The sequence below is a fragment of the Triticum aestivum genome, chromosome 5A, assembly GCF_018294505.1.
Source record: "Triticum aestivum cultivar Chinese Spring chromosome 5A, IWGSC CS RefSeq v2.1, whole genome shotgun sequence".
Lineage (NCBI taxonomy): Eukaryota > Viridiplantae > Streptophyta > Magnoliopsida > Poales > Poaceae > Triticum > Triticum aestivum.
Window position 1 is genome coordinate 659,140,140 of NC_057806.1, and position 71,917 is coordinate 659,212,056.

Here is a 71,917-nt window from a genome sequence, read left to right on the forward strand (position 1 = left end):
TATTCTCCTTATCCTGCTGGCTCCACCAGTATCGGGCAATCATGGCACTAATTTCATCACACAGTGTCTTGGTCAGATAGAACACAGACATGGCAAAGGTGGGGATCGCCTGCGCCACCCCTTTCACCAAAATCTCCTTGCCTTGCCTCGACAAGGTTCTCTCGTTACATCCCTGCATTCTGTTCCAGATGGCATCCTTCAGATATGTAAACGCTTTCCTCTTAGATCGTCCAATGTACACCGGAAGCCCGAGATACTTCTCATTATAAGCCTCACTTGATATATTCAAGGAGGCCTTCAGCGCATCTTTGGACTGTGGTAGGCAGTTCTTGTTGAACATGATCGCAGACTTTTCATGATTAATGCACTGTCCAGAGCACTCCTCATAAAGGTGCAGTAGCCGCTGCAACTCTTCGGCTTCACTTGCTTTGGCTCTCATAAGCATCACTGAATCATCGGCAAAGAACAAGTGTGATATAGAGGGCGCGCCGGGACAGATTTGTATGCCACTCAGAACTCCTCTCTGTTGGGCATCATTGAGCAGAGCGGATAACCCCTCCGCACAGATAACAAGAAGATACGGCAATATTGGGTCGCCCTGTCGAAGCCCTCTGGATGGCACAAACTGTTCGGATAGTCCATCAATGACCTTTATTTGGTATCTGACCGATGTCACACATGTCATCACTAGTCTCACCCAACGCCTGTCAAACTCGAGCTTTATCATCATCGCTTCGAGGAACGACCACTCAACCCGATCGTAAGCTTTGCTCATATCCACCTTCACCGCAGCAAACTCTTCCTCCCCCCCTCTTGTTCATCAAAAAGTGCGAGATCTCATAGGCCATCAGGATGTTGTCTGTGATCAATCTCCCGGGCACAAACGCACTTTGGTTACCTGAGATAATCTGCGGTAAGATAAGCTTGAGACAATTAGCGAGGACTTTGGATATGAGCTTATACAACACGTTGCAGAGACTGATAGGCCTAAGGTCCTTTATACGCGAGGGTTTTTTGACTTTAGGTATTAGCACCACTGTCGTGTGATTCCACCCTGGTGGCATCTCCCCTCCCTTCAACACCCGCATCACTTCCTCGGCTATGTTTTTTCCCATCAGATGCCAATATTTTTTGAACACCACCGCCGGCATACCATCAGGTCCTGGAGCCTTGAGGTCGCCAATATGGTCCAGAGCAGCCTTTATCTCCATCTCAGTAAACTCAGCCATCAGTGAGTCATTCATTGCTCGAGTTACCCTTGCTGGGACAGAATGGAGTAGCTCCTCATGCTGATTATTGCCGTTCGAGGTAAAAAGGCCCTGAAAATAAGACTGAACATAGTTAGTTAGATCTCTCCCTTCCTCCAACACCACCCCATCGTCCCTCGTAAGCCTCCTTATTCAGTTTGCTTTCCTCCTCGCCGAAGCATAGCGGAAAAAGAACTTGGTGTTCCTATCGCCCTCCTTCAACCACCATACATGTGCTCTCTGTTTCCACTTTATGTCTACTACCTCCTCAAGATGATCCACCAAGCACCGTAGTCGTACTTCATCGGCCACCTTCTCCGGGGTGATATCTCGCTTTCTACACTCCTCCAGCTCCCGCTTCGCCTTCTTAAGCTTCCTTTCCGAGTCCCCCAGCACCGTCCTACTCCATCGTGTCAAGTCAGCAGCAACACCCTTCAAAGCTGCACCTATATCCACTGCTCCTCCCTCTCTCACTCTCCTCCATGCCTCCTCGACCACCAGATCGCACCCTTCCTCCCGCAGCCAGCGCGCTTCAAACTTGAATCCGCCCCACCGCCACGACTTCCACCCCCTGTCTCCACCGTATCCACCATAATGGGCCTGTGGTCCGAGTGCCTCGACAACTCATTGCACACACGGAACTCCGGGAAGGTAGTGCACCATTCCATGTTAGCTGCTGCCCTGTCCAACCGGCCATAGATGTACCCCTCTGCATTAGTACAATTGTTCCACCATGTGATAATATCGCCTTCAAAGCCCAGACCGCTAAGGCTGCAGCCTTCCAACGCCTCCCGAAACATGGTCATACACCCCTCCGCTCTATCAACCCCTCCCGCTTCTCGTCGTTGCTTAAAATCTCGTTAAAATCTCCCATGCATAGCCAGGGCCTTCCATCTTGATGCTGTTGTTGAAGAAGGTGCATGGTTCGCCAGGTTTCCTTCTTCCTACTAGCTTGAGACTCCCCATATACGCCCGTCAATCTCCACACCACCCCATTCTCCTTAGTAATATCTGCGTCAATATGTCGCCTCCCTATTGATCTCAAGGATAGGTTCACTCCCCTCTTCCATAAGATAGCGAGCTCCCTGCTCCTCCCCTCCGGATTCTTCACACACATGTTCACCAGTCCCGTTTTCCACCGATATTGCTCCATCTCCTTCTCGAACAACTTAGTTTCACATAAGAAAACCACATCGGGATCCTCCGCCCTCTTGAGATCCAAGAGGCCACGAACTGTCGGGCCGTTCCCGAGTCCTCGGTAGTTCCAGCTTACAATCCTCATTGCTCCTGGCGGGGCTGCACTTACAGCCCGGCCGATAGAATCTTTGTTGCCTCAATCGTCATAAAGTATGTTGAACAATACTTATAGGGTTTGCGCCAACATGCTTCAGGTGGAAAGGATAAAGAGCATCTGTTTCGGCCGGCGGCGTCCCAAGCATGGGAAGGTTGCGTGTAAGAGCATCTCCAGCCGCGCCCCCAACAGGCCCCCTGATACGTCTCCAACGTATCTATAATTTTTGATTGCTCCATGCTATATTATCTACTGTTTTGGACTATATTGGGCTTTATTTTCCACTTTTATACTATTTCTGGGACTAACCTATTAACCGGAGGCCCAACCCAGAATTGCTATTTTTTTGCCTATTTCAGAGAAACAGAATATCAAACGGAGTCCAAACGGAATAAAACCTTCGGGAACGTGATTTTCTCACCGAACATGATCCAGGAGACTTGGACCCTACTCCAAGGAGTCAAAGAGGCGGTCACGAGGGTGGGGGGCGCGCCCACCCCCTAGGGCGCGCCCCCTGCCTCGTGGGCCCCTCGGTGCTCCACCGATGTACTCCTTCCTCCTTTATATACCTACGTACCCCAAACAATCAGAACAGGAGCCAAAAACCTAATTCCACCGCCACAACTTTCTGTATCCATGAGATCCCATCTTGGGGCCTGTTTCGGAGCTCCGCCGGAGAGGGCCGTTATCACGGAGGGCTTCTACATCATCATAGCCTCTCCGATGAAGTGTGAGTAGTTTACTTCAGACCTTTGGGTCCATAGTTAGTAGCTAGATGGCTTCTTCTCTCTTTTTGGATCTCAATACAAAGTCCTCCCCCTCTCTTGTGGAGATCTATTCGATGTAATCTTTTTCTTTTTGCGGTGTGTTTGTTGAGAGCGATGAATTGTGGGTTTATGATCAAGTCTATCTATGAATACTATTTAAATCTTCTCTGAATTCTTTTATGTATGATTGGTTATCTTTGCAAGTCTCTTCGAATTATTCATTTGGTTTGGCCAACTAGATTGGTAGTTCTTGCCATGGGAGAAGTGCTTAGCTTTGGGTTCGATCTTGTGGTGTTCTTTCCCAGTGACAGAAGGGGCAGCAAGGCACGTATTGCATCGTTGCCATCGAGGATAACAAGATGGGGTTTATTTCATATTGCATGAATTTATCTCTCTACATCATGTCATATTGCTTAAAGCGTTACTCTGTTTTTAACTTAATACTCTAGATGCATGCTGGATAGCGGTCGATGAGTGGAGTAATAGTAGTAGATGCAGAATCGTTTCGGTCTACTTGTCACAGAGGTGATGCCTATATACATGATCATGCCTAGATATTCTCATAACTATGCTCAATTCTGTCAATTGCTCAACAGTAATTTGTTCACCCACCATAGAATACTTATGCTATTGAAAGAAGCCACTAGTGAAACCTATGGCCCCCGGGTCTATTCTCATCATATCAATCTCCATCACTTTAATCTTACTTTGCTTTTTTACTTTGCCTTTTACTTTTCACTTTGCATCTCTATACCAAAAATACCAAAAATATTATATCTATCAGATCTCACTCTCGTAAGTGACTGTGAAGGGATTGACAACCCCTAATCGCGTTGGTTGCGAGTAGCTATCGTTTTGTGCAGGTACGAGGGACTTGAGCATGGCCTCCTACTGGATTGATACCTTGGTTCTCAAAAACTGAGGGAAATACTTACGCTACTCTACTGCATCATCCTTTCCTCTTCGGGGAAATCCAACGCAAGCTCAAGAGGTAGCAAGAAGAATTTCTGGCGCCGTTGCCGGGGAGTCTACACAAAAAGTCAACATACCAAGTACCCATCACAATCCCTATCTCTCACATTACATTATTTTCCATTTGCCTCTCGTTTTCCTCTCCCCCACTTCACCCTTGCCGTTTTATTCGCCCTCTCTCTCTCTCTATCCTCCCTCTCTATTTGCCTCTTTTTGCCCGCTTGCCTTTTTGTTTGCTCGTGTGTTGGATTGCTTGTTTGTCGCGATGGCTCAAGATACTACCAAATTATGTGACTTCACCAATACCAATAATAATGATTTCCTTAGCACTCCGATTGCTCCTCTTGCCAATACTGAATCTTGTGAAATCAATACTGCTTTGTTGAATCATGTTATGAAAGATCAATTTGCTGGCCTTCCTAGTGAAGATGCCGCTACTCATCTGAATAGCTTCGCTGATTTATGTGATATGCAAAAGAAAAGGATGTCGCTAATGATGTCGTTAAATTGAAGCTATTTCCATTTTCGCTTAGAGATCGTGCTAAAGCTTGGTTTCCGTCTTTGCCTAAAAATAGTATTGATTCTTGGAACAAGTGCAAAGATGCTTTTATCTCTAAGTATTTCCCTCCCGCTAAGATCATCTCTCTTAGAAACGATAGTATGAACTTTAAGCAACTTGATCATGAACATGTTGCACAAGCTTGGGAGAGAATGAAATTAATGATATGTAATTGCCCTACTCATGGTTTGAATTTGTGGATGATTATACAAAAATTTTATGCCGGATTGAATTTTGCTTCTAGAAATCTTTTAGATTCGGCCGCGGGAGGCATTTTTATGGAAATCACTTTAGGAGTTGCTACTAAAATCCTAGATAATATTATGTTTAATTATTCTCAATGGCATACTGAAAGATCTTCTAATAAAAAAGTGCATGCGATAGAAGAAATCAATGTTTTGAGTGGAAAGATGGATGAACTTATGAAATTATTTGCTACTAAGAGTGTTTCTTCTGATCCTAATGATATGCCTTTGTCTACTTTGATTGAGAATAACAATGAATCTATGGATGTGAATTTTGTTGGTAGGAATAATTTTGGTAACAACGCTTATAGAGGGAATCTTAATCCTAGGCCATATCCTAGCAATCCTTCTAATAATTATGGGAATTCCTACAACAACTCTATGGAAATTATAATAAGATGCCCTCTTAATTTGAGAATAGTGTTAAAGAGTTTATGAATTCACAAAAGAATTTTAATACTTTGCTTGAAGAGAAATTGCTTAAAGTTGATGATTTGGCTAGGAACGTTGATAGAATTTCTCTTGAGATTGATTCTTTAAAGCTTAGATCTATTCCTCCTAAGCATGATATCAATGAGTCTCTCAAAGCCATGAGAATTTCCATTGATGAGTGCAAGGAAAGAACCGCTAGGATGCGTGCTTCCAAAGATGCCTTTATTAAAGCCTGTTCTTCCAATTCCTATGAAAATCAAGATGAAGATCTAAAAGTTATTTATGTGTCTCCTAGTAAATCTTTGTTTTGCAATATGAATCTTGATGAAACTGAATATGATCTTCCTTTACCTAGAAGGCGTTCTAAAAATTCGGAGTATTTAGATCTTTATGATGAAATTGATGAAAGTGGGATTGAAAGAAATAAAAATCTAGATGTTGCTAAACCCACTATATTGGATTTCAAGGAATTTAATTATGAAAGTTGCTCTTTAATTGATTGTATTCCCTTGTTGCAATCCGTGCTAAATTCTCCACATGCTTATAGTCAAAAGGAAGCCTTCACCGAACATATTGTTGATGCCTTGATGCAATCTTATGAAGAAAAACTTGAGTTGAAAGTTTCTATCCCTAGAAAACTCTATGATGAGTGGGAACCAACTATTAAAATTAAAATTAAAGATCATGAGTTTTATGCTTTGTGTGATTTGGGTGCTAGTGTCTCCACTATTCCCAAGACTTTGTGTGATTTGCTAGATTTCCGTAATTTTGATGATTGCTCTCTAAACTTGCATCTTGCGGATTCTACTATTAAGAAACCTATGGGAAGGATTAATGATGTTCTTATTGTTGCAAATAGGAATTATGTTCCCGTAGATTTCATTGTTCTTGATATAGATTGCAATCCTTCTTGCCCTATTATTCTTGGTAGACCTTTCCTTAGAACGGTTGGTGCGATTATTGATATGAAGGAAGGGAATATTAGATTTCAATTTCTATTAAAAAAGGAGCATGGAACACTTTCCAAGAAAGAAAATAAAATTTCCATATGAAACTATCATGAGAGCCACTTATGGATTGCCTACCAAAGATGGCAATACCTAGATCTATCCTCGCTTTTATGCCTAGCTAGGGGCGTTAAGCGATAGCGCTTGTTGGGAGGCAACCCAATTTTATTTTTATTCCTTGCTTTTTGATCCTGTTAAGTTATAAATAATTTATTTAGACTCTGTTTTGGTTGTGTTTTTTGTGTTTAATTAGTGTTTGTGCCAAGTAGAACCGTTGGGAAGACTTGGGGAAAGTCTTGTTGAACTTGCTGTAAAAAACAGAAAACTTTAGCGCTCACGAGAACTGCTGTCATTTTTATTTGAAGAGTGCTATTTAGTTAATTCTTTTTTAAGATGATTAATAGATAAATTCCTCATGTCCAGAAAATTATTTGAGAATTTTTGGGGTTCGATAAGTTTGCGTTAGTTACAGATTACTACAGACTGTTCTGTTTTTGACAGATTCTGTTTTTCGTGTGTTGTTTGCTTATTTTGATGAATCTATGGCTAGTAAAATAGTTTATAATCCACAGAGAAGTTGAAATACAGTAGGTTTAACACCAATATAAATAAATAATGAGTTCATTACAGTACCTTGAAGTGGTCTTTTGTTTTCTTTCTCTAACGGAGCTCACGAGATTTCTATTGAGTTTTGTGTTGTGAAGTTTTTAAGTTTTGGGTGAATTCTTTTGATGGATTATGGAACAAGGAGTGGCAAGAGCCTAAGCTTGGGGATGCCCATGGAAACCCCAAGATAATCCAAGGACACCAAAAATTCAAAGCTTGGGGATGCCCCGGAAGACATCCCCTCTTTCGTCCACTTCCATCGGTAATTTACTTGGAGCTATATTTTTATTCACCAACATGATATGTGTTTTGCTTGGAGCGTCTTGTATTATTTGTGTCTTTGTGTTTTAGTATGCCACAATCATCCTTGATGTACACACCTTTTGAGAGAGCCATACATGAATTAAAATTTGATAGAATACTCTATGTGCTTCACTTATATCTTTTGAGCTATGTAGTTTTGCTCTATGTGCTTCACTTATATCTTTTGAGCTAAGTAGTTTTGCTCTATGTGCTTCACTTATATCTTTTGAGCTATGTAGTTTTTCTCTATGTGCTTCACTTATATCTTTTTGAGCTAAGTAGTTTTGCTCTATGTGCTTCACTTATATGTTTTGAAGCGTTATAATTTTTCTCTATGTGCTTCACTTAGATCTTTTAGAGCACGGTGGTGGATTTGTTTTAAAGAAACTATTGATCTCTCATGCTTCACTTAAATTATTTTGAGAGTCTCTTAATAGCATGGTAATTTGCTTAATAATAATATGCTTGGTATTCAAGATTTGTGAAACTTTTATTGAGTGTGTTGAATACTAAGAAAAGATTGAAGCATGATAATTGTTTTGAGATATGGAGGTGATAATATTAGAGTCATGCTAGTTGAGTAGTTGCGAATTTAAAGAATACTTGTGTTAAAGTTTGTGATTCCCGTAGCATGCACGTATGGTGAACCGTTATGTGATGAAGTCGGAGCATGATTTATTTATTGATTGTCTTCCTTATGAGTGGCGGTCGGGGACGAGCAATGGTCTTTTCCTACCAATCTATCCCCCTAGGAGCATGCGCGTAATACTTTGCTTTGATAACTTCTAGATTTTTGCAATAAGTATATGAGTTCTTTATGACTAATGTTGAGTCCATGGATTATATGCACTTTTTCTCACCCTTCCACCTTTGCTAGCCTCTCTAATATCGTGCACCTTTCGCTGGTATCATACACCCACCATACCTATCTATCATGGCATTTCCATAGCCATTCCGAGATATATTGCCACGCAAATTTCCACCATTCCGTTTATCATGACACATTCATCATTGTCATATTGCATATCCCGGTACACCGCCGGAGGCATTCATATAGAGTCATATTTTGTTCTAAGTATCGAGTTGTAATTGTTGAGTTATAAGAAAAATAAAAGTGTGATGATCATCATTTTTAGAGCATTGTCCCAAGTGAGGAAAGAATGATGGAGACTATGATTCCCCCGTAAGTCGGGATGAGACTCCGGACGAAAAATAAATAAAAGAGGCCAAAGAAGCCCAAATAAAAAGAGAAAGAAAAGAGGCCATAAAAAAGAGAAAAGGCCCAAATAAAAAAATGAGAGAAAAAGAGAGAAGGGACAATGTTACTATCCTTTTACCACACTTGTGCTTCGAAGTAGCACCATGATCTTCATAATAGAGAGTCTCTCGTTATGTCACTTTCATATACTACTGGGAATCTTTCATTATAGAACTTAGCTTGTATATTCCAATGATGGGCTTCCTCAAATTGCCCTAGGTCTTCATGAGCAAGCAAGTTGGATGCACACCCACTTAGTTTCTTTTTGAGCTTTCATATACTTATAGCTCTAGTGCATCCGTTGCATGGCAATCCCTACTCACTCACATTGATATCTATTAATGGGCATCTCCATAGCCCGTTGATACGCCTAGTTGATGTGAGACTATCTCTCCTTTTTGTCTTCTCCATAACCACCATTCTATTCCACATATATTGCTATATCCATGGCTCATGCTCATGTATTGCGTGAAGATTGAAATTTTTTTGAAAAAGTTAGAGTATGAAACAATTGCTTGGTTTGTCATCGGGGTTGTGCATGATTTAAATGTTGGGGAACGTAGTAATTTCAAAAAAATTCCTACGCACACGCAAGATCATGGTGATGCATAGCAACGAGAGGGGAGAGTGTGATCTACGTACCCTTGTAGATCGACAACGGAAGCGTTAACTTAGTTGATGTAGTCGTACGTCTCCACGGCCCGACCGATCAAGCACCGAAACTATGGCACCTCCGAGTTCTAGCACATGTTCAGCTCGATGACGATCCCCGGACTCCGATCCAGCAAAGTGTCGGGGAAGAGTTCCGTCAGCACGACGACGTGGTGACGATCTTGATGTACTACCACCGCAAGGCTTCGCCTAAGCACCGCTACAATATAACCGAGGTGGAATACGGTGGAGGGGGGCACCGCACACGGCTAAGGAACGATCACAAAGATCAACTTGTGTTCATGGGGTGCCCCTTGCCTCAGTATATAAAGGATGGAGGAGGAGGAGGCCGGCCAAGGCAATTGGTGCGGCCAGGATGTGGAGTCCTACTAGGACTCCAAATCCTAGTAGGAGTCCACCAAGAGGGGAGGAAGGGAGAAGGAAGTAGAGGAGAAGGAAAGGTGGCCGGCCCCCTTTTCCCTAGTCCAATTCGGACTAGAGGGGAGGGGGGGCGCAGCAGCCCCTTGGCCCTTTCTCCTCTTCCCACTAAAGCCCATCAAGGCCCATTGCTTCTCCCGTAACTACCCGGTACTCCGAAAAATACCCGAATCACTCGGAACCTTTCCGATGTCCGAATATAGTTGTCCAATATATCGATCTTTACGTCTCGACCATTTCGAGACTCCTCGTCATGTCCCCGATCTCATCCGGGACTCCGAAATCCTTCGGTACATCAAAACTCATAAACTCATAATATAACTGTCATCGAAACCTTAAGCGTGCGGACCCTACGGGTTCGAGAACAATGTAGACATGACCGAGACACGTCTCCGGTCAATAACCAATAGCGGGACCTGGATGCCCATATTGGCTCCTACATATTCTACGAAGATCTTTATCGGTCAGACCGCATAACAACATACGTTGTTCCCTTTGTCATCGGTATGTTACTTGCCCGAGATTCGATCGTCGGTATCTCAATACCTAGTTCAATCTCGTTACCGGCAAGTCTCTTTACTCGTTACGTAATACATCATCTCGCAACTAACTCATTAGTTGCAATGCTTGCAAGGCTTATGTGATGTGCATTACCGAGAGGGCCCAGAGATACCTCTCCGACAATCGGAGTGACAAATCCTAATCTCGAAATACGCCAACCCAACATGTACCTTTGGAGACACCTGTAGAGCACCTTTATAATCACCCATTTACGTTGTGACGTTTGGTAGCACACAAAGTGTTCCTCTGGCAAACGGGAGTTGCATAATCTCATAGTCATAGGAACATGTATAAGTCATGAAGAAAGCAATAGCAACATACTAAACGATCGGGTGCTAAGCTAATGGAATGGGTCATGTCAATCACATCATTCTCCTAATGATGTGATCCCGTTAATCAAATAACAACTCTTTTGTTTATGGTTAGGAAACATAACCATCTTCGATAACGAGCTAGTCAAGTAGAGGCATACTAGTGACACTTTGTTTGTCTATGTATTCACACAAGTATTATGTTTCCGGTTAATACAATTCTAGCATGAATAATAAACATTTATCATGATATAAGGAAATAAATAATAACTTTATTATTGCCTCTAGGGCATATTTCCTTCAGTCTCCCACTTGCACTAGAGTCAATAATCTAGTTCACATCCCCATGTGATTTAACAGCAATAGTTCACATCACCATGTGATTAACACCCATAGTTCACATCGATATGTGATCAACACCCAAAGGGTTTACTAGAGTCAGTAATCTAGTTCACATCGCTATGTGATTAACACCCAAAGAGTACTAAGGTGTGATCATGTTTTGCTTGTGAGATAATTTTAGTCAACGGGTCTGTCACATTCAGATCCGTAAGTATTTTGCGAATTTCTATGTCAACAATGCTCTGCACGGAGCTACTCTAGCTTATTGCTCCCACTTTCAATATGTATCTAGATCGAGACTTAGAGTCATCCAGATCCGTGTCAAAACTTGCATCGACGTAACTTTTTACGACGAACCTTTTTGTCACCTCCATAATTGAGAAATATTTCCTTATTCCACTAAGGATAATTTTGACCGCTGTCCAGTGATCTACTCTTAGATCACTATTGTACTCCCTTGCTTAACACAGTGTAGGGTATACAATAGATCTGGTACACAGCATGGCATACTTTATAGAACCTATGGCTGAGGCATAGGGAATGGCTTTCATTCTATTTCTATCTTCTGCCGTGGTCGGGCTTTGAGTCTTACTCAATTTCACACCTTGCAACACAGGCAAGAACTCTTTCTTTGACTGTTCCATTTTGAACTACTTCAAAATCTTGTCAAGGTATGTACTCATTGAAAAAACTTATCAAGCGTCTTGATCTATCTCTATAGATCTTGATGCTCAATATGTAAGCAGCTTTACCGAGGTCTTTCTTTGAAAAAAACTCCTTTCAAATATTCCTTTATGCTTTCCAGAAAATTATACATTATTTCCGATCAACAATATGTTGTTCACATATACTTATCAGAAATGTTGTAGTGCTCCCACTCACTTTCTTGTAAATACAGGCTTCACCGTAAGTCTGTATAAAACTATATGCTTTGATCAACTTATCAAAGCGTATATTCCAACTCCGAGATGCTTGCACCAGTCCATAGATGGATCGTTGGAGCTTGCATATTTTGTTAACACCTTTAGGATTAACAAAACCTTCTGGGTGCATCATATACAACTCTTCTTTAAGAAATCCATTAAGGAATGCAGTTTTGTTTATCCATTTGCCAGATTTCATAAAATGCGGCAATTGCTAACATGATTTGGACAGACTTAAGCATATATACGAGTGAGAAAATCTCATCGTAGTCAACACCTTGAACTTGTCGAAAACCTTTTTCGACAATTCTAGCTTTGTAGATAGTAACACTACTATCAGCGTCCGTCTTCCTCTTGAAGATCCATTTATTTTCTATGGCTTGCCGATCATCGGGAAAATCCATCAAAGTCCATACTTTGTTCTCATACATGGATCATATCTCAGATTTTATGGCCTCAAACCATTTCGCGGAATCTGGGCTAATCATTGCTTCCTCATAGTTCGCAAGTTCGTCATGGTCTAGTAACATGACTTTCAGAACAGGATTTCCGTACCACTCTGGTGCGGATCTCACTCTGGTTTACCTACGAGATTCGGTAGTAACTTGATCTCAAGTTACATGATCATCATCATTAGCTTCCTCACTAATTGGTGTAATAGTCACAGGAACAGATTTCTGTAATGAACTACTTTCCAATAAGGGAGCAGGTACAGTTACCTCATCAAGTTCTACTTTCCTCCCACTCATTTCTTTAGAGAGAAACTCCTTCTCTAGAAAAACTCCGAATTTAGCAACAAAAGTCTTGCCTTCGGATTTGTGATAGAAGGTGTACCCAATAGTCTCCTTTGGGTATCCTATGAAGAGATACTTCTCCGATTTGGGTTTGAGCTTATCAGGTTGAAACTTTTTCACATAAGCATTGCAACCTCAAACTTTAAGAAACGACAGCTTAGGTTTCTTGCCAAACCATAGTTCATACGGTGTCGTTTCAACGGATTTAGATGGTGCCCTATTTAACATGAATGCAGCTGTCTCTAATGCATAATCCCAAAACGATAGTGGTAGATTGGTAAGAGACATCATAGTTCGCACCATATCTAATAAAGTACGGTTATGACGTTCGGACACACCATTATGCTGTGGTGTTCCAGGTGGCATGAGTAGTGAAACTATTTCACATTGTTTTTAACTGAAGGCCAAACTCGTAACTCAAATATTTTACTTCTGCGATCATATCGTAGAAACTTTTTATTTTTTGTTATGATGATTCTCCACTTTACTCTGAAATTCTTTGAACTTTTCAAATGTTTCAGACTTGTGTTTCATCAAGTAGATATACCCATATCTGCTCAAATCATCTGTGAAGGTCAGAAAATAACGATACCCGCCGTGAGCCTCAACACTCATCGGATCACATACATCAGTATGTATTATTTCCAATAAGTCAGTTGCTCGCTCCATTGTTCCGGAGAACGGAGTCTTAGTCATCTTGCCCATAAGGCATGGTTCGCAAGCATCAAGTGATTCATAATCAAGTGATTCCAAAATCCCATCAGCATGGAGTTTCTTCATGCTCTTTACACCAATATGACCTAAACGGCAGTGCCACAAATAAGTTGCACTATCATTATTAACTTTGCATCTTTTGGTTTCAATATTATGATTATCTGTATCACTACGATCGAGATCCAACGAACTATTTTCATCGGGTGTGTAACCATATAAGGTTTTATTCATGTAAACAGAACAATAATTATTCTCTAACTTAAATGAATAACCGTATTGCAATAAACATGATCAAATCATATTCATGCTCAACGCAAACAGCAAATAACACTTATTTAGGTTCAACACTAATCCCAAAAGTATAGCGAGTGTGCGATGATGATTATATCAATCTTGGAACTACTTCCAACACACATCGTCACTTCACCCTTAACTAGTTTCTGTTCATTCTGCAACTCCCGTTTCGAGTTACTACTCTTAGCAACTGAACCAGTATCAAATACCGAGGGGTTGCTACGAACACTAGTAAAATACACATTAATAATCTGTATATCAAATATACCTTTGTTCACTTTGCCATCCTTCTTATCCACCAAATACTTGGGGCAGTTCCGCTTCCAGTGACCAGTCCCTTTGCAGTAGAAGCACTTAGTCTCAGGCTTAGGACCAGACTTGGGCTTCTTCACTTGAGCAGCAACTTGCTTGCTGTTCTTCTTGAAGTTCCCCTTCTTCCCTTTGCCCTTTTATTGAAACTAGTGATCTTGACTACCATCAACACTTGATGCTCTTTCTTGATTTCTACCTTCATCGATTTCATCATTATGAAAAACTCAGGAGTCATTTTCGTCATCCCTTGCATACTATAGTTCATCACGAAGTTCTACTAACTTGGTGATGGTGACTAGAGAATTCTGTCAATCACTATCTTATCTGGAAGATTAACTCCCACTTGATTCAAGCGATTGTAGTACCCAGACAATCTGAGCACATGCTCACTAGTTGAGCGATTCTCCTCCATCTTTTGGCTATAGAACTTGTTGGAGACTTCATATCTCTCAACTCGGGTATTTGCTTGAAATATTAACTTCAACTCCTGGAACATCTCATATGCTCCATGACGTTCAAAACGTCTTTGAAGTCCCGATTCTAAGCCATTAAGCATGGTGCACTAAACTATCAAGTAGTCATCATATTGAGCTAGCCAAACGTTCATAACGTCTGCATCTGCTCCTGCAATAGGTCCGTCACCTAGCGGTGCATCAAGGACATAATTCTTCTGTGCAGCAATGAGGATAAACCTTAGATCACGGATCCAATCCGCATCATTGCTACTAACATCTTTCAACACAATTTTCTCTAGGAACATATCAAAATAAACACAGGGAAGCAACAATGCGAGCTATTGATCTACAACATAATTTGCAAAATACTACCAGGACTAAGTTCATGATAAATTTAAGTTCAATTAATCATATTACTTAAGAACTCCCACTTAGATAGACATCCCTCTAATCCTCTAAGTGATTACGTGATCCAAATCAACTAAACCATGTCCGATCATCACGTGAGATGGAGTAGTTTCATTGGTGAACATCACTATGTTGATCATATCTACTATATGATTCACGCTCGACCTTTCGGTCTCCGCGTTCCGAGGCCATATCTGTATATGCTTGGCTCGTCAAGTATAACCTGAGTATTCCGCGTGTGCAACTATTTTGCACCCGTTGTATTTGAACGTAGAGCCTATCACACCCGATCATCACGTGGTGTCTCAGCACGAAGAACTTTCGCAACGGTGCATACTCAGGGAGAACACTTCTTGATAATTAGTGAGAGATCATCTTATAATGCTACCGTCAATCAAAGCAAGATAAGATGCATAAAAGATAAACATCACATGCAATCAATATATAAGTGATATGATATGGCCATCATCATCTTGTGCTTGTGATCTCCATCTTCGAAGCACCGTCGTGATCACCATCGTCACCGGCGCGACACCTTGATCTCCATCGTAGCATCGTTGATGTCTCGCCAATCTTATGCTTCCACGACTATCGCTACCGCTTAGTGATAAAGTAAAGCATTACAGCGTGATTGCATTGCATACAATAAAGCGACAACCATATGGCTCCTGCCAGTTGCCGATAACTTGGTTACAAAACATGATCATCTCATACAATAAAATTCAGCATCATGTCTTGACCATATCACATCACAACATGCCCTGCAAAAACAAGTTAGACGTCCTCTACTTTGTTGTTGCAAGTTTTACGTGGCTGCTACGGGCTTAAGCAAGAACCAATATTACCTACGCATCAAAACCACAACGATAGTTTGTCAAGTTGGTGCTGTTTTAACCTTCGCAAGGACCGGGCGTAGCCACACTCGGTTCAACTAAAGTTGGAGAACCTGTCACCCGCAAGCCACCTATGTGCAAAGCACGTCGGGAGAACCGGTCTCGCGTAAGCGTACGCGTAATGTCGGTCCGGGCCGCTTCGTCCAACAATACCGCCGAACTAAAGTATGACATGCTGGTAAGCAGTATGACTTATATCACCCACAACTCACTTGTGTTCTACTCGTGCATATAACATCAACATATAAAACCTAGGCTCGGATGCCACTGTTGAGTTTCGTAGTAATTTCAAAAAATTTCCTACGCACACGCAAGATCATGATGATGCATAGCAACGAGAGGGGAGAGTGTGATCTACGTACCCTTGTAGATCGACAACGGAAGCGTTAACTTAGTTGATGTAGTCGTACGTCTCCACGGCCCGACCAATCAAGCACTGAAACTACGGCACCTCCGAGTTATAGCACACGTTCAGCTCGATGACGATCCCCGGACTCCGATCCAGCAAAGTGTCGGGGAAGAGTTCCGTCAGCACGACGGCGTGGTGACGATCTTGATGTACTACCGTCGCAGGGCTTCGCCTAAGCACCGCTACAATATAACCGGGGTGGAATATGGTGGAGGGGGGCACCGCACACGGCTAAGGAATGATCACGAAGATCAACTTGTGTTCATGGGGTGCCCCTTGCCTCAGTATATAAAGGATGGAGGAGGAGGAGGCCGGCCAAGGCAATTGGTGCGGCCAGGATGTGGAGTCCTACTAGGACTCCAAATCCTAGTAGGAGTCCACCAAGAGGGGAGGAAGGGAGAAGGAAGTAGAGGAGAAGGAAAGGTGGCCGGCCCCCTTTTCCCTAGTCCGATTCGGACTAGAGGGGAGGGGCGGCGCAGCAGCCCCTTGGCCCTTTCTCCTCTTCCCACTAAAGCCCATCAAGGCCCATTGCTTCTCCCGTAACTACCCGGTACTCCGAAAAATACCCGAATCACTCGGAACCTTTCCGATGTCCGAATATAGTTGTCCAATATATCGATCTTTACGTCTCGACCATTTCGAGACTCCTCGTCATGTCCCCGATCTCATCCGGGACTCCGAACTCCTTCGGTACATCAAAACTCATAAACTCATAATATAACTGTCATCGAAACCTTAAGCGTGCGGACCCTACGGGTTCGAGAACAATGTAGACATGACCGAGATACGTCTCCGGTCAATAACCAATAGCGGGACCTGGATGCCCATATTGGCTCCTACATATTCTACGAAGATCTTTATCGGTCAGACCGCATAACAACATACGTTGTTCCCTTTGTCATCGGTATGTTACTTGCCCGAGATTCGATCGTCGGTATCTCAATACCTAGTTCAATCTCGTTACCGGCAAGTCTCTTTACTCGTTACGTAATACATCATCTCGCAACTAACTCATTAGTTGCAATGCTTGCAAGGCTTATGTGATGTGCATTACCGAGAGGGCCCAGAGATACCTCTCCGACAATCGGAGTGACAAATCCTAATCTCGAAATACGCCAACCCAACATGTACCTTTGGAGACACCTGTAGAGCACCTTTATAATCACCCATTTACATTGTGACGTTTGGTAGCACACAAAGTGTTCCTCCGGCAAACGGGATTTGCATAATCTCATAGTCATAGGAACATGTATAAGTCATGAAGAGAGCAATAGCAACATACTAAACGATCGGGTGCTAAGCTAATGGAATGGGTCATGTCAATCACATCATTCTCCTAATGATGTGATCCCGTTAATCAAATAACAACTCTTTTGTTTATGGTTAGGAAACATAACCATCTTCGATTAACGAGCTAGTCAAGTAGAGGCATACTAGTGACACTTTGTTTGTCTATGTATTCACACAAGTATTATGTTTCCGGTTAATACAATTCTATCATGAATAATAAACATTTATCATGATATAAGGAAATAAATAATAACTTTATTATTGCCTCTAGGGCATATTTCCTTCATTAAATACTTTGTGTGGTGAAGATAGAGCATAGCCAGACTATATGATTTTGTAGGGATAACTTTATTTGGCCATGATATTTTGAGAAGACATAATTGCTTTTTAGTATGCTTGAAGTATTATTATTTTTATGTCAATATAAACTTTTGTCTTGAATCTTTCGAATCTGAATATTCATATCATAATTAAGAAGATTTGCATTGAAATTATGCCAAGTAGCACTCCGCATCAAAAATTCTCTTTTTATCATTACCTACTCGAGGACGAGCAGGAATTAAGCTTGGGGATGCCTGATACGTCTCCAACGTATCTATAATTTTTGATTGCTCCATGCTATATTATCTACTGTTTTGGACTATATTGGACTTTATTTTCCACTTTTATATTATTTTTGGGACTAACCTATTAACCGGAGGCCTAGCCCAGAATTGCTGTTTTTTGCCTATTTCAGTATTTCGGAGAAACGGAATATCAAACGGAGTCCAAACGGAATAAAACCTTCGGGAACATGATTTTCTCACCGAACGTGATCCAGGAGACTTGGAACCTACTCCAAGGAGTCAAAGAGGTGGTCACGAGGGTGGGGGGCGCGCCCACCCCCCTACGGCGCTCCCCTGCCTCGTGGGCCCCTCAGTGCTCCATTGATGTACTCCTTCCTCCTATATATACATACGTACCCCAAACGATCAAAACAGGAGCCAAAAACCTAATTCCACCACCGCAACTTTTTGTATCCATGAGATCCCATCTTGGGGCCTGTTTCGGAGCTCCGCCGGAGAGGGTCGTCATCACGGAGGGCTTCTACATCATCATAGCCTCTCCGATGAAGTGTGAGTAGTTTACTTCAGACCTTCGGGTCCATAGTTAGTAGCTAGATGGCTTCTTCTCTCTTTTTGGATCTCAATACAAAGTTCTCCCCCTCTCTTGTGGAGATCTATTCGATGTAATCTTCTTCTTTTTGCGGTGTGTTTGTTGAGACCGATGAATTGTGGGTTTATGATCAAGTCTATCTATGAATAATATTTGAATCTTCTCTGAATTCTTTTATGTATGATTGGTTATCTTTGCAAGTCTCTTCGAATTATCTGTTTGGTTTGGCCAACTAGATTGGTAGTTCTTGCCATGGGAGAAGTGCTTAGCTTTGGGTTCGATCTTGCGGTGTCCTTTCCCAGTGACAGAAGGGGCAGCAAGGCACGTATTGCATCGTTGCTATCGAGGATAACAAGATGGGGTTTATTTCATATTGCATGAATTTATCTCTCTACATCATGTCATCTTTCTTAAAGCGTTACTCTGTTTTTAACTTAATACTCTAGATGCATGATGGATAGCGGCCGATGAGTGGAGTAATAGTAGTAGATGCAGAATCGTTTCAGTCTACTTGTCACGAACGTGATGCCTATATACATGATCATGCCTAGATATTCTCACAACTATGCCCAATTCTGTCAATTGCTCAACAGTAATTTGTTCACTCACCGTAGAATACTTATGCTCTTGAGAGAAGCCACTAGTTGTCAGGACCCCGATTCCAAGTCACATCGATCTAGCCGGTAACACCTCATATCACATTGCGGCCTCACGCACCGTATCCCCACGGGTGTCGCCTTACCTTGGCCTGGGACCGTTTGCGCCTTTTGGCTCACGTATATGATAGTGTCGCTAGCATCCATATGACAGAGAACCCGGGCCGACATGGCTAGTCGTGAACCCAAAGCGGCACAGACCTATGGAGACAGACATACATGAATCACATCGAGCATGTCCGTCATCAGCGTGTGAATCTGGGCTGTAGCACTGGGCTAACAGGACTCCGGGGAACCCGGGCTGTAGCAGGCTAGGCAGGACTCCGGAAGTCACCGTGTGACATTTCCCCGAAGGGACAGACATAGGAACAAAGTGAAACACATGCCGACCAGTCAAGTGTCCTGAGCAATAGTGCTGGGCTAGCAGGACTCTGGTGAACCGGGCTGTAGCGGACTACTATGGCTCAAGGAGCACTAGACTACATTTCCCCATAAGAGAGGCTGCCAAGGATAAACAACTAGATTGTCGGATCCCACACATACCAAGCATTTCAATCATACACACAATATGCTTGATATGTGCAAATACAACATGGCATCACAACAAAACTCTACAACTCAAGTACTTTATTTAAAGGCTCCAGAGAGCCATACATAACATGTTCATACTGGTAGGGGTCACATGACCCGACACTCAAGTCATACAAGCATACAAGCACATGCGGAAGCAAATAGTCTGAGTACAGACACTAGAAAGAAAGAAGGCTTCTCGAAGCCTGTCTATCTACATAGGGCCCTCCATGGCCAGGATCACCACCTGGGTGGCAAGTCACTCATCGACGTCGAGGTCTACATAAAACCCTTCGGAGGGGGCAGTGTTGTCGTCTAAAAACAGTAATTAAAGCAAACATGAGTACAAAGGTACTCAACAAGTCTTACAACAGAACCTACTATACATGCTCATTCTCAAGAAGGTGGTGGAGTTATTGCAGCAAGCCAGCTTTGACTCTTGGCTAACCTATCCTACACGACACCACTAGTAAAATAGTTTTCGCACACGAGTCCACTAATCACCAACACAATACTCCATCGGGGATCCTCCCTCGTCATCCTATGAGAGGGCCATCCTCGGTACTCACACTTATCTTGAGTCTTTTAGTAGTATCCATTAACTTGTCTATGAAATGTATAGGCAACCAAGTAGTCCTTTACCGCGGACGCGGCTATTCGAATAGATGATGTGAACCCTGCAGGGGTGTACTTCTTCATACACGCTCTCACCACTTACCGTCGTTTACAGGACATGTACTCGACAACCTTCAAGCGGAAGCCCAACGAGGGTGTCGGCCACGGCCTACCTAAACACTCAAGTCTCTAGTCCAGGTTTATCGCCTATCCAGGTCCCATCCGTAGGGAGTCCGGCCGAGGTTTCCACATACGGCCCCGAACGATGTGAACAGGGTTCCGAGACGCCAAACGGGCGCCCGGCATACCCGGCCATGGTGTATCTACCGCAACATAGCCCACCCCTAGGGTCAGCGCTACGCCCGGCCGCCAACACATAACCTACAAACACTAGAAACTAATTGCAACTCCTGGACAAAGTACTAGGGTGATTAAGAAGCCGAGAGGGTCCATTGGTTTCGGGCCCAATGTATGGTAGTAGCTGATTCTTAAATCACACATACAGATCTCAGTTCTTAGGGATGACCTCAATGAAACAACCCACCATGTACTCCTACATGGCCTCTCATCGATACCTTTACCAAATCATGTTCAACACATTCCTCACATTACCGACATAATCATTTCACTCTAGCCCATCACCCAGATGAACCAGACCTGACACAACTCTAAGCATAGCAGGCATAGCAAGGTAGGAAACACATACATGGCTCAATCAACTCCTACACATGCTAGTGGGTTTCATCTAGTTACTGTGGCAATGACAGGTCATGCAGAGGATAAGGGTTCAACTATCGCAGCACACAGCAGTTTGAAATGTTGTTGTCTTAATGCAATAAATGAGAGCAGAGGCAAGAACATGGGATTGTATCGATATGATCAATGGGGCTGCTTTCCTGATGGAGTAGTAGTAGGGTACTGCCCTTTAGTTGGATACTCGGAGATATCCTCGGAGGCAGAACCTACCATGAGAGACACCACAGAAGATAATCAACACATGGCAATATGCAACAATATGATGCATGCTATGACATGGAAAAATGATGTGTCCTGCCTAATGCAATGTGAAACAAGTTGAAATGGGTCCATTTGAATCAAAGATTCAAATGGAAGCTTAAGTTCTTATGCATAATAAGTGTATTAGCTTGTTTCACCTAAACAGCAAGGTTAAAGTGTTTTGTCATGCATGAAACCATTACATATGGATAGATTGAATTTTTCTGATCATTTTTCATATATAATTTGTTGGATTTGGAGCTATGGTTGATTTTCTATGATTTTTAGAAGTTTTGGCTATTTTCTAGAATTTCCTATATAAAAATAAATCCAGAAATTAAATAACTGCGTCAGCACTACGTCACTGTGACGTCAGCGAGTCAAAGGCGCCAGCCCAGGTCAAACCTGACTGGTGGGCCCCATCTGTCAGTGTCTCTGTGTACTAACTAAGCTAGTTAGTCCTAATTAATTGGGCAGGGCCCACTAGTCAGTGACTACTAACTAAACTAACCTAGTCAATTAGCACTAACCAGACTAATTAGTCGGGCGGGGCCCGCATGTCAGTGAGAGAGAGGGGGGGTCAACCCGTGTCAGCGGGGTCAACCTCACCGGTCAGCGGTCAAAGCCTGCCGGCGTTTAGCCGCCGGCGAGGCCAGACGCGGCGGCGCCCTGCGGGATTTGCCCACAGGGCACCATTTGGCGCGCAGAGAGCACCTACATGGAGCTGGGACTCGCCCGCATCCAACCACGGTGGTGGTTTGGCCGGGGAGTGGCCGGAGCATCGCCGGCGACGAGCTCGGCGGAGGCCGAGGCTTGGGTGTGCTCGTGCTCGTGGCTGCGGTAGCCTAGGCGATGCAGCGAAAGCACCTACAACATCTACGCCGCGCGGAGAGTGTGACGGGCACAAGCCCGTGACCAAATGGTCACCGGAGCATCGCCGACGACGTGGTCAGGCGGCGGCGCGTTCGGGCACAAGAGGCGCGGTGTCTACGGTGTTCTAGGGGCGAAACGAAAAGCACAGGGAGGTTCAGCAGCTCACAGGGAAGCCGCAGGGAGGGTCAGTGTGCTCAGGGAAGCTCGGGTGCGGCCGATCGACGACGACGATCGACGGCGGCCGAAGGTTGAAGACGACGGTGGCGGGGACGATGTAGGGTCTCCGGCGTCGTGCAGCTCGGTTGGTCGACATAGTCGACGACGGTGAACCGTCCGGACACGGTGAGAGGGCGCGGGGACGATGTTGGACGCGGCTGCGGCGAGCGGCGGCGACGGTGACGTCTCGGGCAACGTCGGGGAGGGCGAGAGAGGGAACCAGAGAGAGAGCGAGTGTGTCTGGGAGCTCGGGGGGAGAGAGAGGGTTCGTCCCAGGGCGACAGGTCGACGAGGGGAGCGGCTGGGCGGCGGGCAGCTGCGTGGCAAGCATGATGTGCTCGCCGTCGAGCACCTGCCTGCCTATGCTGGCGAGAGCAAGCAGCTCGCTGGCACAGCAGGTGGGCTGGGCTGCTAGGTGGGCCGGCCAGGTGGGTTCAGGTAAGTGCTCTGCACTGTTTTCTGTTTCTCTTTTATTTATTTTCTGTACTGTGTTTTGAAATAGAATAAATACTATTTCATTTCAAAAACTCTGGAAATATTCAGAGGCACATTTGAGAATATTCTCAACCGCCTAAAAATGCTTCCAAGATTATTTGAGCACTTTAAAATATTTATAAGATTTAAAATGCCCAAATTCAAATACTTATGACTTAGTTCAAAAATCTAGAATGGCCCCATAAATTGTAGAACCATTTTTGGCAGAGAACCAAAAATGGTGGGATTTTATGAAGGGCATTTTGGGTTCACTGAAATTCCAATTGTTGGAATTTAGCATTTTCGGGGGGGTGTTGGGGTTGATTAGCCCCCATTTCAAGTTTAAAAGAAATTTAAACATGATGCACAAGTTCAACCAACCCTAATGCATAACAGGAAAGCAGGGATGTGACACTAGTGAAACCTGATGGCCGCGGCCGGAGTACGTCGCCGACAACCACGCGGCGTGGGCGGCGTACTTCGAACGCCGGCAGGAGGAGCGGCTCATCTCCACGAACAACGCGCCGATGTCGAGCGGCCGCAACAACAGCGAGGGCCGCCGTCTGTGGTGGGGCGTCCCTGGCCGCACGCTCAGCGGCGTCCTCGCGCACGTCGAGGGCGACAACGACCTGCCGCTCGAGTGAAGCAGAGCGCTGGGGCGATCGAGCAGTGGCCGTGTCAAGGAGGAGAAGCATCGGCCGTAGTTTAGGTTTTTTTTCGTCCCTTTTATTCGTGTAAAAAACGGCTAAATTTCGCCGAAATTTGGCCGTGTTTGTTCAAATTTGGCCGTGTTTGTTAAAATTTGGACGAACTGTGGGAGCGTCTGGGGGCAGTGTCTTAGTCGCCATAGTTAGCCGTCTCCATATCGTGGGATCCATTTGTCAATGGGACAAATTACGCCAACGTGGCAGGATATGACGACACTGCTAGAGTGCCTTTTTTGCCCAAGATTTTAAATCAAGGCCGATATGACCGGTATAAAGGCCGATATATCACTTTTGGGGCCCTACCGATATAGACATAACATATCATTTTGTAAATATCATTTTCAAACATATCACCGGATATGGACTGAAATATCAACCGATAAGGCTGATATCTAGCCCGATATGTCCACCGATATAGCACGTTACGTGGATAACAATAGTTCTTTATTAAATAACAGTGAAATAAGATTATGCACTTACAACTTCGACATATATTATCAAAGTCATGCACAATGTTTCATACAAATGCATACATATTGTATTTTCTTAATCATAGAGTAAGAATTTTGTGAATCTTTCATTAATAGTTTCTTAATCAACAAATTAATAAACTAGGAATCTAAACATGTTATGTTCAAGCATTGACATCATACATTTAGTTTTACTAAAAATACATGTTTTGAACAAGAATAATGAAAAAAACTAGACATGTTTTCTGCGATATATTCACATATCGTCCGTTATATCACCCGATATCCGACACCGATATGTCGAAGCCAAACCGATACGAACCCGATATCCGATATTTTGAAGCTTGTTTTTGCCAGAATCAACATATTGGCTCATATTATGGTGATTTGGCCATTATGGCGACTCTGGTAGAGTTGCTCTTAGGCTGGCTAGCTTGTGCGAGCTAGTTCTCTCAACCAAAAGCACTGACCGCAAAGATAATTGCATCGTAAAGTATGTTGGACAATACTTATAGGGTTTGCGCCAACATGCTTCAGGTGGAAAGGACAAAGAGCATATGTTTCGGCCGTCGGCGCCCTAAGCATGGGAAGGTTGCGTGTAAGGTGGTGGAGAAGGATGCTGATGATGCAGAGGTTGTCCCTCTAGTGACACCGAAAGTCATCTAAAGGAGGAGGAGATACTCATGTTCGACTCCGAGCACCAGCGAGTGCTTGCTTCCTAATAGTTTGTTTATTTGATCATTTATGCAATACGTATTCAATTTGTACTTGTTCAGTAGTGTTGACTAGAAATTGACTTCATAGTGTCCAATCATGCGTTGTTGCTTCGGACATCTTTCATATTTTAAATTTATTATAAGAAACTTAATACAGCCTTTTGAAACAAGAAGTTTATAATTTGAGTATCTAAGTTATAGGTTAAACTAATGTTCCTTTTTATTGAGAGCTTTTGCCGTTGGTCATAAGCTTACACAATTCGTCATTCTGCCTGCATTTGATAAAGAGAACAAGTTATCATTCAGATCCCCTCTTTTGTTTGTTCTTAGTTGCTTAAAGGGAGAGTGATCCTTAATGTTGGCATATGATCATCTTACCATCATTAATTTCAATTTCGCACCAAGCGGTATATGTTCTTCGTTGAATGTATTGTACTTTTGACTAACTGTGTGGACACACCAAGTTCTCAAGAGAGATAATGGTGTGTTACTAAACCAAAGAGGTGCAGGGTGGTCGTCAGAGGCAAAGACACCGATGCTTCTCGCAAGATGGTAAAAGAATTAGCTTTACACGCATGCTCATAACAGAAGTGCCTCTACATCGACGCCTTGAGGTACATTTTTGTACTCCCGTAGCAACGGACAGGTATGTTTGCTGGTAAACTAACAAGGAAGATTTGATATGTACGCAGTGCAAGACAGGTAGTCCACATCAGTGGACATTGTATTTCTCTCATACATATAGACAATTACAAGAAATTGAATACATACACTGGTACACAAATACACAAAGGGTATATCTAGAAGTATGTACAAGCGATTTGTTTTGTATATATGATGTTATCGTGTTTATTATTTTTTGTTTACTTTCGACATGTTGGACTAATTGACTAATTGTTAATCCATGCATCATCATCTAATCCTGCTCATCACTGGGAAGAAAGGCTAGTTAATCACGTAGTCAGCGGAGGCACGAGGGCACGATGTCACTGAAATCTGCGCCTGGATCCCCACTATCTGTATAGAAATGAAATGTCTCGGCTGCAATGGCGGATCTGGTCGCTTGCGTGCACGAGATCGACGGAAAATTTGGCTTCATTCACACGGATTTCCCGGTCACTGTCAGCTCACCACTGTCCAAGAGCAGAAGCGCAGGCATACATGCAGGTCGTCGCTGACATTTTCAGATTTCCTTCTCCGCCACCGCACCGAGCCGTACGTGCGTGCAAGCTGCAGGTCTAGCCACCGATGGATTTCGTGTGGGCGGTTGTGGCGGCGGCGGCGGCGGTGTTGGCGTGGTGGGCGCTGAGTGCGCTGGTGTGGAGGCCGCGCGCCATCGCCCGGCAGCTCCGCGCCCAGGGCGTGGGCGGGCCGGGCTACAGGTTCCTGGCCGGGAACCTCGGCGAGATCAAGCGTCTCCGCGCCGCCATCGCCGGCGCCGCGCTGGACGTCGGTTCCCACGACCTGGTGCCCATGGTGCAGCCGCATATGCGCAAATGGATCCCACTCCACGGTACCAAACTCATCGGCCTGCGTCTGTGATTCCTTCCATGATTCCATGCCATTCATCTATCCGCGGCCGTTTGTACGTGCTCTCTGCGCTGCAGGACGCACGTTCTTGTACTGGTTCGGAGCACGGCCGACCCTGTGCGTGGCCGACGTGAGCATGGTGAGCCAGGTGCTCCTGGAGCGCACCGGGCTGTACCCCAAGAACACCGGGAACCCGCACATCGCCCGCCTGCTCGGCAGGGGGCTCGTGTTCGCCGACGGCGACGAGTGGAAGCGCCACCGCAAGGTCGTCCACCCCGCCTTCAACATGGACAAGCTCAAGGTACGACACGATCGACGTGTGTTATCATTCTAGCTCCAGCGCCAACTTAACAGCTGCCATTGGTACGAGCGACAGGTGATGACGGCGACCATGTCGGACTGTGCCGGGTCAATCATGTCGGAGTGGAAAGCGAAGGTGGGCGAGGGAGGCGGCGCGGCGGAGATCGAGCTGAGCGGCCAGTTCGAGGAGCTAACCGCGGATGTCATTTCCCACACGGCCTTCGGAGCTAGCTACAGAGAGGGGAAGCGAGTCTTCCTGGCGCAGAGGGAGCTCCTGTTCCTTGCCTTCTCCACCGTTTTCAATGTCCAAATCCGGGCATTTAGGTGCTTAACTACTACTTGCTTCTTTTCCCATTTTGTCGCTTGGTTCAAACCAATACAAGATTATAACCTGTATATTTGACAACATGCATGTGTTTATGGGATTCGATGATCATCAGGTACCTGCCAACCCAAAAGAACCTCAAGATATGGAAGCTCGACAAGGAGGTGAGGGGCATGCTCACCAACATCATCAAGAGTCGGCTCGCAGACAAGGACACCATGGGCTATGGGAACGACCTGCTCGGGCTGATGTTGGAGGCGTGCACTCCGGAGGAGCACGGTCATGAGCCGCTTCTAAGCATGGACGAGATCATAGACGAGTGTAAGACCTTCTTCTTCGCTGGACACGACACTAGCTCACACATGCTTTCATGGACCATGTTGTTGTTGAGCACACATCCAGAATGGGAGCAGAAGCTCAGGGAGGAGGTGGTGAGAGAGTGCGGCAATGAGGTTCCCACCGGTGACGTGCTCAACAAACTGAAGCTAGTCAACATGTTCCTTCTAGAAACTCTTAGGTTATACTCTCCTTTGTCGACCATTCAGAGAAAGGCAGGTTTGGATCTTGAGGTCGGTGGCATCACAGTGCCCAAAGGCACGGTCCTGACCATCCCCATTGCGTCGATACACCGTGACAAGGAGGTATGGGGAGAGGATGCCCATGAGTTCAATCCTCTCAGGTTTGAAAACGGAGTGACACGGGCAGCAAATCATCCTAATGCATTCTTGTCTTTCTCCGATGGGCCAAGGTCGTGCATTGGGCAGAACTTTGCGATGATCGAGGCCAAGATTGTGATCGTCATGATTCTTCAGAGGTTCTCCTTCTTCCTATCCCCTAAGTATGTCCATGCCCCCATGGACGTGATCACACTACGATCAAAGTTTGGTCTTCCCATGGTTCTCAAGAGCCTAGAGATGTAGAGGCCGTGTATTGTGTTGAGTATAACACAAGTTTCTGTATTTGTTTGTCTAGGGTATAGTTTATGTTGTATATTAGATATATTTGTGTAACCGTTGTCAGATCTTGTTTGGGCTCAAAATCCCCCAACAAATTCAACTATATCGATGTTGCTAGCTGACTAGTTGCAAATAATTTCATGCAAGCAAGGCAAATTTACCGTCCCTCCAACCCACACGGCAACTTGGGCTTGCTGGCGATGCAACACTTTATGTTCAATGATTTTTTATAGTCAACTTAATATGTGCTTTGTCCGAACTTTGAGAAACCCTAAGTCCATGAAGTCAACCTCTAAAATCTTCAACCAATCCCCTGGGCAAGAAACATTGCATGATATAAAAGAGGTTTACCCCAAGGCACGGAATTTGATCTTCTGGACCGCACTCCACACACCCCTCATGTGAGCAAAGAAGCATGAGACGTGAAGTGATTCTTCCTATGCACATGTTCGATCGCCATCCACTTAATTCATTACTTCGCCACACCTTTTGTTTCTTCAAAAACAAATCCCGCAAACCCTCTTTTCTTTTATTTCGAACTCCTCTTTCTCCAAACTAATCCCCACGATATGTCATCCGGAGTATCTTTGGTTCCGCTAGGGCCTCCACTGATCTTGCTACTTACACTCAATTTTTTTTCGGCATCCCCATTGAACCCTAAAACCTTAAACCAATCAATACCCAGACACCAAATCATCGCCAAGGCCAGGTGAGTGGACAAGCCATCCCCCTAGTCCGCTCCAACATGCAAGATTGGCTGGGAGGAGGATCAGGAGAAGTAATGGATCAAAGTCACTATGATACGCCACTTGGCGTCCGTTTTTTGTATGAAGTTTGTGATCGATGGCCGCAACCCATGAAACAAAAGTGATGGATGGCTTTTAACATGTGTCGTGCAGAAATCGAATAGAAATAATCGTATGTGTAGTAGTGGATATGGTGGACTCAAGTCAGAGAAAGTCCCCCGCGGAGGAGAGGAAACCCTAAGTTGCGAGACCTAGTGAAAGAAAAAGCGTTCATGCTGAGTTGCTTTTGATTTTTTTCTTCTTCTAATTTTTAAATATAACCCTTTCATCCTCTTGATTTGCCGGGAGATACATGGATTGATGAGAAAAATATATATTTGAAACAGAGTCCATTAATTACGTAGAAGAGAATTGTCCGGTCTAACGGAAAACTGGATGAAAACCGAAAATCCGATTCGTGTGACGAAGCACACCGGGGTGAGGGGACCCACCGGTCAGGCTAATCACCTCGGGCCCACCCATTAGAGAGAGGAGACCAAAATGACCCGCAGCTTTACACAAACCCCCCTTGTTTCCTCCGCCATTCCAGCTTTCCACCCCGACGAGCGGCTCGCTCCGAGTTCGTCCTCCTGCTCGCTCCCTCCGCCTCCCCCACCACTCCGCCCCCGCCCGCTCGCTCGCTCGCCGGGGCGAGATCTCCTTCCCCATCACCCCCGCCGCCTCGTCGCGGCGCGTCGCGACCGCCACCCCGTGGACCCCTAGGCTCCTCCGGCCGCAGATGCGTCCCCTCCTCGCCCTCGCCGTGTGCGCCCTCCTCGCGGCGGGCGCGGCCGCCGCGGGGGAGGATGCTGCGAACAGGACCAACAAGTTCCGCCAGCGCGAGGCCAGCGATGACATGCTCGGCTACCCCCACCTGTGAGTCGCGCTCTTCCCCCTCCCAAGCCGCCCTTCCCCGCGAGTCGCTCTAGATTTGGGATCGCTGCTAGATCCTCGGAGCCGGAAACGATCGGATGATATGTTAGCTCCCGTCGTTTATGCTAGTTTCGCTGCAACATTTGGCGTTAACCATTTCCTGTGTGGTTCTTCGTAGCCGCGTTGCTGTTGTTTACCTGAACCAGTTTGTGTGTGATTGCTGTGCCAGTGCTCAGTTCATGCCTTCACACCAGAGTCTCTGTTTATGTTAGAGTGACGCTATGTCCACAAACTATGTTGAACCACTCTATGATTTCTGTAATTGGCATATTCAGTGCTTAAATTCTGGTATACTAGTCAAGTATCTGCATCTCACATTGCTAGTTGATCATCTGAGCCTGATGTTCTATGTTATGTTATAGTTAAACAGGCTACTTGTGCAGAAGAATGCTATTCCCAATCCTGACACACATTGGTCTGGTTGCTTGTGTGAACCTGAGCTCCATTTGGCCTGCACATATGATGCACATAATCTGATTGCATGTCCTCACCTATCAAACCGTGGGTTCACTGGGCCCAGGGAATTTTTATCCAGCAATTTTGCACATATCCATGTTCCCATAAGAGTTAAAACCCACTAAGCTCTTACAGCCCCCCGCTCTACCACACCCAACCTAGAAAAAGAATGAAAAGACAAAATAGTGAGCTGAAAAGGTGAAAAACTCTTGCTTCTGTGAGGCCTACAACCAAAACCTAGTAAGAACTTCACCGACGCCTCCTAGAAGTGTAGTTTTATGATAGCTCTTTACAGTGAAAGTTGCCATAAAACACGAGTATCTCCTGAAATTCACAGAAAAATCAGGGGATCCATGTATGGCTTCTGCAAAATTGTTGTCTGGAACATCTGCTGATCTCGGATAGAACTAAATATAGCTTCGAACTTGTTGACATAGATATCATGTGGCATTAGATATCAACGATGCTAATGATTTTGCTGCTCCTGAATTTCACTGGCACATTAATTCTTAAAACCGATAGAAAACACCATACAGGGAGCACAATGCATAGCTAATTAATAGAATGCTTACTACATTTTATATCTGTAAACAGAGTAGCTTGGTTTGTTAGATTAAAATACGTTTTTCTTCAAATTATTGATGTTTAGTATTGTTTTTTTCTTCACTAAAGAAGACTCCAACTTAAGTGAAGTGCTTTTATCCATGACTAATTTATGTGCACACCTGCTGACCTGCAAATGGTACAAGCACACAACTTACATTAGTAATTTAGTTAGACCAGAGGATATGTGTTGTATCTAACCATTATGCACATTACATATTTCAAAGGGGCCTAGGCAAATAATGTCAGCAATCTGTACGGCTTGATGTATACACTTATATAACAATATAACATCTGTAAACCTTCTGTAGTGATGAAGATGCATTGTTGAGTACCAAGTGTCCAAAACACGTGGAGCTGAGATGGCAGACCGAAGTTAGTTCCAGCATTTATGCAAGTCCGCTGATTGCTGATATCAACAGGTATATGCTTGAGAAGTTATTTAGCCTCTTCTGCCATTAGTATCACGCTGATCTGTGTCATATGTACTTGATCATTTCATGTTTCCATCCTTTTTTGTTTACCTAAAGACGAAATTATCGCTCCATGCTCTGTAAAGAGTAGTGTGTTCCCTCTGTTTGATCACTATAGTAATAATGTGGTAGATCAGATAAGTAAATCATTGCCATGGTTTTCGAGTCATGACTCATCCGAGTCACTCTGGGGTAGCGACTCGGAAAAAGTCGAGCCTGCAGTTGCGACTAGTCGCGACTCGAGTCGACACTAAGTCGAGTCGACATTTTTTTGCGACTCATTGACTAGCCGCGACTAGTCGCGCGACTCGAAATCCATGATCATCGCCATAAACAAAGTAGCTGTAGCTTGCTTCCCCTATATGATTTTAGCTTACAAAGTCCAAAGTGCATGCATTTCATAGACATGCTAAATTTGACTTATTAAATATTTAAATGCCAGATGCATGCACAATTTTTTTTTGCTTCCAGTTGCTGCCTTAGCACCTTCTATCTTTTTATAATTCTATTCCAAACACACTTGAATGAACTTCTTTTTGTTGTGATAGTGATGGAAAGTTGGAAGTAGTGGTGCCATCGTTTGTCCATTACTTAGAAGTGCTTGAAGGTTCCGATGGAGACAAACTACCAGGTGAGGTTTCATCCTTTCATTTGGCATGCTATGCTGAGCTCTTTGCACATATTCTCAAAAAAATTTAACCGAACTATATTATATTAGTTTAAGAACGTTCAGTTGAATATCTGTTATCCATATCCTTCTTTTAATTGGTCTGGTTTGCTTTTCTTTTTAATATATATTTGTTGAAACATTAATTCCAGGATGGCCTGCGTTTCACCAGTCAAATGTTCATTCAAGTCCTCTTCTCTATGACATTGACAAGGATGGCACACGGGAAATAGTGTTGGCTACTTACAACGGTGTAGTGAATTTCTTCAGGTAAGGAACTCAATATTGGCATTTTTTTCTATGAACATGCGGATCTTTATTTGTTTGTTATGTAGGATATCAGGTTATCTGATGATGGACAAGCTAGAGGTACCTCGTAGGAAAGTTCGTAAAGATTGGCACGTTGGGCTAAATCCTGATCCAGTAGACCGTTCCCACCCGGATGTTGATGACAGTTCAATTGCGAAACAAGCTACTTCTGAGGAATCTCACCCAAACATTCAGGACAAATCGGTTGGAGATGAATCTTCAAAGGAACCTCAGTCACGTAAGTTAGCTTATAATCTGATGCCACATCTCTCACTGGTCTATACTAATGCCTTGTTTTATTTTTGCATTTGGATGTATAGATTTTTCTCTAGCAATCTGTATCTGGTAAGCTTTGCGGAAGTTATATGTACTGTTTCTTTACATTTGAATCAGGGGCTATTAGTTTGGTGTTGGTGTTTTTCCCTCTGAGAAAACTAAAAAACTTTGTCTTGATCCCCCACCACAAAGTATTGCTTTGGTGAACATATTTGTCAACTAGGCTCACTTATACTTGTAGATTGTACAGTTCACTTTTTCACATATTTGAGTTGGTATATAAATGTACAATTTGTCTGTTGTCACCACTCACCAGTATGAGGATTGATAATGTTTTTAAAAAAATTGACGTTACATGCAAACAGTAATCATTGCACTACTCTGATGTGTGGGTAGTGGACTATCCATGCCATCCTGCTGTGGGTGTGTGGATGCAGGAAGTATGCATTTTGACGTTTTCTGTTTATTACTGCAGGAAGTACAACCAACACACCACAGGGAGCTGATCCCTTGAAACATCCATCTGAGCTACAGTCAGCCGAAACAAAACCTAATCCTACCGCTGAAAAGGAGAATCCAGAGTTGCCAAAACATCCGAAAACCACGACAGAGAGTGCATCACATGCTCAGAGAAGGTTGCTTCAAACAGCAGATAAAAGTGATGATCAAACGGGAAGTGCAGAAACTCATGGAAGTGATGCAGGAACAACAGGAGAATCAACTGTTGAAAATGACGAGCCTTTAGAGGAGGAAGCTAATGCATCATTTGATTTGTTTCGGGATGCAGAAGATCTCCCTGAAGAGTACAGTTATGATTATGATGATTATGTTAATGATACCTGGTGGGGAGACGAGGATTGGAAAGAACAAGAGCATGAGAAAGAGGAAGATTATGTGAGCATAGATGCTCACATATTGTCGACCCCAGTAAGTGAACCTTTTTGTTCCATTTTACATAAATTTTGATGTTTGTTCTAGTAATGTTCTTGAGTTGGTTACTTGGTTTGACATTTTTTCCACAGGTAATTGCAGATATTGACAATGACGGTGTACAAGAAATGGTTATTGCTGTATCTTACTTCTTTGACCGCGAGTAAGGCTGCTTTCTCTGCTACTAATGCATTTCGTGGGTGTTGCTCATGACATCTGGATGACGACTCATAAATAAGAAGTTCTGAATGCCAGTTTATTTGTGATGTCCTATGTTGCATACATGTTTCATTAATGCTCTCCAAGATTATTTTTTCAAAAATAGGACCCCTTTTGTTCTCTCTTTTTATGGACTGGTTGGTTGATGATGGTGCTTATAGCTAGTCTCAGTTAGATTGTGCATTTGCTTTCCTGACTAAATTTATGCTTTGCTTTGATTGTTTTTGTTCTGTATCATGCTTGTTCCAGTAATAATTGAAGGTACTAAAGCAAAAGCTAGTTTTTTTTTTAATCTTGCTGTGCTATATTTTCATTATGATTGAAATGTTTTTTCTTAATGCAAAACTTCCAACCGCAACGTGAGCACTTCATTATATATTATTGCCTGTGTTACCGTGGTGGTGTTCCTTTTGCAGTCTAGTAATCTGCTGTCTTTTACTGGCAGGTATTATGATAATGCAGAGCATTTAAAAGAGCTAGGAGGGATTGACATAGGAAAATATATTGCAAGCAGTATAGTTGTTTTTAACCTTGACACAAAACAAGTTAAATGGACAGCAGAACTCGATTTGAGTACCGAAAGCGGGAAATTCCTTGCCCATGCATATTCGTCTCCAACTGTGGTTGATTTGGATGGTGATGGAAATTTGGATATCCTTGTCGGAACTTCCTATGGCTTGTTTTATGTTCTTGATCATCACGGTAAGTTCTTAACCTCATAATGTGTAGTGCTGTATCCAAAAGCAGATTTAGCCTGAGCTGTCATTTCATATACTGCATACATTTAACTCTCGTAGCCTAGTGTTTCTTCACTAGAATTGTACAAGACCTAGTGTAAACTATAATCAGTTTTTATCATGCTTTTTTTCATTTGGAAAATTCGTTTATAATCCACTGAAATCCTCATAGGGAAAAAAAGTGAATTTCCACATTGTTCATACTTTTATCTTTGATGCGCTGATATATGTGAAGTAACCATGAGCTCTTTGTTGTTGATTTGTTAATATAGGTAAGACTAGGAAAAATTTCCCCCTTGAGATGGCTGAGATCCATGCACCAGTCATTGCAGCAGACATCAATGATGATGGTAAGATCGAGATGGTCACTGCTGATGTGCATGGTAATGTAGCAGCTTGGACTGCAGAGGGAGACGAAATCTGGGAGGTGCATCTGAAGAGCCTTGTTCCACAGGCAAGTTTCACCCTATTCTCTGTACGGTGGTAACTGAATGCTTATATAAATTTGGTTGTCTATTCATATGCCAATGTAATCCAAGTCTCCTGACAATCTATACTATGCAATGGCTACACATGCTGAAGCTGCTTGCCTATTTTAGCTCAGGAGAATACGGTTCATCCAGAATCTTGCTTCAATCTCCTTAATATTCAACCATTCTGCCTTCTGGTACTATTAAAAATTGTTTAAGACGGATACAAAACATCATATTTGGTTTTAGTTAAATAAAGTTATCACATAGACGTATTTCTATTGCAGCATCTTCATCTTCTTTACTTTGTTGCATCTAGGCTTTTCTATATTCAATCTGATTGTTATTATCATATGATGACAGCGACCTACTGTCGGGGACGTCAATGGAGATGGCCACACTGATGTTGTGGTCCCAACTGTATCAGGAAACATCTACGTTCTTAGTGGAAAGGATGGCTCAAAAGTTCAGCCTTTCCCATATAGAACACATGGAAGGATCATGAGTCCGGTCTTGTTAGTTGACATGAGCAAACGTGGAGAAAAGACGCAAGGACTAACCCTTGCTACTACGTCCTTTGATGGTTATTTGTATTTGATCGAGGGCTCTAGTGGCTGTGCAGATGTTGTCGACATTGGAGAGACCTCGTATGCCGTTTCTTCTCTGCTCTTAAAAACATTTGGTAGCATTTTTGGATATTGTACTTGCATTTCACCAGAATGAGCTCACTGCTTTGCACATTGACAGGTACACTATGGTTTTGGCTGACAATGTGGATGGCGGAGATGACCTTGATCTGATTGTTACTACCATGAATGGCAATGTCTTTTGCTTTTCCACTCCCTCACCGCACCATCCTCTCAAGGTAGGCGATGCGTAGCCTTGGGTGAACCCTTTGCAACTTCTGATTGAGCTTGGTTTATACATAGATGGTAACAAGGTTACTTCTCATTCTAACTTGATTGTAGGAATGGAGATCATCAAACCAAGGAAGGAATAATGCTGCATATAGGCACAACCGTCAAGGTATTTATGTTAAGCATGGTTCCAGGACATTCCGTGATGAAGAGGGTAAACATTTCTGGGTCGAATTTGAGATTGTAGACAAGTACAGGGTTCCCTATGGGAATCAAGCTCCTTACAATGTCACGGTACATCCTGTCAGCCCAAAACCTAACCTGACGGACAAACCTAATACTTTTACTAACTCCAAACTATCTCCATTCCACCTCTGGGTTTCAGGTAACTCTACTCGTCCCTGGGAATTACCAGGGAGACAGGCGTATTGTGGTTAGTCAAGTCTACAATGAACCAGGACACAAGCAGATGCAGCTTCCTACCGTGCCCGTCAGAACCACAGGAACAGTGCTCGTGGAGATGGTCGACAAACACGGGCTCCACTTTGCCGACGAGTACTCGCTCACCTTCCACGTGCACTACTTCAAGCTGCTGAAATGGCTCGTGGTTCTGCCGATGCTCGGGATGTTCCTTGTCCTCGTCATCCTACGACCCCAAGAAGGCGCACCGTTGCCGTCGTTTTCGCGGAACAACATCGATTAGTGGCTCCGGTGGTGAAGCAGATCAAGGGGCCGGCCTGGCTCTCCCAGGACGGGACCTCTGCACACCGCAACACACCGGGGAGCGAGCGCGGTCTGCACCATGAGATCAGAAATCCTGTATGCCGCTCCCCATCCATCAGTTAACTAGTTCGGCAGGGCAGATATAGTTTTACAGTATAGAAATACAGTTGAGTTTTGAGGAAGAATTTTGTGACACATGAATTATTTTCTTACTGATGATGTGCCGCACTGTTCATCATGACCCTGTTATGTGTCAACCTGATGTATGTACTCGAGGGGTCCCTGTTTTTGTTGTACGGCTTCAGGCGCTGGTCTGCATTTCTTCAGTTTCTTGTGATGCCCGGAGCTTGTTTATGTGCAAGGCCACAAAGGTCCAGATTCTGAACTGCTGGGTTTCTGTTTTTTATCTGAAAGCAGATGTCAGGGAATGAGAAAATATATGCTGGCCTTCGTTGTTTTATTAGTGACGACGAGCTTATCTTCGCTTGCACCAAAATTAGCAGTTAGATGAAGATCTATCAACCCATTTATACTTGCACCAGTCTCGATGTTTAGACCAGATTGTTTTCAGTCAAATTTCCAAGGAGATTTCTCAGTCTAGCAGCCCATTTCTGTGCGTGAGATCTGAGATGCTACCGGGGAATGTTGGAACCAATTTTCTCAAAGTCTTTACTTTCTTGGGTCAGAATATACGAGTATTTGTAGAAGACGAGTTCATAAGTGGGTAGTTAATTTACAAAAAACTGGGTGAAAACGTTTACAACATGACCGGCCTGGCTACCGACACGAACTGGACACACACCATCCAAAGGAAGGCTAGAGCCAATGTTGCCTAAAGGTGTCATCGTCATTGTCTTTTTTTTTTGCGAGAAAATTTCCGATCTATTCATCTTCAATCATAGCAGTACAACAAATACCAGAAATAATAAAAATTACATCGCTAAGTGGTCTATGAATCTGGATGTCTTTGCCCTTCTTCGAGCAGGCGACTCCGAATTCTCTTGCAGACGGACCACCGACAAAGCAAAAATGCTACACTCACGGGTCTTTACGAGGCTAATACAAACTTGTTCCAACTAATCAAACTAGAACCCCCTGATGATTTTCAGAGGATGGGCCCCTTTCAACCCTCTAAATCCAATCCTAATCCTCCATGTTTGCTATTCCGTGAAGTCTGTAAAAAAAATCGCCCCGTGAGTCTATTATTGCTCCCAACAAAGCCACCTCTGCAGCTACCTCACCAAATAGCTAGAACCTCACGTTGGAGATAGGCGGCTCTGATTCTGATGACGAGCTACGAAGGGGAGATGGGAAGATTTGCACTGAACACGACCTACAACATCGGGCCATCCAACATCGGTCATCGTCGCCGCACAGATGACACCAAACAGCTCCGACTTCACAGCAGCAAAGACAACCCAAGACGAAATCCCGTCGGACTCGTCGAACGAAAGCTAACTACCAAAACCCCACCGTGACCAAAACCTCGCTCCTCAACACCGTTGTTGCCACAAAAATGACCACGTGGACCTCTCACACCACCGGTTTGGCCTCATGCCTGCCACGATGCCATTCAGGTCTGGCCCTAGGAAGGCGCAATAGGGCTGAATGATCTTGAAAGTGACCCCCCCCCCCCCCCCCCCCCCCTTCGAGGGAGGTGCCATTGGGAATGACAATATCGTCTGCTCCGGCATCAACATGCACTGGGCGAGCCTTCACTTGGAGTACATCAACCTTCCCTCCTTGCGCAGCCGACCAAGGTAGCAGCCGCCGACCCGTCGGACTGCACAACTCCATCACAGATCCAATGCCCCATCCACGAGGCGACCTCTTTTTTTTTTGAATTGAACGGTTCTGCCAAAGAAATTTGCAATCATCGCAACAACACAAATTGTCATCAGAAATGTTCATTTTAGGATGCTTAAAAATCTCACGTTCGCCGGTTATCAAAATCAAAATAAAAAAAGAAAATAAGAAGAAGGATGTGCAGCTTCCTCGCTCCGCCCCGACTCTCCCCCCACCCCCACGCCACCCCACCCAAACCCACTGGCTCCGCCGTCCACGAGCGCACCCATGGCGACGCGACGCGCGCCTCCGCAGCTGATCGACGACGTCACGGACGAGGTCCTCCTCCGCCTCCTGCCGGACGAGCCGGAGCACCTCTTCCGCGCGGCGCTCGTCTGCAAGCGGTGGCTCCGCATCATCTGCGACCCGGGCTTCCTCCGCCGCTACCGCGCCTCCCACGGCGCCCCTCCCCTCCTCGGCCTCCTCCACAGGCTCCAGGCGATCGAAGGTCCCCCGCCCGCCCGCTTCGCCTCCACCACCTCCATGCCGGACTTCCCCCACCCGGGCGGGCTCCGACGGGCCCTCGACTGCCGCCACGGCCGCGTCCTCGTCCACACGGCGGAGGACGACGGCGTCGACTTCCTCGTCTGGATCCCCATCACGGGCCACCGCCGCGCCGTGCACGGGCCGGACATCGACTGGTTCTGCCTCATCGAGTCCGCGGTGCTGCTCTGCGCCGCCCACGGCTGCGACCACCTCGACTGCCACGGCGGGGGCCCCTTCCGCGTCGTCTTCGCCGCCACCCCTGAGTGCAAGGACACCGTGTTCGCGAGCATGTACTCGTCGGAGGCGGATGAGTGGAGCGTGCCAGTATGCCTCGACAGCGGCTGTGAATCCTTTGTCCGGTACATGGAGCGAGAGAGACTCGCAGACCACTACTACCACACACCCTATCTCCAGCCTAGGCGAGGCGCCGTCGTCGGAGATGGAGTCTACTTCACGCTTAGCCGGGGCAACGCCATCGTCAAGTATGATCTGGGCAAGAATCGCCTGTCCATTGTCGACCCACCGTGCCGGGACGTGTACGAGGTTGCCCTCATGGCCATGGAGGACACTTCACTTGGCTTTGCCTGCCTCCAGGGCTCCAGCCTTTATGTGTGGTCAAGGAAGGTGGATGCTGAAGAACCTGCAGAGTGGGTACAGTGCAGGGTCATCGAGCTAGAGAAAATTATACCTGTTGCCGATCACGAGAAGGCGTCAATTGTTGTTGGGTCTGCAGAGGGTGTGGGTGTCATCTTCGTTAGCACGGATTTTGGCTTGTTTATGATCAACCTCAATTCCGGGCAGCCTAAGAAGGTTGACGAGCCTGGGGTCTACTTCAGCGTCCTACCCTACATGAGCTTCTACACTCCAGGTATCATACTGGCCCTTGCTTGTCTCTTGTCATGCGTTTTCTTTACAGCTTCTGTATGTTTGTGTAGTTAGTTGGTTCTGATTGTTCAACAATCATCCATAAAATTTTGTGTATGCTAGTGAAAACTGAATATGTGGCATTGGGGAACAGAATGTAATTTTGTTTTCATATTGTACTTGTTAAGGGCCATGACATGCATCAGTTGTATTGCTAAATGTGCACACAAACTTGATGATCTTGTATTATCCTGTAACCGTGGTTCATATTTTATTTTTGTTAAAAAAGTTAGTTTACTCGCATAGCTGTAACCAGGCTCAGTCTTGTAACCTTCGGAGTTAGTACTAGCACATACCTAACCAAAGTGGAATGCTGAGTTGAACTGGTTGATATTAGTTTTGTTCGTGGTATCTTTTCAGACCATGGCACGTTGTTATCACTCTGACTAGCTGATCGAGTCGTTTATTTTCTGTTGAGCTGTTTGCATACAGATTGTGCGAGTCCATTATAATCATTTTTGTGTGTTTTTTTGGTCGAATTTATCGTGATGATATTGTTGTAAGTTTTTAGTATGTCAAGCATATCTCAGTTACTGTCTGGATAATGCTGGACTCAGCTACTTTGAACTAAAACTGAGTGTAGTCTATGTTGTTCCTCTTTCATGAAATATGAACTTCAGTGTTGATCTCGTCTTCAGAAGGATTAAATAGCATTGTCAGTCTTTTTGGACATACAATTGGAGATACAGGGATCCAAGATGTAATTTAGTCCCACCATAAAACGTTTACCATCTGTAAATCAACTGAATAACATATTTTAGTTTTGCTAGAGCTGTTGATTGGTCAAGTAGATGATGAAACATGAACTTGCTGCTAAGCTAAAATGGAGATTGCCAATTAATTGAATGAACTTGTTGATAATATTGTCCTGTTGCCTTGCTTTAGATTTCCAGAAAAACTGTAGGTTATTTTCTGGCATAGCTGAAGTTCCTATCTGAAACTGTATGATACTGGCCCTTGCTTTGCTGGTCCGTTGTCAACTTGTCATGCATTTTTTTTTGACGGTGACTTGTCATGCATTTCCTTTACAGCTTCTGTATGTTTGTTTTCTTAGTTAATTTTGGTTCTTCAACAATTATCCTCAGTACAATTTTGTGTATGCTAGTGAAAACTGAATATGTGGCATGGGAAAACAGAATGTAATTTTGTTCTCATATTTTAGTTGTTAAGAGCCATGGTATGCATCGTTCGTATTGGTAAATGTGCACGCAAACTTGGTGATCTTGTATTATCCTGTAACCTTGCTTCATATTTTCTTTTTGTAAAAAAAAACTAGTTTACTAGCATAGCTGTACACATACCATGCTCAGTCTTGTAACCTTCTGAATTACGAGTAGTACTAGCACATACCTTACCAAAGCAGAATGCTGAATTAAACTGTTGGTTAATAGTTCTGTGCATGGTATATTTTCAGATCATGGCACATTGTTAGCGCTATGACTAACTGATCTCCGAGTAGTTTATTTCCTGTTGAGCTATTTACAATTACATACAGATTGTGCAAGTCATTATAGCTAGCTAAAATAGCCAGTTGGTGGGCAAGTGCGGGTGGCTGTTGTCAAAGTGAAGTGAATATGTCTTGTTTCAGTCAGTGGTTTCGGCTCTCCGATTTGTGTGTGTGTGTGTGTGTGTGTGTGTGTGTGTGTGTGTGTGTGTGTGTGTGTGTGTGTGTGTGTGTGTGTTTTCTTTTTGTCGAATTTATCCTGATGATATTGTTCTAAGTTTTAATATGTCAGGTGTACCTCAGTTACTGTCTGGATAATGCTTGACTCTACTTATAGAACTAAAGCTAAGTTTAGTCTATGCTGTTTCTCTTTCCTGAAATATGAAGTTCAGTGCTGATCTCATCTTCAGAAAGACTAAATAGCATCGTCAGACATTTTGGACATACAGTATTACAGTTGGAGATACAGGGAGTCAGGGATCTAAGATGCAATTTAGTCTCACCATAAAACGTTTACCATCTGTAAATCAACTGAAGAACATAGTTTAACAAGTGTGTAACTCAGGTGTTTTACTGCAAACACGGAAAAGTGATGTCAATGACTCAAGGTTATGTTGTTTCATTGGAGAATCTGGACTCGTATGCCATTTATATGGACCATTTTATGGGAAGCAGGCCAATTGCATATTACCCTCAAAATTTCACTAGGGCCGTTGATAGGTTAAGTAGATAATGAAGCATGAACTCAGTTGCTAGGCAAAAATGGAGATTGCTAAATAATTGAATAACCTTGTTGATATAATATCATCCTGTTGCCTAGCTTTAGATTTTCTTGCAAAAACTGTATGTTATTTTCTGGCATAAGTTCACATCTGAAATCCATTTATGAAATCTTCTACACTAAGAACAAGTACGTGGTGCAGCTGAGTTATAAATTCTTAAGTTGTGCTTGGTATCTTTACAGATCGTGGCAAAATGTTGTCGCTGGCGAGGACTAACTGATCTCCGATGTGCCGCACAGCAGTGGTGCGTTGCATAATGGACAAACCCATCATTTGGAGTCTGCTGCTGTTGCCCTTTTTTTGGAGCTACAACTATCAAGCTGGTCTGTTTTTGCTGAGCAGTTTAAGCATGACGTTTGCAAGCCCATTGTGGTTGTTCTTGTACAAGGGTCCAGATTCTGAACTGCTGGTTTTCCGTTTTCTCTTTAAAAGAAGAGGCTGGGGATTTAGATGACGAGGTGATCTCTGCTGTTTTATCAGTGAGATGACGAGGTGATCTTTGCTTGCAGTAAAATTCATCCTGAGATCGCAGAGTTTCGAATAATATCTAATCGGGCGCACATTCTTCAGTTATGAGCAATTGTACATAGCAGTCAGATAAATACTGTATCTGCTAGTCCATTTATACTCTTTTCTTGGGCTGCAAGTCAGATAAATACTTTCTCAGTGTTTAGATCAAATGGTTCTTAGTGTCCACCTAGAAATAGTTACTGTATTTGTTAGTTGCTTGAGAAAGTATTTCCAAAGTAAATTCTCACTTTACCATGTGCTTCAGATGCTGCCGGAGGACATTTCGAGCAGAATTTCTCCAAATCTTTGTTTTATTGGCTCGATATTTACACAAGTGTTTGTAAAATACGAGTTCATAAGTTGGTTTCGCTTTACAAGTGTAATGATCTCTTCTTCTAAGAAAACTGCAAATCTTCCTTGGTATAATAAACAGTTAAACACTGGTCAGGGACGGCAACTTCGGAGGCATCGTCATCGGCTAACCCACTCGGAGCTCCTGTCTCCGGCGCCGCCGGCGGCGGCCGGCCCGTCCTGCCGCGGCTCCTGCCTCCGCTGGAAGTCCCTTCGCACGGTCCACAGCGCCTCGTTGCACCGCCGCATGGACGGCCGGTCCTGCCTCGCCGGCATGACGCACTGCTCGGCCAGCCGGAGCATCCCCTCCACGGCCGCCACCGACGCCGGGCTCCGCCGCACCCTCGGGTCCATGGCCACCACCGCGTCGCCTCCCCGGAACTTCTGCAGCGCCCACTTGGTGGTGGCGCGGGGCTCGAGGCCGCGGCGGCGCTCGATGGGCGGCCGGCCGGTGACGAGCTCGACGAGGAGGACGCCGAAGGAGTAGACGTCGCTCTTGTCCGTGAGCTGGAGCGTGCCCAGGTACTCCGGGTCCAGGTACCCGGCCGTGCCCACCACCTGCGTCGTCACGTGCGTCGCCTCGCCGTCGCCGGCCACCCGAGCCAGCCCGAACCCGGCCACCTTCGCCGCCAGCGCGCCCGTCAGCAGCACGTTCGACGACCGGATGTCCCGGTGGATCACCGCCCGTTCTGCCATCCGCCATGAGTTACCAAGTTCAGACAATCACCATGCACACTCTGCTATAACAACGATCAGAGGGGCCACACGGCCCCCATTTTCATTACGAAAATGGAGTCACAGCGCATATCATATTTCCCTTCCTTTGTTTTTTACCAAGTGTACAAATGAAGTGTAAACAATGCCATTTCGAGGGATCTGATTGGATTACCTGCGTATTCGTGCAGGTAGGTGATGGCGTGAGCCACGTCGATCGCGATGTTGAGCCGCTGCGCAAGTTCTAACCCGGTTCCACGCGATTCTGAATTTTTCAGAAATATTGGTCAGTACATCCTTCTAGTGTTGTGCTATTTCTAATAAAATCTGCATAAACTACAATATGTTTATCACGAGTTCAGTAATATTTCTAATAAAATTGCACAAACTATTTATTTTCTGGCAAAGCAAATGTAGCCAACTGAATTAGAAATGTGAATGCAAATTTCAGCACTTTCAATGATCAGTTGATAAGTTGAACACTGCTAGTAACTATTATGAATGTGACTGCAAAGTTCAACACTGCCAGTGATAAGTTGAAATGCATACCATCCAAGTGTTCTCTTAAGGAGCCATTGTCGACGTACTCTGTAACAATTAGAGTTTCATCTCTCTGCCCGAAGAACCCGATGAACCTCACCAAATTCTGGTGCTCGATCTTCTGAAGCGTTTCGAGCTCCCTGCTAAGTTCAGCAGATAGATACTGACCGTTTAACTGCAGCAACAAAATAGCATTTCTTTTATAAGAACAAAATACTAGTAGTTCAATAATCCAAGCTACATATATACTCCATGGACAATTCCCAAATTTTCGCTCATAATGTTTATTTTCCTGACCTTCCTGGCACGTTTGACGGCAACCTGTGACCCGTCCCTGAGCTTCCCTTTGTAGACGCTGCAAGAAGCTCCCTCCCTGACCATGTTCTTCTCGCTGAAGTTCGATGTTGCTCTGAATATGTCTGCAACGGTGAGCCCTGCACCCTCCTTGCCTGCCCCTGCTGCAACCAAATTTGTCAACATCCACAGATTATAGTCCATGGATACTCTGATCTTCTCAAGCATTTCCATGGTGGTCATGATTAACAAAAAGAATTTACTGGCAAAACAGAGGGCGAGAAGTCCTAATGGTACCTGAATCTGCGGAGACATGGAAGCCCGCGCTCCTGCTCCCGTGAGAGTACCCTCCACTCCTGCTCCCCTTTGATACCTGAGAGACCTCCCGTTCTTGCTCAGCCTCGGCCTTCCTGACCCGGGGGACGAAGCAGGTGCCGAACACGCCGGCGACGCCCCGCGCTGCCGCCTTGAACGAGCTGCTGCTGCTGCGGGTGGAGCTCCGGCTCAGCTGGGAAGAGAACGGCGCGCTGTACGAGGAGGCCTGCCGCCGGTGCCGGTAGGTGTCCGGGGAGCCGGAAGGGTATGGATACCCATCGGAGGCCGCCCTGCTGTAGCCGCTGAAGCCCGAGACCTGCTTTTTTTCGAAAAAGGAGGAATACCCCCGGCCGGTCGATGCATACGGCCACTTTATTAATTATTAGCACAAAACCTTACAAAGTCGTACAACAGTAAGACCAAAGCCACCATCTTCGCAACCTCTGTCGCTACTCCTATCTAACTGATGAAGGGGCGCTGATGGTCTGGGCCTAATACCAAACAGACCTCGCAGCCAAACCTAACATCTAAGACCTGAGGTCCCAACCTGGACGCCTGTCGGGTATGGGCACCCACCAGTCCGGCGTGCTCCTCAACCATGCCGCCCGCCGGGTATGAGGCCGCCACAACCACCTACCACATATCCATCTTCAGAGCTGTACTGTTGTAACGGCCTTGCCCGGTCTCGCTGCCGCCGACGCCACCACGACGCCAGATAGCGTCGACCTCCTGCGCGTGTCTGTCACCACACATCAAACTCCGAATCTGCACTGCGCCACGCCGTCAAGATCCGTCGCCATCAATGGATGGATGCAGCACCGCTCCACCAAAGAAACCGTCCGCTGGTCCCGCGAAGCAAGGCGCAGCACCAAGTAGAAGGCCGAAGCCACCACGCCACCAGCAGCCCCGCCACCAAGAGCTGTTCCCAGCCGCCGCCTTCAAGAAGGAGCACGACACCAGGGTGCCGTCGACGCCCAGACCAGGGGAACAAAAGCTTTCGCCATAGCTCGAGGAGGAGGCGGAAGGGAGAGGATCCACCCCAAAGCCTTCAGGAAGGGGATCGGCGCCAAAGGCGTCGACTTTGGGGAGGCAGCCGCGCCAGCCAGGGGTTTCCCCCGGAACCTCACCCACACGCCAGATCCGCCAGGCCGGCCATAGGGGACGCCGAAGCCGCCTCCAAGGACCGGTGCCAGCACGGATCGGGACCAATCGGAGCAGGGACAGATCTTCTACATGGAGCCGAGAACCCGTGCGGCGGCGGCGGTGCACGCCGCACTGCAGGGCCTCCTGCCGAGCTCCAACCGCCGCTCCCCACCTCCGGCCAGCGCAGATCTGACCGGCCAACCCCGCCACGAAGAGCGCCGGGCTGCCGCCAGCCCGCGCGCGCCACCACGACGTGCCGACCCCGGCCAGCAGCAGCGCCGCCGCACACCGCCATCCGCCAGCGCGCCCCGCCCGATGCGCCAGCCGCTGAGCACCGCCGTCGCCTGGAGAAGAAGCCCCCCGTGGCCCCGCTCCAGGGGAGGCAAGGAAAGGGCCCGCCGCCGCCGGCACCGCGCGGGCTTTGCCCGGCGGCGTCCGCCGGCGGCGGCGGCGGGAGGGGAGGTGGATGGGGGCGGGGGCTGCCGCTAGGGTTCGGGCGCCCGGGTCGCCCGCGGGGGAGCGACACGGGGCCGGTCACCGATTTACGTGTGTAGTTCACCCTGTACGATCAGACCTAATATGTGAGTGTCAAATCATCCCGAGACCTGCTGGCTGCTCATGCTGCTGCTGCTGGTGCTGGGCTGCCTCCTCGCCGCCGACGACTCCATGGCGGAGACCCTTGATGATCTGCTTACCGCTGATGGCGATGGTGTTTCATGGATCGTCACATGAGGATAAGATGGGATTGATGGATGATCGGATGTTATGGTGCAATGATTTGATGTTTATCTGACTGCGTCGGAGGTTGCAGGGTCAACCCGCGTGCTGGCTGCCTTGTGCTTAATCCAAGCAACAACTGGTGGTTTGTTTGACCTGAGAGCTGTGGCAATATTTTGCTTTGAGGAATGTTATCATGGTTGAAATTTTGCTTTTCGTTGCTATTCTTTTCTGGTTGTTGTTCATGGAATTTTTGCACACACACCTGTCATTGCTTGGTTGGTGCAAGGACTAAGGACCTAGTCTTGGGACTTGGTCATAGTCTCATAGAGGTACGTGCTAATCATCTATGTGCGGTTGGGGAAGGAAATTAGTTGGAATGTAATGGGAATTTATGGCCGGTTTAAGGATATGAACAAATATGATGGTGAACTTTCTCTTCTGAACGCATGTGTTTGTACAAGATTGCATATATGGTGGCTGAAACAGGGGTTAAGGAATGTGACTTTTCATGAGGCAAAAGAGAAACCTCAGTTGGATCTTGATGCAGTTTACATGCAAGTAGAAGCCTTGGAATCAGGCTTCGAAAAAAACAAAATACATGTCAATCTAGTTCGCCAATGCAAAAATGAAATATAAGATTGACAAAGTGTTCACCAAATCATAACCGTACACTTTTCTCGAGAAAAAGGCAGCTATCCAACAAATCATAACCTCCGAACACCGCACATACCAAAACTTATGGTAGAATTAACGTCAATTTAAAATATCACAAGACAAAACATGAGTTGAAATTATTCTCTGCTTCAGTAACTACTATCCCGGCCCCTGTCGCAGATGCAAAGTGCCCAGTATTTTGCTTATATGGGGCCCGTGATCCTATTATTGGGGTTAAGTTTGCACCTTTTCAAATGAGATCTCAATGAGGATGTACCGTTTTTTGAATCACAGCAAAGCTCAAGATCACAATGGTTGCACTTAGCCTTAGCAGTATCTCCAACTATGATCTCTGTAAAGCTTTTCCACACAGGTGATCTTCGTGCCATTGGTTTTCTTTTCTTCACCTTCTTGTTCTTCTGAAGACCAAGCGAGCTGATCTTATTCATTTCCCACATTGCGTCGTCCTGCATCTCCTTGTTTGTAACCATGCGTAGTGTTCGGCATAGACTTTGCACGGTTCCCGACAAGGAATTCAGCACCGTCTTCTGCTCATTTTCTGCTTCACAGTCTGTCGGCAGGAAGAACTCCAAGACGAAGTCTGCCGTACCAGTGCGTGTGGTTCTTAATCGGATTGCCATCACACCTTTTAACCTGAAGATCTTAGCATGGTGAGATAATGGGTACTCCTGTTCACCTGAAGATCCCATGTCTGGTAGGAAGCAGGGCTGGTTTGTGGTGAAGGCTTTCCCTGCAACCCCTTGCCCTGGCAGAAGGTGGTGCTCAGAGCAGGCCTCATGGAAAATCTGCACCCGAGGGTCATTCACGTGGCATGCTGCATCAATGGTAGAGATGCAGTATCGGCAGTTCTCATCTGAGTGGCGTCTGCCTCGTGTATGATGCAGGCTGCTCTTAATACTTGTAATATCTCCGGTATAGCTTTTTTGTATGAAGGATTACTGAACTGCATGATGATCAACAAGAGCAGACACACAATGAGAAAATATAAGTACCAATTCTTTCCATTTTAGTAGATTTACTAGTTTTATTCTAAAACATTGGCTAAAGGGGGAGGAATCCTTCTAACTGTCTGTTAGAGCAACTCCAACCGGTCCCCTGTATCTGGTTAGAGGAGTAAAAATATGGGTTCTACTCCTCTAAATCAGAACTAGCAGAACTCGTATAACCCTTAGGTGAGTATAAATTTAACTCCGAGCAGCTGCTGAGGAAAATTTAAAGAACTTGTTTTTCATGTCTCTCCTCCCTGTCACCTTTCTTTCCTCTTTGCTTTTTGTTTGCTGATTTTTCTAGTTGATAGGCACCTCAAAATAAAATCTGCATAGTCACTTTTTTCCTCCTGTTTTATGTGTGTTTGCTTCTGTTTCTTTCTTCTTTTCTTCTTGAGTCATTTTCCTTTTTTATGTGTACTTTTAGATGTTGGGTGTGTGCATGTGTCTGTACGCACAACTACCATACAATAGATGTGCAAATTATATTATAATGCTATTTTCACTACTCTATGTTTATTCTTGCATGTTATAAAAAGAGCAATCTATGTGTAAATTGTGTTCAAGTTTTTAAATTTTTTTCTTCTGTAAGGGTAATGACAATGCCACTACTTCATTCTTCCTTACAAAACTTTTTTTTGTGTGTAAGTGTACACACAAGTACTATGCACTATGTGTACAATATATTAGAGTGTGAAAATTGCACTATTATATGCTCATTCTTTGCATATTACGTTACATGCAAATTCTATGCAAATTGTGTGCAACTCCTTTTATGTCTTTTTTACTTTCTTTCTTCTATGAGGGTAATACGAATGTCACTAATTCATTCTTTCTCGAAAAACTTTATTTATTTTTTTATTTTTTTTAGTATAGGGAGAAGAAGGGTGGAGCAAGAAGAAGCCGGTTGGGCTTTTGGATCACGATTGTACAGAGGAGAGCAATTTGACATTCGTATTATGTGTGTGTGTGTGTGTGTGTGTGTGTGTGTGTGTGTGAGAGAGAGAGAGAGAGAGAGAGAGAGAGAGAGAGAGAGAGAGAGAGAGAGAGAGAGAGAGAGAGGACACTATCGACATGAGATTTAACATTCGTGTTGCATTATTTGGATACTAAGTATTACATAGACATATACACACAAGTTCTATGTAATGCATGTACAAATTATACCGTTATCTAAAATTTACACTACATATGCTTATTCTTGAATATTGTGAAATAATGCAAGTTCTAAGCAATGTATGCACAATTTTTTTTTCATGATACACTTTAAGTTTTCTTTCTTCATTTTGTTTCTTCTTTAGGATAATACCAATGCAACTAATCCATCTTTCTCTAGATTTTTTTTTAAATTTTAATTTTTCTTTTGATTTAGTATCATGGCTCTTTTCCCCCTCTTTCTTTTAGGATAATGTTACCGTCCTTACTTATTCTTCATCAGAAAAACTTATGTTTTGGTATTTTTTTTAGTTTTGTATTGCTTTTAGTTTTTGCTTCTGCTTATTGAGTGTTAAAGTGGTATACTTCGGAGAATAGATTTTTGCTCTCGGGCTCCATGAAGCCCGAAATTTTCAAAATTAATAAATCAACCTTTTAAGTTTTAAAACAATCTGAAAAGAAATGCACACTTACTTATAGATGTATACTAGATATGTGTGAAATTCATCACAAAATACATTTTGATGTGAGCTGTACCAAAAACAAAATCATGTACTTTTATACTAGTGAATAGTACATGTGATGGAAATATGTGATTTTGTCTTTTTTGTGTAGCTCGCATAAAAAGGTATTTCACCTTGAAACTTTGCAGACAAGTAGTATACATTCATATGTATATGTGTGAGTTTTATGTTTCATATATTTTAAAACCAAAGGTTTTGATTTTCAAAATTTTCAAATTAAGGGCTCCATGCTCGAGCTCCATTAGCAATCTTCGTATAATTTACAGCTTCTACTACTGATTGATTTTATTACAGTTTACGGAGACACGCGCTAGTTGGCTACACGGCCGTTGGATGACGATCTAACGGCCGAGAATAAAAGTGACTTGTGCAACAAATTTTTTCAGGTAACTGAGGTAGAGGCAAATAAAAAATTACTCAAAGTTATGCTAGTTCGGATTTCTTATGTTGCTTACCTTTGTGCGCGGAATGCTTGAAACATATGTGATCGTCTGCTCCTTCTTTTGCCAGCGGGTCATCAGTGTCGACTTCATTGCCAATAAGAAATAATACTAAAATTTAGTAAAAAAATAATAGTTCACATTTTGGTTAATATACTTGTCGGTCATATGTACTCCCTCTGTCCAGAAATACTTGTCCTAAAAATGAAAAAAAATGGATGTATCTATAACTATAATAAGTTTAGATACAACCATTTCGAGAACAAATATTTCCGGACGAAGAGAGTATTACGGGTCGATTAGTGAGGTATGGCTACCTCCCTAAAAAACAGTGAGGTATGGTTACCTTGACAATTAGGTCATGCATCATGGAGGAAAGAAGCTGCACTTTACACTCCAGTTTACACAGCTTGGAGTGTATAGTGATCGTCAGCTCATCCAGACGAAGGGCTAAAGCTTCTTCATTTTTTTTGACGCCTGCACCTTGGGACGGCGTGGTGCTTGTACTTGGCACTTGGCAGGCGCAGAGGCGCTCCGCTGTTGCTTGTGGCATCTGAGGTGAAGGTCGGGGCAGCAGAAGCATAGGGGCTGAGTGGGCGTGAAGCGATGGTCGCCACTTGAAGACAGGTGTTGTCGCGATGGAGCTGCTCATCCGAATCTGAGCGACTCATCGCACCTTGGGACGCCAACGCCATGGTGGTTTCGGCATCTGAGGGGAGGATGGAGGGAGAACTTGGAGCGATGGTTGCCACTTCAGGTTCAGGGCACGGACCGATATATAGAGGTATGTTTTCCAGGGCGGCGGCCCAGTCGATGTTGGGAGAGCTTGACCCGTCGATGGCCAATTCAGGGGAGCTGGGGAGAAGTAGCTGGTCCAGGTCCAGGTTGTCCAAGTCGATGTTGGGATAGCTTGACGCGTCGATCGCCAGTTGAGTCGACGGATTGTCCAGGTCGTTCAAGCAGATGTCTGCGCCCTCGGCCGACGTTGTGCTCCTAGCTTGCAGGTTCCATTCAGGCCAACAAGCCTGTTCCCGTGAGAATCCGGTGAGACAATTTTGTTACTGCACGCACGGCACGGCACGGCACGGCGTCAGATTCAGAGCCTGGATTATTATAGACAGAAGATTGTAAATGATGGAAAATAACACTTGAGCAAGCAAATCACGGGGGGGTATTCCTCTCAATTCTGGGAACTACCTACTGTAGGAACGAACGAAATTTACGGACAGGAGAGAACGCGTCAAATCCTCCCCCCAGAAACAAGGGCATAAATAGTAGTATTACCTCACAATTACTTGTAGTACTTGTCGCTTCTTCCAATGGAATGAAATTAAAAGGGTCTCCTCCCTCCCTCCAAGCCTCCAACAAGCAGATCTACGGAGGGTTCCTTCCGTGCTCCTGAATCCAGCTTTCGACCAAAGTGGGGGAGAGTGGGTTAGTGAGAAAGCTGCGGAGGCTCCTCGCAAAAAACAAAGTGATTTTTCAGTGGGGTGGGGCTCCTTCACCCCCACTTGCAATCCTACTCGTCCTTGTGTCTCTTGATGGAAAGAAAGAAAGAAAAAGAATTCATTCAAACACGTTCGCTTACTTCGCTGGATGCTACCATGGATACGGAGCTAACATTGATTATTTTGGGGCTTTGCTTTGCACTGGCCTGCTTTGGCGTCTAGGTTATTTTGCAGGTTCTGTTTTGGTCTCGTCTAAACAAAGCTAAGTATTGCGGCCACCGCTATATATTTTGTTAGAATCTTCCATTCTCGCCGCGGGGCAACGACCAAGCTACACCACTTTTGTCCGGAGCGAATAAGTAAATTTAGCATGCGATTTACTTATTGGTGCGACCAGCTCAGGTATAAACATGCGATTCATTTTACATCATAATACGTACTACTGACAAGGACACCATCTGGCCATGCCATGCGGTTTTTCCAAGTTCAGACAATCACAATGCACACCCTGCTATTACTGGTACGTACCATCTTTCACTTCCTTTGTTTATTACTATTACTACTATGGTGAAGTGTGAATTATGCCATTTCAAGGGATCTGATTAGAATTACCCGCGTACTCGTGTAGGTAGGTGATGGCGTGAGCCACGTCGATCCCGATGTTGAGCCGCTGTGCAAGCTCTAATCGACTAATCGTGTTCCGCGGGATTCTGAATTTCGCAGAAATCTTTGGTCACTACATCTTTCTAGTATTCCTAACTGAAATTTGAAATGTGAATGCAAATTTCAGCACTGTCAGTGACCAGTTGAATTGCATACCATCCAAGTGTTCTCTAAGGGAGCCATTGTCGACATATTCTACAACGATCAGAGTTTCATCTTTCTGCTCAAAAAACCCGAGGAACCTCATCAAGTTCTGATGCTCGATCTTCTGCAGTGTTTTGAGTTCTCTGCGAAGTTCAGTAGATAGATACTGACCGTTTAGCTGCAGAAATCAAATACCCAGTTAGTTCCTCCTGAATCTACATTCTACAGCCTCCATGAACAATTGCTGAATATTTATTTCTGATGCTTTTTCGTAACCTTTCTGGCACGTTTGGCGGCAACTTGGGAGCCGGCCGTCCGTGAGCTTCCCTCTGTAGACGCTGCAAGAAGTTCCCTCCCTGACCATGTTCTTCTCGCTGAAGTTCGATGTCGCCCTGAATACATCTGCAACGGTGGGCCCTGCACCCTTCTTGCTTGTCCCTGCCGCAACCAAATTTGTCAACATCCACAGATTACAGTCCATGAATACTCTGATCTTCTCAAGGGATTTCATGCTGATTAATTTGATGCTTAAGCTACAGGAGGATCATGATTAACAAAAAATTTACTGGCAACAAACAGAGGATGAAGTCCTAATGGTACCTGAATCCGTGGAGACATGGAAGCCCTCCACTCCTGCTCCCCCGAGAGACCTGGGAGACCTCCCGTTCTTGCTCTGCCTCGGTCTTCCTGACCCGGGGCACGAAGCAGGTGCCGAACACGCCGGCGACGCCCCGCGCTGCCGCCTTGAACGAGCTGCTGCTGCGGCTTGAGCTCCGGCTCAGCTGGGAAGAAAAACGGCGCGCTGTACAATCTTGAGGATGGACCGAGGGAAGATGAAGGTGTCGGCCCTTGCAGCGTGCGGTGCTTACTGAGAGTGTGTCAGATCGGTGTGAGACTCAATCCAGGTAGTGGCTTGGATGGGACACCCGGCTTTAGATGTTAGGCTTTGGTGCGTTTGGTATTAGGTTCGAACATTTGGCACGGTTTCATCAAGGGAATAGGAATAGCAACAACGTTACCAAAATAGGCTTGAAGCTTATTAATGTATCATTTCGTATGATCTTTACGAATAATTAATAATATGATTGTATGCGATACGTACTCCTTTTCTAAATAAAAAAAACGACAAGGCCTGCCGCCGGTGTCGGTAGGAGGGGTACGGGTACCCATCGGAGGCCGCCTTGCTGAAGTTGCTGAAGCCCGAGACTTGTGTTGACACACGAACACGTCACGTGTACCCTCGACACCAGGGTGATGCACCGCAGCTCACGTCGAAGGAGACCCGACCGACAGCGCGATACGCAAGACAGTCGACGGGCGCTTTTGCAGACCCGAAAACCCCACACCCCCGGAAGGGACCCCGTCAGGGAGTGCGACGGCTATGGGCTACCCTAGGTCGATTCGGTCGTCCCTAGAGCCTTGGGATTCGCAGCTCTCAAACATGAAGAACAGCGAAGAACAAGATAGAAAAATGGTGGAGAGATAAAACGTAGATGAAAAAGTAGTATATTGATTTGTTCGATTGTGTGTTGTTCAATCGGCCATCACCCCCAACATATATAAGAGGCGGCTGGACTTCCCGTACAAGCAAAGGATTCATCTAGGCTTTCCTTACAAAAAATTACATCAATTCACGTCCTAGAGTCCTAGTTCTATTCCAACTCGGATTCAGTCTGAATCTGGCCCAACTTCTGTCTTCCTCCTTGCGCGGGCCGCCGAGCTTGCATATGACCTCCGATCAAGACGGCCCAAATATGAAACTTGTGCGCCTCGACGAGACGAACAATCCTTATGTTGAGCACTTTTTCAAATAAGACCATCTTGAATATTCTATGAAGCCATCTTTAATATCCAGTCGGACTCGGTCATGTAATGGACTGGATTGTCCCGAGTCTCGTAGTGAACTTACAGGCCGTATACTATCTCATATGATAATGACTCCAAAACCAAAGTTCACCGTTTTGACGATGCGCACAACTTCCATGTTGATCACTTTTTCATCCGAGGTCATCTGGATTACCTTTCGGGCACATCTTCAGTTTCACTCGGATCCGAGCTCATCCACTCGAATATTAGAGTTTTTCGTCCGGCTGGACCTTTTCACTCGGATGTTAGAGTCTTTCACTCGGATGACTATATTTCGCTCGGAAGCCAATCTTTTACTCGATCGATAAGTTTTTCACTCGACCTTTTCCTCGATCGGTAGGTTTTCACTCGGATGGTAAACTTTTCACTCGGATTTCCCGACTGAAAACACAGCCTGATCTTGATTTGCCTCTCCAGGTTGCATACGACATTGTATTGAGACAAATTTTATATGAAAAACGATCGGCTCGACGAGACAAAACTTTTTCGTGTTGAAGGTTTTTCGATTCAAGGCCGTCTTGATGGCCGAATTACTCGCGCAACCTATCAGACAAGTGTCTGGCACCTCGCGCCATATTTCCGTTGAGGTTCGGTCTACAATGTATTGCCTCTAACTTTTGCATATGAACTCGGATTGAGATGATTTATATATCAAAATCGATTGCCTCGACGAGACCAAGACAATTACTTAAGAGTGCTCCTTCATACGAGGTCATCTTCAAGACGTGATTGGCCAAAAACCACTCGGAACATTGAATTATGCCACTCGAAGTATAGTTTCTGTCCGTAAGATAAAGTCGAATGAATATAACCGAAACATCAGAGTGGTTCCACTCGGAGACGTGAATCTTTTCATGCTGAAAACCCGTTCACTCGATACCATCTTCATTGCAATCTGTATTTTGCCAAAATCAGGTGTCAACACATGCCCTCCTGTTTTTCGGCAAAGCTTGCACGCCAAAAAATAATATGCATAGTGTTTGTTCTAAGGACGATATCAGCACTCCATCGGCCATTTATTTTTCTCAGCGCGATAATTATGTATCAGCCATGTTTGTGTTAAGGGCGATAATCGTATATCGGCCATTGCCTACTTAGGCTTCCTGCCACACACTCGGGTGGTACTTCTTCAAATATTTGCCATTGAGAGCTCGAGGTAACAATGCCCCTTGTATTGATTCCACCAAATATGAATTTCCGGGAACAACTCTTGTAATTCTAAAAGGACCTTCCCAACTTGGAGACCACTTCCCGAATTTTCTATCTCTTGAACCAATCGGCAGAATCACTTTCCGGACGAGATCACCAACTTGAAAATTCTTCAACTTAACTTTCTTATTGTAAGCTCTTGCAACCCTCAACTTGTATCTCTCTATGGAATTCAAAGCAACCAAACGTTTATCAGCAACCTCATCAATATTTTCCATCATCAAGTTATAAAGGTCTACTGCCGATAAATCATTTTGTTTGGCTATTCTCAAAGCATTCAAATTTACTTCCACTGGTAAAACGGCCTCTTGACCATATACTAGCTCATATGGGGTCACCTTTGTAGCACCATGCCTTGAAATTCTATGTGCCCACAAAGCTTCAGACAATAACTCATGCCATCTCCTTGGATTATCTTCAATCTTTTTCTTGATGAGTTTGATTAAAATTTTATTGCTAGACTCAGCTTGTCCATTAGCTTGGACATAATATGGAGAGGAATTGAGCAACTTTATGTTATAAGATCCGACAAACTCTCTGACTTTGGATATCTCTGCACCACTAGTAACGAATCACCATAAGCCTCAATATGTGTAACACCTATAGCAAGTAACATCTCTAGGCCGAATAATAATGCTTCATATTCGGCTTGATTTTTTGTACAAAAATATTCGAAGCGACATGAGGCTTCAAAAACAGCACCATGAGGAGATATGTAAACAATACCAACACCTTGGCCATTGGTACAAACTGAACCATCAAATATAATCTCCATGGTACTATTGAGACAAGGTTTATATCAACATCATGCTTGTCATCAATCCGATGTTCAACAATAAAATTAGCAACGATTTGGCCTTTCATGGATTTTAGAGATTCATAGGCCAAATCATATTCAATCAAAGCATAAGCCCACTTGCCAATTCTACCACTAAGAATTGGTCTATGCAACATGTATTTAATGACATCGGTCTAAGAAGCTACTATGCAAGCACTCGGTACTAAATAATGTCTCAATTTTGTGCAAGCATAATATAAACATAGACATAATTTTTCAATAAATGTATACCTTGTCTCTGCGTCCAATAGGCGGTGGCTCAAATAAGTGATGGCATGCTCTTTTCCTTCGGTCTCTTGAGTTAGAACAGCACCAATAACTCCTTCCTCTGCTGCAATGTAAAGTCTGAAGGGTTCCCTATGCTTGGGTGCTTTCATCACCAGAGGAGTGCACAAATAATTCTTGATCATATCAAATGCTTCTTGCTGTTTTGCCCCCCAAGTGAAATCAGCATCATTCTTTAACCGAAGGATAGGAGTAAATGCATCAACTTTCCCTGATAGATTAGCTATGAACCTTCTCAAATAATTGACCTTGCCAAGAAACTTTTGCATATCTCTCTTGCATGTTGGAGCCTCCACTTTATGTATGGCCTCTATCTTTTTGGGATCAATCTCTATGCCATCTTCATGAATAATAAAACCCAAAAACTTGCCAGCTGATACACCGAATGCACACTTTAAAGGATTCATCTTCAGTCCATACTTTTTCATTCTTTCGAAAGCTAAACGCAAATCGGCCAAGTGAGATTCAAAAGCATCCGATTTGACAACAATATCATCAATATAAACTTCAAGTATGACACCGAGTAAATCATGAAAAATTAAATTCATAGCCCTTTGATACGTGGCTCCAGCATTTTTTAATCCGAATGTCATCACTGTCCACTCGAATAAACCAAGGAAACCAGGACATCGGAAAGCCGTTTTGTACATGTCCTCTTCGGCCATAAAAATTTGATTGTATCCGGCATTACCATCTAGAAAGCTAATAACCTTATGTCCAGAAGCATCATTAATAAGCATATCGGCTATTGGCATAGGATACTCATCTTTGGGTGTAGCCCTATTCAAATCTCTGAAATCAATGCACACCCTCAACTTGCCAGATCCTTTCTTCTCTACTGGGACAATGTTAGAAATCCACTCGGCATACCTGCAAGGTCGAATGAAATTAGCTTCAAGCAGTCGACCGATCTCTTCCTTGATCCGGTCATATGTTTTCGGATTAAATTTTCTGGCCGACTGTTTATAAGGTCTAAAACCGGCCTTTATAGGCAACCGATGTTCCACTAGCTCTCGGCTTAACCCTGGCATCTCATGATATTCCCATGCAAAGCAACAAACATATTCTTTCAATAGCTCGATTAACTTAGCCTTACAATCGGCTTTCAAATTTTTGTTTATAAATGTCGGTCGAGTGACTGAACCATCTCCAATATCTACCTCTTCTAACGGATCGGCTGATGTAAAACCTTGTCCAAGTTTATCCATGTCATCCAACTCCTCTATAGACTCATACATATCGTTCTCATTGGACCGATACTTTACAAGACGTTTTTGTAACCACTCGGAATTAGGATCCATTTAAACATATCATACCTTGGAGCCGATTGCATTCACTCGGCTTTAAAGAGACGGGCACAAAACCATTCTTGGTCGCGCTGAGAAAATCAAATTCTGATAAGTCACGTCCCGTCAAGCAAGTAGCATTGGGATGTTGCCAATCCACCGATGCATCGGCCAAAGCAACACAGGCCGAGTTATCCGCATGAATAACTTCCACTTCATCATCAACCCACTGAATCAAAAACTGGTGCATAGTGGATGGCACGCACTGGTTTGCATGAACCCAATCGCGGCCTAGTATGACGTTGTAGTTACCTTGCACCTCAGCGACAAAGAATGCAGTAGCCAAAGTTTTGCTTCCGACTGTAAGCTCCACATACATCACACCTTTGGCTTCAATTTTCTCTTTGCCTTCAAATCCGTTGAGCACCATATTGGTCTTGATCAATTCTTCATCAGGCAAACCCAATTTCTTGAAGACCGAATAGGGCATAAGATTTACCACAGCACCACCATCAACAAGCATCCGAGTGAGCGGCGACCCATTGATATGACCTCTGAGATATAATGGTTTAAGATGCGTTACTGGTTCTTTTAGCTTCTCGAATATTGCGTTTTTAGGGCCAAAATCCAGCTGAGCCACCTCCCCTTCTTCATCTACAACATGAAACTGAGCAGGTAAGTAATACACCATATTGATATCCATACCTTCATGAACCGGTGTAGACTCATAGTCCAACATATCAGCCTCCTCCTCGAGTGCATCCACAGATTCTGAAATTTGTCCGAGTGAAGGAGAAGTAAGAAGTGTCGCAGATGATGTCATATATGTTGCATCGTCCTCCTTTCGTGATGTAGGTATTGTTGTGATAGATGTAGAAGTTGCTGTATCTTGTATTTGTTTAGGCCTCCACACTTGTTTTGGTGGAACCATGGGTCGAGTGTCATTGAACAACTTATCCCTTTGCTTCTCGGCCTCCTGTTCTGCTATCTCTTGACTCCTTAACCTCTGTAGTTTCCTCTTTTGTGTCTTTGTTAGCCCTGGAGGACACCACTTTGGCTGAGTGTATTTAGGATCTCTCGTTTTTACCTGGCTGGTGCTTGCCTCATGGTCATTAGCCGAGTGCTTTGGCGCGATAGCAAGTATCGGCTCAGTCGGATTGCTATGCACAATCGGCTGATGTATGGCGAATGTTTCGGTGCCCAAGATAAGTGAGTCGACATCCATTTTCTCCTTGCCTTTTCCCGACTCAACTGCTGCAACACTTGGTGATTTAACACGCCATTCTTTTCGACTTTCCAGATGCATGAAATTTCCACTCGGGCGCACCTTTTTACTCTGATGGAATCCACTCGGATGGATATCACTCGGATGGAATCTACTCGGCCGCATTTTTTCACTCGGATAGCTTCCACCTGGGTGCATTCTTACACTCGGATAATTTCCATCCGGTCGCATGTTTTGACCAGCCGACCGATAGTTACCGATGTTCAGTCGGCCATTATATGAGTATTCAAGTCGACCCCAAACAGTTTGCCTTTGCTCTTCTGGAAACAACGCCTTTGGTCCACTCAGTTTCATATACTGACTGAACATATCATCTGATAGTGACCTTGGCCGCTTCAAGTATGATGGCCGGTTAGAGCTGGGACCAGCCGACTGATTAGCATATTTGGATAGCAACATATCAAAAGTTGGCTTGATCCGCTTGTGTTGCACTTTAGCTTCATTCCTCTTCCACTTGGCAACTTCTGGACTCTTGGGTTTGACAAATTGAGTATTTTCTTGCATTTGCGGTTGCCCCCGAGTGTAGGATTCTTGATGGTGATTTTGATTACTTCCTTGCCATCGGGCTGCTTATCAAGCACAACATGTCTCCCCAAGACCGTGCTGCCTTCCTTGTCTTTCCTGGGCTCACCAATAATGATATTAGCTTTATTAGCAGATTCGGCTACCTCAGGCCGAATGAGTAGCTTCTTCCCCTCCAAATCCATGGTATTCATTGGAAAAGGTTGTTTATCAACTTGCATCTCAGAAAAGTTCAATCGTCCGTCATTAATGGCCGATTGTATCTGTCGTCGAAAAACATTGCAATCGTTAGTAGCATGAGAAAAAGAATTATGATACTTGCAATAAGCACGCCGTTTTAGCTCTTCAAACGGCGGTAAAGTATGAGATATTCTAATAATCTTAGCCTGCAGCAAAGCATCAAATATTCTATCACACTTAGCAATGTTAAAAGTAAACTTCATCTCTTCATCACGATTCTTATGAATCGGTTTCAGATCATTGCAAGTAAAGGGTTTGGCCTTAGATGGCCAAACAAATTCAGTAGCAAAAACATCACCCTCATCGTCCGAGTGATCACTATCATATTCCACCATATTCATCTTTGGACGATCGGCTTTGTATCTATGCACTTCTTTGAGATCTTTGCTTCGGCTTTCCTGAGCCAAAGCCCTTTGTAAGACTTGGTTGATATTTAAGAACTCATAACCTTCTAGCTTTTCTCTAATGGGAGTTCTCAAACCACTCAGCACTAGGTCTGCCAAGTCTCTCTCGGTTATCACCAAACTAAAACACCGGTTTTTTGTTTCTCTGAATCTCTTGACGTAATCGGAGACCGATTCATCATGCTTCTGTTTAACCGATGTTAGATGTGATAACTTGAGTTCATTGTCGCCGCTATAAAAGTGATCATGAAATTTCTGCTCTAGCTGCGACCAAACCCGAATGGAACCATGTGGTAAAGAAGAAAACCATGAAAATGCAGTACCAGTTAAAGATAAAGGAAACAAACGCACTTTCAACTCATTTAGTGAGCCTGCTTCACCTAGTTGTGCTAAGTATTGACTAACATGCTCCCATGTGGTTTTTGTGCCCTCTCCATTGAACTTAACAAAATCTGGAATCTTATATCCCGGAGGGCACTGGATGGCATCAAAGTACTCGGGGTACGGCTTTTGGTAAATCCGATTCCGAGGTAACTCAACTCCAAAATTCTCTCTAAGCATCTTAGCCATCTCCTCTCTAAGATTAGCTAGACCATCATCCGTAGTGGACGATGAAGCTTGTGGCAGTGACATAGGAAGAGTATGGTTACTAGCTGTAGGTAGGAATTGTGGCATGTATGTCGACCCATAATTTGGTAGTGGTCGAGTGATTGTAGCTGTAGGTAGAGTTTGGTTCGGCGTTGCCACCGAACTTGTCATGCTCATAATAGGATTAATGGGTGTAGCCACAATCTGATTTGTTTGGGTAGGATAATAAGTCATCGGCACGGGAGGCGCCGATGCAATATGTAAAGCCAGATTAGGGTTTTGCACACTAGCAGCTACACCATTATTACCACTAGACGATTGAGATATATTCTTCTGAGCATTAGTATTTTCTATAAAAGTTTGATAGACTAGATTGTTACCATCAGTAATACGACTTTCAATCTCAGCCCACTGCTCAAGAGAAAAGGCAGTACTTACAGAGGGTTTAACCTGTTCAGTTTGAAGAGGAGGGAACTTGATTTCTTCAATCGGAGTGATGTTGCCTTGGCGATCTTTCTTGAATTTTGCAAGGAACTCCTGCAGGTCCTTCTCCTCACGCGCCTTCTTGTACTCCTCATAGACTTGGCGATGATCGGCCGATATCTCATCAAGACTGGGCTTAATGATGTTATCGGCGTCTACCTCAGATGGCTTGGGAAGATCGTACATGGTGGATGATGATGATTGATCTTCGGTCCCCAGCGGAGTCGCCAAAAAGTGTGTTGACACACGAACATGTCACGTGTACCCTCGACGACGGGGTGATGCACCGCAGCTCACGTCGAAGGAGACCCGACCGACAGCGCGATATGCAAGACAGTCGACGGGCGCTTTTGCAGACCCGAAAACCCCACACCCCCGGGAGGGACCCCATCAGGGAGTGCGGCGGCTATGGGCTGCCCTAGGTCGATTCGCTCTCCCCTAGAGCCTCGGGATTCACAGCTCTCAAACACGAAGAACAATGAAGAACGAGATAGAAAAACGGTGGAGAGATAAAACGTAGATGAAAAAGTAGTATATTGATTTATTCGATTGTGTGTTGTTCAATCGTCCATCACCCCCAACATATATAAGAGGCGGCTGGACTTCCCGTACAAGCAAAGGATTCATCTAGGCTTTCCTTACAAAAAATTACATCAATTCACGTCCTAGAGTCCTAGTTCTATTCCAATTCGGATTCAGTCCGAATCTGGCCCAACTTCTGTCCTCCTCCTTGCGCGGGCCGCCGAGCTTGCATATGACCTCTGATCAAGACGGCCTAAATATGAAACTTGTGCGCCTCGACGAGACGAACAATCCTTATGTTGAACACTTTTCCATGTAAGACAATCTTGAATATTCTACGAAGCCATCTTTAATATCCAGTTGGACTCGGTCATGTAATAGATTGGATTGTCCGAGTCTCATAGTGAACTTACAGGCCGTATACTATCTCATATGATAATGACTCCAAAACCAAAGTTCACCGTTTTGACGATGCGCACAACTTCCGTGTTGATCACTTTTCCATCCGAGGTCATCTGGATTACCTTTCGGGCACATCTTCAGTTTCACTCGGATCCGAACTCATCCACTAGGATATTAGAGTTTTTCGTCCGACTGAACCTTTTCACTCGGATGTTAGAGTCTTTCACTTGGAAGACAATCTTTCACTCAGATGACTATATTTCGCTCGGAAGCCAATCTTTTACTCGATCGATAAGTTTTTCATTCGACCTTTTCCTCGATCGGTAGGTTTTCACTCGGATGGTAAACTTTTCACTCGGATTTCCTGACCGAAAACACAGCCTGATCTTGATTTGCCTCTCCAGGTTGCTTACGACCTCGGATTGAGACAAATTTTATATGAAAAACGACCGGCTCGACGAGACAAAACTTTTTCGTGTTGAAGGTTTTTCGATTCAAGGCCTTCTTGATGGCCGAATTACTCGCGCAAGCTATCAGACAAGTGTCTGGCACCTCGCGCCATATTTTCGTTGAGATTCGGTCTGCAGTGTATTGCCTCTAACTTTTGCATATGAACTTGGATTGAGATGACTTATATATCAAAATCGATTGCCTCGACGAGACGAGACAATTCCTTAAGAGTGCTCCTTCATCCGAGGTCATCTTGAAGACGTGATTGACCAAAAACTACTCGGAACATTGAATTATGCCACTCGGAGTATAGTTTCGGTCCGTAAGATAAAATCGAATGAATATAACCGAAACATCAAAGTGGTTCCACTCGGCGACGTGAATTTTTTCATGCTGAAAACCCGTTCACTCAAGACCACTTTCATTGCAATCTGTATCTTGCCAAAATCAGGTGTCAACAACTTGCTGTCTGGTCATGCTGCTGCTTGTGCTGGGCTGCCTCCTCACCGCCACCTTGATGATCTGCTTACTGCTGATGCTGATGGTGTTTCATGGATTGTCGCATGGAGATGAGATGGGATGGGATTGATTGATGATCGGATGTTATGGAGCAATGATTCGATGGATGGTGGTCAGATTGCGTCGGAGGTTGCAGGGTCAACTCGCGTGCTGGCTGCCTTGTGCCTTAACTCCAAGCAACAACTGGTGGTTTGTTTGACCTGACCTGTAGCAATATTTTGTTTTGAGGAATGTTATCATGGTTGAAATTTTGCTTTTCGTTGCTATTCTTTTCTGGTTGTTGTTCATGGAATTTTTACACACATCTGTCATTGTTTGGTTGGTACAAGGAAGTTAGGACGTAGTCTTGGGACTTGGTCATTAGTGTTGCTAATCATCTACGTGCGGTTGGGAGGAAATTAGTTGGAATGTAACGGGAATTCAATGGCTGGTTTAAAGATATTAACATATATGATGGTGAACTTTCTCTTATGAACACATGTGTTTGTACAAGATTGCATATATGGTGGCTGAAACAAGGGTTAAGGAATCTGACTTTTCATGATGCAAATGAGAAACCTCTGTTGGATCTTGATGGAGTTTATATAGAAAAAAAACTAACGCCCACACGCACTAGTAGAAAAAAGGCAATTTGTCCCGGTTCATAAGGCCCATTTGTCCCAGTTAGGGAACCGGAACTAAAGGGTCGGTACTAAATCCCTACACGTTTAGTCCCGGTTCTTACACCAACCGGGACAGATGAAGCTCCACATGGCCGCTGCGGCTTGCCCTGGCAGGGGGTCCTTTTGTCCTGGTTTGTAGCACCAACCGGGACCAATAAGCTACCACGCGTCAGCATTTCAGGGGCTAGGATTTTTTTTCTGAAGGGGGGGGGGGTTGGGGGTTTTGGGGGGTTTTGTATGGTTAATTTTGGGGGTTTCATATATTGTGTTAGGTAGCTAATTAATTAATAGAGAGAAGTGTCCTCTCTTATCTTCGTGCTTGGTCGACGCTACGTACTATACGTATAGAGAGGCCCTCGACACGCTAGCTAGTAAGCAAATGAAGGAAACCATTAAGTACAGAAGTTCGTCATGAACATATTCATACAGAGAGAAGTGATATCGACCTCTCATTCTCCAAGAGATTGGTCGAACAATAAGTTTTCGTACATCTATCCGGCGCTACTGGCTACATATATACAATATTAAGATCTCTTATAATATAATCCCCTAATTAACTCAGCTTCCAGATGGTATTCTCCGGCTTTATTGATGACGCGGTCAAGAAAGAATCCCGCCAATTCCTCTTGAATTGCTTTGATGCGATCATGTGGTAGGAGTTCATCCCGCACCTGCCACATCTAATTTGAAGAAGGGCGTCAATACATATATATGAATGAAACTTAACACAAATGATGGTAATATAATGAAACTGTGAATATTATTGCTTACACAAATCAAATTGTCTTTTAGAGTAGCCCTGGTTTTTTTTGCAAGTCGCGTTGTAGATGAACTCGCAAACGTAGTATCCACAGTAATCATTCCCTTGTTCCTGCCACAAGCACTATACGAGAAATAGAGGTCAATAAACTGATAATGAAGCATTATAAATGGCATTGATGAAAGTAGCTAGAATCAACGGGATCGAGGTGCGCGGAACTAGCTAGCTAGTACTACTTACTTTCGGATATGTCCATCGCAGCTTCCCCGACAGTCCCGGAGCTTGTGCGATGAATACTTTCCAAACCCTGTGAGACAAAGAAAACAATTACTTGATATCAGGAAATGAACAAAAAGTTGGCGATATGGTGCGATAATGATCGACTGAACTTACTTCTTGAGCATTTTAGTCATGTCCGCATAGGTCTCGGGAGATATTCGTCTCGAGTCTAAGACGGTTACTAGTCCCTGCTCAAACTTAATCTCTAGGAGAATATAGTGGAAGCTACGCACGCATGCATAACTCATCAATTACATTACTATAACCTCGAGTAATAAGGGAAATCGAATATGCACAAGACAGTAACACTCACTTGAAGTTGTAAGGAAAGAGTATTTTATCTTTGTTTTGATTTTGAAGCAACGATTTGAGCAAGTTGGCCTCGGTTTCTTTGGCATCAAATTTAACTGTATATTCATCTATGAGATTTGTGTTAGTGAACCCAATATCATAGATTTTTGCTTTTCTGCATTCGACGATCTTCAATCTGCATAATATTGTGAGGATAACTATATATACATGCAATGAAAGAGCTAAGCTATATATATAGAGACTTAATGACAGAAGTAGTACTTACAGACAGTAGCAAGTGACCGTTAATTTATCGAGGGCCTTTTGATTGAACCACTGGAAGAACTCCTCAAATGAAACAAACAACAGTTCAATTCCAACGAGGTCGTGCTCCTCTTTAACTCTCAGCGTCAAAGTATCCTTCCCCCCAGACTCGCTGCATGTTTTCATGTACCAATCATGGAATCTTCGCATCATCGTTGTCAGAGTAGTTCCATCTCTGATGAGAGGCTTCCCGTACTGGTATTTGTGTTTGTCCACCTCCATTATATAAAAATTTGCATCGTCGGGCAGGTAATCTCCAAGATTGGTATAACCGGGCACCATCCTCGGATCATTAGCGACGATATCGCTAGACACCTTGAGCGGGGGGCACGATTGGTTCGCTTGTTCGCCGAGCTGGGCAATTTTTTTCCCAGCTCGTTGTTCTGCTAACCTTCGATCACTGATAGTACTTCCCGACCGCTCCGCTTCGATAAATGACTTTCCAATAATGCGCTCATAGTTGGTTTTCGATGGAGACGGTGGTGGTTTCTTCAGGGCATCGAGTGTGCCCTTTGCTTTCACCGGATCTATCTTCTCCTCCGGAGGCGGATGTTTCTTTGCTTTCACCGCTTCAAAGAAGTCCCTCACTTCAGCTTCCACGATCTTCTTGTTTTCCTACACGGACCTCTCGTATGGTAACTTCTCTAGAGTCTTTAGAGATGGACTGAATCTGAATTGCCTCCCGCCTCTGGCTGTACTGCTAGATGCCGGAGCAGACGGAGCGGCTGCGGCTGTCTTCTTTGCTTGCTTACGAGGCGGAGGAGAACGAGTACGACGCGCCGGAGCAGCCGGAGCGGCGGCGGGTCTCTTCCGCCCTTGCTGATGATAACCCACAACTATAGGGGATCACAACAATTTTTGAGGGTAGATTATTCAACCCAAATTTATTGATTCAACACAAGGGGAGCCAAAGAATATTCTCAAGTATTAGCAGCTAAGTTGTCAATTTAATCACACTTGGAAACTTAATATCTGCAGCAAAGTATTTAGTAGCAAAGTAATACTCCCTCCGTTCCAAATTACTCGTCGCAAAAATGGATGTATATAGAACTAAAATACATCTAGATACATCCATACCCGCGACAAGTAATTCGAAACATAGGGAGTATGATAGTAGTGATAATGGTGGCAAAAGTAACAGTAGCAGTTTTGGTTTTATAGTGATTGTAATAGTAGCAACGGAAAAGTAAATAAGCGAAGAACAATATGTGAAAAGCTCGTAGGCAATGGATCAGTGATGGATAATTATGTCGGATGCGATTCCTCATGCAATAGTTATAACATAGGGTGACACAGAACTAGCTCCAGTTTATCAATGTAATGTAGGCATGTATTCCGAATATAGTCATACGTGCATATGGAAAAGAACTTGCATGGCATCTTTTGTCCTACCCTCCCGTGACAGCGGGGTCCTATTGGAAACTAAGGGATATTAAGGCCTCCTTTTAATAGAGTAATGGACCAAAGCATTAACACTTAATGAATATATGAACTCCTCAAACTACGGTCATCACCGGTAAGTATCCCGATTATTGTCACTTCGGGGTTAACGGATCATAACACATAATAAGTGACTATAGACTTGCAAGATAGGATCAAGAACTCACATATATTCATGAAAACATAATAGGTTCAAATCTAAAATCATGGCAATCGGGCCCTTGTGACAAGCATTAAGCATAGCAAAGTCATAGCAATATCAATCTCAGAACATAGTGGATACTAGGGATCAAACCCTAACAAAACTAACTCGAATACATGATAAATCTCATCCAACCCATCACCGTCCAGCAAGCCTACAATGGAATTACTCACGCACGGCGGTGAGCATCATGAAATTGGTGATGGAGGATGGTTGATGATGACGATGGCGGCGGATTCCCCTCTCCGGAGCCCCGAATGGACTCCAGATCAGCCCTCCTGAGAGGTTTTAGGGCTTGGCGGCGGCTCCGTATCGTAAAACGCGATGAATCCTTCCCCTTTATTTTTCTCTCTCTGAAAGTGAATGTATAGATTTGGAGTTGAGGTCGAAGGAGCACCAGGGGGCCCACGAGGCAGGGGGCGCGCCCAGGGCGGTAGGCGCCCCCACCCTCGAGGACAGGGTGTGGGCCCCCTGGCCTTGATTCTTTTGCCAGTATTTTTTATATATTCCAAACATAATCTCTGTTGATTTTCAGGTCATTCCAAGAACTTTTATTTCTGCACAAAAATAACACCACGGCAATTCTGCTGACAATAACACCAGTCCGGGTTAGTTCCATTCAAATCATGCAAGTTAGAGTCCAAAACAAGTGCAAAAGTGTTCGGAAAAGTAGATACGATGGAGACGTATCAACTTCCCATGCTTAAACATTTGCTTGTCCTCAAGCAATTTAGTTGATAAATTGAAAGTGATAAAGAAAACCTTTTACAAACTCTGTTTGCTCTTGTTGTTGTAAATATGTAAAGCCACCATTCAAGTTTTCAGCAAAGATTATGAACTAACCATATTCACAATAACATTTAGGTCTCATGTTTACTCAAATCAATGGCATAATCAACTAGCGAGCAATAATAATAAATCTTGGATGACAACACTTTCTCAAAACAATCATAATATGATATAACAAGATGGTATCTCGCCAGCCCTTTCTGAGACCGCAAAATATAAATGCAGAGCACCCTGGAGATCAAGGGCTGACTGGAAATTGTAATTCATGGTAAAAGAGATCCAGTCATACTCAATGTAAACTAATAATAATACATGCAAATGACAGCGGTGCTCTCCAACTGGTGCTTTTTAATAAGAGGATGATGACTCAACAGAAAAGTAAATAGATAGGCACTTCGCAGAGGGAAGCAGGGATTTGTAGAGGTGCCAGAGCTCGATTTTGAAATAAAGATGAATAATATTTTGAGCGGTATACTTTCATTGTCAACATAACAACCGAGAGATCTCGATATCTTCCATGCTACACACATTATAGGTGGTTCCCAAGCAGAATGGTAAAGTTTATACCCCCACCACCAACAAGCATCAATCCATGGCTTGCCCGAAACAACAGGTGCCGCCAACTAACAACAATCCTGGTGGAGTTTTGTGTGCAATTTTTTTTGATTTGATTTGAGCATGGGACTGGGCATCCCGGTGACCAGCCATTTTCTCGTGAGTGAGGAGCGGCGTCCACTCCTCTTGAGAATAACCCGCCTAGCATGGAAGATACAGACAACCCTAGTTGATACATGAGCTATTCGAGCATACAAAACATAATTTTTATTTGAAGGTTTGGAGTTTGGCACATACAAATTTACTTGGAACGGCAGGTAGATACCGTATATAGGAAAGTATGGTGGACTCATATGGAAAAACTTTTGGGGTTTATGGAGTTGGATGCACAAGCAGTATTCCCGCTTAGTACAAGTGAAGGCTAGAAAGAGACTGGGAAGCGACCAGCTAGAGAGCGACAACAGTCATGAACATGCATTAAAATTAATCAACACTAAATGCAAGCATGAGTAGGATGTAATTCACCATGAACATAAATATCGTGGAGGCTATGTTGATTTTGTTTCAACTACATGCGTGAACATGCGCCAAGTCAAGCCACTCGAATCGTTCAAAGGAGGATACCACCCTATCATACCACATCACAACCATTTTAATAGCATGTTGGCACACAAGGTAAACCATTATAAACTCCTAGAAAATTAAGCATGGCATGAGCAACTATAATCTGTAATTGTCATTGCAAACATGTTTCATTCATAGTAGGCTGAAACAGGAACGATGAACTAATCATATTTACAACAATAAGAGAGGTCGAGTTCATACCAGCTTCTCTCATCTCAATCAATTCATCATATATCATCATTATTTCCTTTCACTTGCACGACCGAATGGTGTGGATAATAATAATAGTGCACGTGCATTGGACTAAGCTGGAAATTTGCAAGCATTCAATACATGGTAGAAGACAAGGTAATATGGGCTCTTTCTTAGATCAACAATAATGCATATGAGAGCCACTCAACATTTTCATCAAGGTCTTCTCCTCTCGACACCCAAAGAAAAGAAAAGAAACAAAACTATTTACAGAGAAAGCTCCCAACAAGCAATGGAAGAAGATATTAAGGCCTCCTTTTAATAGAGTACCGGACCAAAGCATTAACACTTAGTGAATACATGAAGTCCTCAAACTACGGTCATCACCGGTAAGTATCCCGATTATTGTCACTTCGGTGTTAACGGATCATAACACATAATAGGTGACTATAGACTTGCAAGATAGGATCAAGAACTCACATATATTCATGCAAACATAATAGGTTCAGATCTGAAATCATGGCACTCGGGCCCTAGTGACAAGCATTAAGCATAGCAAAGTCATAGCAACATCAATCTCAGAACATAATGGATACTAGGGATCAAACCCTAACAAAAATAACTCGACTACATGATAAATATCATCCAACCCATCACCATCCAGCAAGCCTACGATGGAATTACTCACGCACGGCGGTGAGCATCATGAAATTGGTGATGGAGGAAGGTTGATGATGACGATGGCGACAGATTCCTCTCTCTGGAGACCCGAACGGACTCCATATTAGCCCTCCCGAGAGAGATTAGGGCTTGGCGGCGGCTCCGTATCGTATAACGCGATGAATCCTTCTCTCTGATTTTTTCCCCGAATGTGAATATATGAGTTGGAGTTGAGGTCGGTGGAGCACCGGGGGCCCCACGAGGCAGGGGGTAGGCGCGCCCCCACCCTCGTGGACAGGGTGTGGGCCCTGGCCTTGATTTTTTTGCCAGTATTTTTTATATATTCCAAAAATATTCTCCGTTGATTTTCAGGTCATTCCGAGAATTTTTATTTCTGCACAAAAATGACACCATGGCAATTCTGCTGAAAACAACGTTAGTCCAGGTTAGCTCCATTCAAATCATGCAAGTTAGAGTCCAAAACAAGGGCAAAAGTGTTTGGAAAAGTAGATATGATGGAGACGTATCAACTCCCCCAAGCTTAAACCTTTGCTTGTCCTCAAGCGATCCAGTTGATAAACTGAAAGTGATAAAGAAAAACTTTTACAAACTCTGTTTGCACTTGTTGTTGTAAATATGTAAAGCCAGCATTCAAGTTTTCAACAAAGATTATGAACTAACCATATTCAAAATAAGATTTAGGTCTCATGTTTACTCATATTAATGACATAATCAACTAGCGAGCAATAATAGTAAATCTCGAATGACAACACTTTCTCAAAACAATTGTCAGGACCCCGACTCGATGTCACATTGATCTAGCCGGTAACACCTCATATCACTTTGCGGCCTCACACACGGTATCCCCACGGGTGTCGCCTTACCTTTGCCCGGGACCGTTTGCGCCTTTTGGCTCACGGATATGATAGTGTCGCTAGCATCCATATGATAAGGAGCCCGGGCTGACATGACTAGTCGTAAACCAAAAGTGGCACAGACTTACAGGGACAGGCATCCATGACCCAGCTTCGAACGTGTCGGTCATCAGCAAGTGGGTCCGGGCTGTAGCACTGGGCTAGCAGGACTCCGGTAAACCGGGCTGTAGCGGGCTAACAGGACTCCGGTACTCAAAGCGTGACATTTCCCCGAAGGGACAGACACAGGAACGAAGAAGGACACATGCCGGCCAGCCTAAGTGTTCCAGAGCAGTAGCAAGCTACCATGGCTCAGCGGTAACACTAGGAGACATTTCCCGGTAAGAGGGGCTACTAAGGATAAACAACTAGGTAGTCAGATCCCACACATACCAAGCATTTCAATCATACACACAATATGCTCGATATGTGCAAATACAACGAAGCATCACAACATGACTCTATGACACAAGTACTTTATTTAAGGCTCAGAGAGCCATACATAACATACACAAAGGTACGGGTCTCACGACCCAACATTCAAGTCATACAGTCATACAAACCAGCAGCGGAAGTACATTGTCTGAGTACAGACAACTAGTAAAATAATAGAGGCTTGGAAAGCCTAGCTATACTACGTGGTCCTTCACAAGCTCAGGGTCACCACCTGGGCCTTTAGCCTACTCGTTGATGTCGATGTCTACATAGAACCCATCAGAAGGGGTTGCAGCGTCTTCTGTAAAA

At 44.4% G+C, this 71,917-nt stretch overlaps 4 protein-coding genes and 1 pseudogene across 4 annotated transcripts; 3 read left to right on the plus strand and 2 right to left on the minus strand.

The window, feature by feature from the left end:
- The first annotated feature begins 26,144 nt into the window (after nt 1–26,144).
- On the plus strand, nt 26,145–28,163 carry LOC123108258 (cytochrome P450 709B2-like). The gene is made up of 4 exons (XM_044530081.1): nt 26,145–26,443; nt 26,538–26,761; nt 26,837–27,084; nt 27,201–28,163. The coding sequence occupies exons 1-4, from the start codon at nt 26,179–26,181 to the stop codon at nt 28,003–28,005; spliced, it is 1,542 nt and encodes a 513-aa protein (XP_044386016.1). The 5' UTR covers nt 26,145–26,178; the 3' UTR covers nt 28,006–28,163.
- A 1,205-nt stretch (nt 28,164–29,368) lies between these two features.
- LOC123105730 (protein DEFECTIVE IN EXINE FORMATION 1) lies at nt 29,369–36,805 on the plus strand. The gene is made up of 13 exons (XM_044527850.1): nt 29,369–29,702; nt 31,130–31,240; nt 31,840–31,922; nt 32,111–32,228; nt 32,294–32,505; nt 33,019–33,470; nt 33,566–33,636; nt 34,138–34,394; nt 34,702–34,883; nt 35,263–35,546; nt 35,647–35,764; nt 35,868–36,050; nt 36,142–36,805. Exons 1-13 carry the CDS (start codon nt 29,566–29,568, stop codon nt 36,457–36,459), a joined length of 2,526 nt encoding a protein of 841 aa, XP_044383785.1. The 5' UTR covers nt 29,369–29,565; the 3' UTR covers nt 36,460–36,805.
- Nucleotides 36,806–38,501: 1,696 nt separating this feature from the next.
- LOC123108259 (uncharacterized) lies at nt 38,502–42,633 on the plus strand. Its single transcript, XM_044530083.1, has 2 exons — nt 38,502–39,678; nt 42,143–42,633. The coding sequence occupies exons 1-2, from the start codon at nt 38,553–38,555 to the stop codon at nt 42,178–42,180; spliced, it is 1,164 nt and encodes a 387-aa protein (XP_044386018.1). The 5' UTR covers nt 38,502–38,552; the 3' UTR covers nt 42,181–42,633.
- A 212-nt stretch (nt 42,634–42,845) lies between these two features.
- Nucleotides 42,846–46,122, minus strand: LOC123101740 (calmodulin-binding receptor-like cytoplasmic kinase 2). Its single transcript, XM_044523054.1, has 6 exons — nt 45,820–46,122; nt 44,667–45,000; nt 44,373–44,533; nt 44,085–44,250; nt 43,711–43,800; nt 42,846–43,510 (listed from the first exon to the last, which is right to left on the minus strand). The coding sequence occupies exons 1-6, from the start codon at nt 46,120–46,122 to the stop codon at nt 42,942–42,944; spliced, it is 1,623 nt and encodes a 540-aa protein (XP_044378989.1). The 3' UTR covers nt 42,846–42,941.
- A 1,035-nt stretch (nt 46,123–47,157) lies between these two features.
- LOC123101741 (uncharacterized) lies at nt 47,158–53,093 on the minus strand (annotated as a pseudogene).
- Nucleotides 53,094–71,917: the final 18,824 nt, after the last annotated feature.

Coding starts and splice junctions, on each gene's coding strand:
- LOC123108258 (XM_044530081.1), top strand. CDS start 26,179: ATGGATTTCGTGTGGGCGGTTGTGGCGGCGGCGGCGGCGGTGTTGGCG. Junction 26,762..26,836: donor TCAACATGGACAAGCTCAAG/GTACGACACGAT, acceptor TACGAGCGACAG/GTGATGACGGCGACCATGTC. Junction 27,085..27,200: donor GTCCAAATCCGGGCATTTAG/GTGCTTAACTAC, acceptor GATGATCATCAG/GTACCTGCCAACCCAAAAGA.
- LOC123105730 (XM_044527850.1), top strand. CDS start 29,566: ATGCGTCCCCTCCTCGCCCTCGCCGTGTGCGCCCTCCTCGCGGCGGGC. Junction 31,241..31,839: donor CTGATTGCTGATATCAACAG/GTATATGCTTGA, acceptor TTGTTGTGATAG/TGATGGAAAGTTGGAAGTAG. Junction 35,547..35,646: donor GTCGACATTGGAGAGACCTC/GTATGCCGTTTC, acceptor GCACATTGACAG/GTACACTATGGTTTTGGCTG.
- LOC123108259 (XM_044530083.1), top strand. CDS start 38,553: ATGGCGACGCGACGCGCGCCTCCGCAGCTGATCGACGACGTCACGGAC. Junction 39,679..42,142: donor CATGAGCTTCTACACTCCAG/GTATCATACTGG, acceptor GTATCTTTACAG/ATCGTGGCAAAATGTTGTCG.
- LOC123101740 (XM_044523054.1), bottom strand. CDS start 46,122: ATGGCGGTGTGCGGCGGCGCTGCTGCTGGCCGGGGTCGGCACGTCGTG. Junction 44,251..44,372: donor CCGTCAAACGTGCCAGGAAG/GTCAGGAAAATA, acceptor TTGTTGCTGCAG/TTAAACGGTCAGTATCTATC. Junction 43,801..44,084: donor CTTAAGAGAACACTTGGATG/GTATGCATTTCA, acceptor TGAAAAATTCAG/AATCGCGTGGAACCGGGTTA.